Source organism: Callorhinus ursinus, unplaced genomic scaffold (genome assembly GCF_003265705.2).
Source record: "Callorhinus ursinus isolate GAN/ISIS: 27379988/994484 unplaced genomic scaffold, GSC_fseal_2.0 scaffold63, whole genome shotgun sequence".
Classification (NCBI taxonomy): Eukaryota; Metazoa; Chordata; class Mammalia; order Carnivora; family Otariidae; genus Callorhinus; species Callorhinus ursinus.
In genome coordinates, this window is record NW_027397125.1 from 7,190,288 (window position 1) to 7,262,376 (window position 72,089).

The window sequence follows — 72,089 nt, forward strand, 5'->3', positions numbered from 1 at the left end:
CCTGGGTGGCTCAGTCATTAAGCATCTGCCTTCGGCTCAGGGCATGATCCCAGGGTCCTGGGATCGAGCCCCACATCGGGCTCCCTGCTCAGCGGGAAGCCTGCTTCTCCCTCTCCCACTCCCCCTGCTTGTGTTCCCGCTCTCACTGTGTCTCTCTCTGTCAAATAAATAAAATCTTTTTTTAAAAAAATATGGAAAAGACAATCTCTTCAGTAAGCAGTGCTTGAAAAGGATATCCACATGTAAAAGAATAAAAAAGCAATCCTGAGAAAGAAAAACAAAGCTGGAGGCATCTATACTTTTTGATTTCTAATGATATTATATAAATTATATATTATATAAAGCAAGCAAAACAACAACAACAAAAATACTTGAAATAGATTCAAGACTTAAACATAAGACCTGAAACTGTAAGCTTCAAAAACAACACATAGAGAAAAAACTCTTTGACATTAGTCTTGGCAATAATTTTTTAGATATGATACCAAAACCACATGCAACACAGGCAAAAATTAATAAGTAGGACTACTTTAAACTAAAAAGCTTCTGCACAGCAAAATAAATAATTAACAAAATGAAATTTTAACCTATGGAATGGGAGAAAATATTTGCAAACCATATATCAAATAAAGGAGTTAATATCCAAAATATATTTTAAAAACTCATATAACTCCCTAACAATCCAATTTAAAATCCAATTTAAAAATGGACAGAGGAATTAAATAGACATTTAAAAAAAACATACCTACAAATGGCCAACAGGTACATGGAAAGATGTCTGACATCACTAATCATCAGAAAAATGCAAATCAAAACCACAAAGAGATATCACCTCTCGTGGTTAAATTGCTGTCCTCAACGGAGATAAGAGGATGTGGAGAAAAGGGAAATCCTTGCATACTCTTGGTAGAAATGCAAATTAATAGAACCACTATGGAAATCAGTATGGAGGTTCCTCAAAAAACTCAAAATAGAACTGCTATTGACCCAACAATCCCACTTCTGAGTACATATCCAAAGGAAATGGATTATATTGAAGAAATAGCTATATTCCCATCATTACTGCAGCATTATTCACAATAATCAAGATATGGAAATAATCTAAGTGTCTGTCAATGCATGAATGTATAAAGATGTGACACACACACACACACATACACACACTGGAATATTACCTGGCCATGAGAAAGAAGGAAATGCTGCCACTTCCAACAACATATTGTTGCTAGACCTTGAGGGCATTCTGCTAAGTGAAATAAGTCAGACAGAGAAAGACATATGCTCTATGATATCTTATATGTGGAATCTAAAAAAGCCAAACTCATAGAAACAGAGAATAGAATGGTGTGGTTAGCAAGGGCTGGAGGTAGGGGAAATAGGGAGATGTTGGTCAAAGAGTACAAACTTCCAGTTAGAAGATGAACACATTCTATGGACCTAATGCACAGCACTGTGATTATAGTTAGCAATACTATCTTATAAACTTGAAAGTTGCTAAGATAGTAGATCTTAAATGTTCTTACCACAGAGAAAGAAATGGTAATCATGTGACATGATGGAGCTATTAGCTAACACTATGGTGGTAATCATGTTGCTATATATAAATGTATCAAATCAACATGTACAAATTGAACTTACACAGTCATATGTCAATTATATCTCAATAAAGTTGGAGAAAAAAGATATTTGTTATATATATGATTATATGTAAACGTATATGTGTATAAATATACATGTACATAATGTTTACCTACACGGACACATTCATATATATTCGTGTTTTAACTACTTGGTAAATAAATAAGCTACTTGATAAGTAAAAATAAACAGCTTATTTCAAGTGGACTCAGTCATTCAAACTAATTATAAGGATGTCTTTAAAATTCTTAAAGAACACATATTTTTTTTTTCTCAACCATATTCTATATGCAGTGCTGAAATTACAAGTGAGGTTTCTTTCAGTTGTCAAATCAGGATGATGAGAACACCCAGGAGGGTGTAGAGAGCTTGTAGGGAAGAGATAGGGGAAGAAAGACGATTAGAAGAATCGGGGAAGCAGCCTTCTCACAACCAGTTGAGAAGTATTTGAATATTTCAACAACTAGCATGCCTGGGTCAATATGTACCCTATATGCATCCCCAGTGAACAAGTGCAGTTAGGATCATGGCACCACACAGAGTGGACAAACCAGAAAAGCAACACCCCTTCCAGTATGGTAATGAGTTGTGAACAAGGCCTGCCCCCCACCCCCGCATGGATGAATTATGTGAGAGCCCATTATATGATTGATCAGGAAAACAATAAAATATTCACTATAAACATATAAACACTCAGTATAAATATGCACATGTTGCCTGAGTGTTCTGGAAGAAAAACAAAAAGATACTACTAACCCACCAGTATTAGAGCATGTACTTAAACCTTTTTCCAATACTGATGAGGGCCAAATGCCTGTTTCCAAATGCCTGCAATTTCCCCCATAGCAATCAGCTGTATCCCTTCACAATGTGGCCAAAAGAAGGGTTTGACATGTCTTGTGTTCCAACGGAAGCAGACTCTGAGCCAGGATTCAAGTGCCCAGTACTTTGACAGGCACAGGAAATTATTGTCAGGGAGTAAGGATGTAACAGCAAAGGGAAGCAGCCAGAAAAGGCTGTGTCACTAAGTCAGCTACTGATGTGGCTAAGAAATGTCTGAGAACACAGCTGCAGAGTTACCCTCCAGAGGCCAGGAGTCAGACACCATCAGCCAGTGGTTGAGAGCTGCTGAGGTTGGGGACAACACTGGTTAATTTCTTGGCATTTTCCAGACCACAGACTGAGCTGCCTTTTGATGCTTCAGAGAAAGCCCTCAGACAAGTTACAGTAATGGCAATGGACACCTAACCTTCAAACAGTGAAGTGGGGCCTTAATCAGCTCAGGTTGCCATAATGAAGTACCATCACTGGGTGGCTTAAACAATAGAAATTTATTTTCTCACAGTCTGGAAGCTAGAAGTCCAAGATCAAGATGCCAGCATAGTCAGTTTCTGATGAAAACTCTCTTTCTGACTTGTAAATGGCCACTTTCAGCAAGAAGATAGGATGGGGTAGGAGCACAAGTTCTTGGTAGATCTTGTTAGAAGGGCACTAATCTCATCAAGAGGGCCCCACCCTCATGACCTCATCTAAACCTAATCATCTCCGGAAGGTCTTATCTGCAAATACCTCACACTGGAGGTTAAAGGCTTCAACACATGAAATGTGGATAACATAGTTTAATCTATAACATGGTAAGCCCCTCAAAACATGGGCAGGGTGCAAGCTACAAGCATATTTCCAAACCTAACTTAGCCACATGGAAACAGGCTATGATCTTGATCCATTAGTCTTCTGGTCTAACTGTATACAATCATAAGACACCAACCTTTGTCTCAAGGGCAGATTTTAAAATTATCCCTCTCTAAAGTGATTATAATCATACTTTCTCAAGAATATTTTACTTACAATAATTCAGAAGTAGGATAAACTGAATTACAACGTCCCCAGTTCCCTATGCAAATGTAAACTTCACAAGTATTAAAAGTAGAATTTTTAAAAAATTAATTAGCAATGAACATCAAGCCTTATCCTAAAGAGTATTCCTTTTAATGATAAAACAAAACTAAGTAAAAATATCAATGAATATGGTTTAAATTGGAAAATCACTCACTGTGTAATAGAAGCACCAAATGGATTTGTAGATGGAAACTAAATGAGCTGGAAATGAAGGAGTAATGCACTAGAGATGCTATTTTTTATGTAATATGTTTCTTGTATCTGATGGAATCTGAACTGACCACCTCTCCAATATCTCATGAGATGGAAATGCCAACATCGAAGAAAAATGCTATAACTAAAATTCTTATTTTTATGGTATTCATTTATCTTAACCATATGAAGTTTCAGAGCATCAATTATCTTTCCACGTACAAGTGTATTATCTTCCTGCAGTTAAACTACAAACCAAGCTCCTTGCGGATTCAGGCCACATCTCAACAGATCATACCTTTCATTTTTTTAAACTGTGTAACATTTCAACATTATAGCAATTAAGAATACATGGTGATGACCCCTAGTACAACCAACCTAACATTGGGCACATTTTTTTCTGTCTTCCTTTGAATATTCTCATCTGTGTTCACACAGTTTTTTTTTTAAAGATTTATTTATTTTGAGAGAGTGAGAATGAAAGAGAGAGCATGAGAGAGGGGAGGGCCAGAGGGAGAAGCAGACCCCCTGCTGAGCAGGGAGCCCGATGTGGGACTCTATCCCGGGACTCCGGGATCATGACCCGAGCCGAAGGCAGTCGCCCAACCAACTGAGCCACCCAGGTGCCCCTGTGTTCACACAGTTTTATAGTTATCAAAACACCTTACAGATAATTTTATGTTGCCAGGTTGCTATAGTGCTTTCAAATATTCCATCAAGTTGATTTAACTATTTATATAACCATTTCCCTTTGTCTCTAATTTAGTCTTTCCAAAGGTTTTATATTACAAACAATTTAGCAACCAAACACTCCATGCAAATAGATTTTATTTTATTTCAAATTATGTCCGTCGGATACATTTCTGGAATGGGATACATTTTCTAAACAAACACCAGGGTCTGGAACCGCTGTGTACACAGTATGCACACAATAAATGTAAAACACAAAACTGGAAATACTCAAAGAAGAACCATGACAATAGTTAAGAATCTACAGGGATAGTTATCATGAGAGCTAACCGTTGAAAGAGGGTAGTGGGACCATAAGGATCTTACAAAGCCTCCAAATTGAACCCTTTGGATGAAAATAAATATTTTGCATTAGCAGGAGCAAGAATATAAAGTAATGTAACAAAATGAAGAAAATATAGTGTAGTTTGAAAATCTACAGATTGAATGCTTATAATGCTTTTTACAAGATCATACAGTGTTGTCTGGGTCTGGGACACATTGTTCAACAGGTGGTTGTCCTCTGACCCAGTTCCTGGCCGTCCACATAATCATCCTTTACCTGCACTCTGGGGGCTCTGCCTCTTTGGTTTACTCAGAGTTTCAATATTAGTGGCTGAAAATCTGCATTCAAATACAATCAAAACTCATCCCTTCAGGGTAAGTTCTCTCTTCTCCTGTTCTCCATTTCCAGTAAAATTAGCCAACAAGACAAACTAATTTAACAGAATTTTAATAATGTCTCCTACCTCTGCTATTTCAACTCTTCCAATTGGAATTACAGATCAGACAGGGAAGAAGGCAGTACTTGGAGAGGTCAGTAGGAAAAATATTTTTTGATGGGTAAACAGGACCTCTAGAACTTTTCTGAATATGACTTAGAGATTATTGCATGGCCCACCTAATTTTGTGTAAAAAAAAAAGTTTACTTTTATTTAACATCTATTTAGTATCTCATGAACAATTCTAAACAAAATAGCATGAAAGAAAAATAGAAGCTGGTTCACCCAATTTCATAGTTTTTGTATCTACAGGCAGATTAAGAAGGCAGAATAAGAAGTTACCTAGACTAAGGGGACTTCAAGCAGGCCTAGGGACCACTGGACACCCAAGAAAAATGGAACAAGTAACTGTATAGAATACTGAGTGGCATAAATTTGTAAAACCATTTTGAAAAACAATTTGACACTAGCTATCAACTGACATATATGAAAAATTTTCTTAGCCTTTGACCCACTAAGTTGACCTCCAGGATAAATCCTAATAATCTCATATGTGAAAATCTTCATGACCATAACATTCTTCTTAGAAATAATCATAATTAGAAAAATAATTACAAACAGCTTAAATGTCCATTTATAGGAACTTGGATATGAATCTTGGTTCTGCCACTTTCTAGCTATGTAAGTGTAAACTGTAAGCAAATTACTTAACTTCTGCAGGCAGTTTCCTTATCTGTAAATTGGGGATAATAATATTACCTACTTTATAGCCTTATAGGATCGTCATGAGAATTCCATGAGCTAATAAATGCAAAATGCAAAGAGGCCATAAAGATGGCAGATAAGTACGCAAAATGATGTTTAACCTCCCTTGTCATTAAATAAATGCAGATTAAAATGATGTTGAGCTATAACTCCATTCCTATTAGGATTAATAAAATTATGTTTAATACTAAATACTGGCAAGTATGTAGAGCAATTGGAACTCTGACGCTTTGCTGATGGGAACGTAAAATGGTACAGCTACTCTGGGAAAGTGTGGTAGTTTCTTACAATATAAACATTCAATTATCATATGACCCAGCAATCCACTCCTGCAATTTATGTTGCAAAAAACTATGTGAATGTTTATAGAAACTTATTCAAAATCCTTTTCCAAAATGAAAATAAGCCAGATGTCCTTCCACTGGTGAATGGATTGAAAAAATTGTGGTGCAGGCATGCCTGGGTGGCTCAGTCAGCTAAGTGCCTGACTCTTGATTTCAGCTCAGGTCATGATCTCAGGGTGGTGGGATTGAGCCCCCCATCAGGCTTCATTCACGCTGAGCATGGAGCCTGCTTAAGATTCATTCTCTCCTTAGTTCTATGCCCCTCCCCCACTGGCACTCACTCTCTCTCTCTCTAAAATAAATAAATAAATCCTTAAAAAAAATTGTGGTATGGCCATACGATGGAATACTAGCCAATATTCAAAAGGAGCAAACCAATAATATATGCACCAAAGTGCATCACTATTAAAATAAGGCATTATGGTGACTGAAAGAAACCACTCCCAAAAGAGTATGTACTGTATAATTCCAAATATATGGTGTTCTTAAAAAGATAAAACTGCAACGACAGAGAGTAGATCAGTGGTTCCTGGGTTGGGGGATGGTGGGGAGTGTAACAGGAAGTTTGACTGCAAAGGCGTAGCACAAGGGACGGTTTGCGGAGGATAATGGAACTGTTCTATATCCTGATTGTGGTGGTAGTTAACACAAATCTATACATGTGTCAAAATTCACAGACCCATATACCAAAAAAGTCACTTTTACTACATACTTTTTAATCAAATATAATCAAAATAGTATATATAAAGTGTCTAGAAAAGCATCTGAAACACAGTAGGTGCTATAAAGGGGTTAGATATTTTAAATCATATATCAAATGGGATATTAGCATTAATTTAAAAAGATATTTACAATGATCACATGATAACATGCAAAAAGCCTTATGAAATCATGTTGTTGGGAAACATCATTTTTCTATACAGTATAGTAGCAGTTATATTATAAAAACTACAGAGTGTTTTTGTTTTCTTTTTTTTCTTAAGACTTTAAGCTTTTAAAGTAGTTTTAAGCTCACAGCAAAATCAAAGGGAAGGTACAGGGATTTCCCAATCCCCCTCTCCCCATTGTATAACCTCCCCATCATCAACATCCCCCACCAGAATGCTACATTTATTACAACTGATGAGCCTATATTGACACTTCATTATCCCACAGAGTCCATAGCTTACTTACATTATGGCTCACTCTTGGTGTGGTACATTCTGTGGATTTGGACAAATGTATTATGACATGTATCCATCTTAATAATGTCATACAGAGTATTTTTACTGTCCTAAAAAGTTCTCTGTGGTTCACCGATTCATGCCCCCAGCCAAGCCCTGGCAACCACATATCTTTTTCGTCTCTACAGTTTTACCTTTTCAAGGATGTCATATAGTTGGAATCATACATTACGGCAGTCTTTTCAGATTGGCTTCCTACACTTAGCAATATGCATTTTAGTTTCCTCCATGTCTTTTTGTGGCTTGGTAGCTCATTTCTTTTATTACTGAATAATATTCCATTGTATGGATGTACTACAGTTTGTTTATCCATACAACAACTGAAGGGCATCTTAGTCACTTCCAATTTTGGCAATTATGAATAAAGCTGCTATAAACATTAGTGTGCAGGTTTTTGTATGGACATAAGTTTTCAACTCCTTTGGGTAAGTACCAAGGAGATAAAAACTGTATTTAAAAATATATATATTGGCAGGGACAAATACAAAATGTTAACAGTGCTGGTGCTTGGGTAATGACTCACAGCATGGTGAAGAAAGCTCTTCAATTGAGGAAATATATCAAGGGGCATCAGTAACAATAAAGACTGAGATGACTAGAATTCCTCTTCCTACAATAAGCAACAAGAAATGCTGAATAAATTACAAGGATTTTTTTTAAAGGACTAACTTAAGACAATATTACTCAAGCTCAAAATATTGAAAGGAAACTCCCAAGACTGTATCAAATTTATTCATTCAATCTGTACCATCTTATGGGATCAGCTACTATTATTATCCCCATTTTTATAGGACTAAACTAAGGCACAGAAAAGTTAAATAAATATCCCAAGATTACCCTAATGGGTCTAGTGGCTGTCAGAGTTGGAATTTGAACCCTGGCACTTTGGCTCAAAAGACCACACCGAAATACTACAAAATATCCCTCTTTATAGCCAACTGGTAAATCTATTCATAAAATAAAATCACCACAATGAGCAATAAGATACCAATTCACATTCATTAGGATGCATAGTAGCCTAAAAAGAGAGAGAAAATAACACGTGTGGGTGTGTTGGTGAGGAATGTGGAGAAACTGGAGCCCTTTGTGCCTTGCTGGTGGGAAAAGAAAATGATGCAGCCACTATGGGAAACAATTCAGCAGTTCCTCAAAAAGTTACACATAGAATTACCTCATGATCCAGAAATTCCACTTCTGGGTATATACTCAAAAGAACTGAAAGCAAGTATTCAAATAGATATTTATACACCACTGTTCATAGTAGTATAATTCATAAGAGCCAAAAGGTGGAAATAACCCAAATGCCCATTGATGGATGAATGAGTACACAATATGTGGCATATATATATATAATTACATGTATGTATAATTATATATTATTTAGCCTTAAAAGGAATTAAATTATGATAAATGCTACAACATGGATGAACCTTGAAGGTACTATGCTAAATGAAATAAGTCAGACACAAAAGAAAAAACACTGCATGACCCTACTTATACGAGGTACCTAGAACAGGCAAATTCATAGAGACAGAAAGTAGACTAGAAGTTGATGGGAAAAGGGAATGAGGAGTTATTATTTTAAAAGCACAGAGTTTCTATTTGGAATGATAAAAAAATTTCTGGGAATGGATAGTGGCGATGTTGCACAAGACTATGAATACACTTAATGCCACTGAATTGTACACTTAAAATGGTTAAAATGGTAAATTGGATGTGTATTTTACAACAATGAAAAAAATCTCAAAAATGAGTAAATAAAATCACATGGGCTCTGAAAAAATTAACAAACTTAATCCTTTGTGCTTGGTGAACATAGTTAACTCAACCTGATCAATATACTAGATTAGGGCACCTGGGTGGCTCAGATGGTTAAGCGTCTGCCTTTGGCTCAGGTCATGATCCCAGGGTCCTGGGATCGAGTCCTGCATCGGGCTCCATGCTCCTTGGGAGCCTGCTTCTCCCTCTGCCTCTCTCTCTCTCTCTCTCTCTCTATCTCTCATGAATAAATGAATAAAATCTTTAAAAAAAATACTAGATTAAAAAAGAGAGTATTCTAAAATATGTGCTGTTTAAGTGAAGATAGATATTTCTTAATTATAGGTCTTTTTTTTCCAGTGTGTAATATCGCTTCTTTGCCTGTTTGATAGTGGAGCTTTGCCAGCAGGGGCAGAGAAAGAGATGCAGACAGAGATAGATCTCACCAGTATAAATGGGAGATAAGAGCTTAGATCCTTAGATAGAGAGTAAAAACAGCTCCATCTGGCATAAGCAGTAAAAGCCATTTATTTTCCCAGGTAAGTGGAAAAAGCAGAGATGGGTAGAAGTCAGGGTCAGGCTCAGCAGAATCAGTTCAGCCTGGTTCTGCCTGTGGGATTTCCTCAACCTCCCCCTCAGTGTTTCTCATCCTTGGCCTCACACTTGTATTCTAGAACAGACAGTGAAAGAGAAAGCTGTCCTTGAAGCCTCTAGCAAATCTGTCCTTGAAGCTTACTGTTTTGGATTCAGTCACAAACCCATTCCAACCCCTGGCCAGGAGAGTGTCATAAAGTAACCAGCTGACCTTCCAAATCCTGAAACTATCACTACGGCACAAGTGATCAAATTACCCAGTGGCATAGATTAATAAGTATCCCCTTCCTCGAAGTTGGAGTCCATGCTCCAGGAATCACCCTCACACCACCTAGTATATAAAAGAAAAAGATAGGGCGCCTGGTGGCTCAGTTAAATGTCTGCCTTCAGCTCAGTTCATGATCCCAGAGTCCTGGTATCAAGTCCCGTGTCGGGCTCCCTGCTCAACGGGGAGTCTGCTTCTCCTTCTACCTTCCCCCCTGCTCATGATCTCCCTCTCTCTCAAATGAATAATTTTAAAAAAAAGAAAAAGAAAAGGATAGAATGGATGCGGAGAAACAACCACAATGATACATAAAATTCGTTTCATTTCCAATCTTAGAGAAAGAACACAGTCACCATAGTCTATTATCTCTGCTTGAACAAAAACATTCCTCAAGTAACTGTCGTGTTTTCTTTCCAGGCAGCTGGGATACGTACAAATGAGATGGACAGGGTGTGGGCCAGTGGGAGAAGGAGACATTCAACTTAATTATGCCAGTGAATGATTAATTCCATTTAAGTAAATGCTAAAGGGGAGAATCGGGACAGTGTGAAAGCTTAGACATGGGGTGACTTATCTGTTCTGGATGTCTTCATGGTCCGAATGACAATGATTTTAAGCTGAGTTCTGTAGGGTCATAGATCAAAGAGCCTGTGTGAAGACGGAGAATGACAGGAGCCGGGCTATTTCAGTACTGTGTAGATGGTGAGGGAATGTCGACCTACAATTTGCCTTCTAAGCCCTTAACAGTTTTGCTTTAATTATAGTCTCTTACTGTTCATTTATTTGCATGATTTTACTTAATGTGTATCTTTCTCATTAGACAGTTCTTCAAGGAGGGGTTTTCTATATTGCTCACCATCTTATATTAGGGTGTAGCCTGACACAAATGAGGTGTTCCACAAATATTTGTGGAAGGAGGGAGAGAAGAAAAGGGAAGAAGGGAGGATCGAGAGCACTGGGATCTGAGGTTGGGGCATTTCACACACAAATTCCAACACCATAGCCACTGTACATAGTGGCAATCAATCGATCAATAATACAAAATCAGATAAAACCACAAAGTGGGAAATTTTGCAAACTTAACCAGACCCCATATAGAAACTGATGCAGCATCTTTGCCTCAAAAATGAAGGATCTAAAGAAGAGCATACACTCCCAATAGGATCCAGTGTTCCTTGTCAAGCTTAAATTATAAAAATGAAATCTTGATTCCTGTGGCAGAAATGGACCAGAAATAAAATTAGAAAATAATACCAAATGACACCAATTTTATTTTTTTTAGACTTTAAGAAGTGAGCACCTCAAAAGGGAAAATATCCAACCAGTCAGATAAATAGTGAGTCAAGTCCTAAGAAGTGGGCCTCACAGCTTGAGCATAGAGCTCTTAAGGTAAATTAGAAATACAGTAAATTACTATGAAGGGAGTTAGTGGAAAGTGATGTAGCAAAGCTCCCTAGCCAGAAGATATTTGTGACCGATCTATGATCACACACCACCAGAACTGAGGGGGTTCTCCCAAGTTTCTGACCCTAATTATACTTTAATCCTCATTCAATTAGTCCCTATCCAAATATCACATTTAGTTTTAGATTTTTTTTTATATAAAAATAGACTTCTCGGGGTGCCTGGGTGCCTCAGTCAGTTGAGCATCCGACTCTTGATTTCAGCTCAGATCATGATCTCAGGGTCATGGCATCAAGCCCCACATAAGGCTCCATGCTCAGACGGGAGTCTGCTCCAGATTCTTATAAGAGTTGAGAGCTCTCATAAGAAATCTGGATGTCAGCAAATATTGGGAAATTGTGGAGCGGAGTGGTGGGGCTAGACCTTGACACTTCATTCTGAACATAATAAATATTTAACAAATTGATTGCTGACGACAACCTTAGAAGTCAGGTGGAAGATAATTAATTAGTGAATTTCCCACAAGTAGTTTTGTTGATGGAATGAAGGTTGGAGAGAGAGACTTATAATATTGGCAGTCGGCCAGGCCAGAAAAAAAGGCGATTTTGGACTATATTCAGGGGAGTGTTAAGAAATATGGAAAGCTGAGACATAAAGGATTCACATAGAGAAAGTGGAGATAATTCATGGCTGTGAATTTAAGGGAACTGGTTAAGCAAGAGGCAACTTCCAAGAAAGAAATGTCTTATTCAGGATGCAGGGGCAAGAAGAGGGTGAAAGCATGTCCTACAGATTTAGGAACAGAGAATAAATTGAAGCCATTGTGGTCTGTTAATGGCGTCATGGGAAGTGGCCATTTGCCCTTCCTTCACTTTGCTATTTCTGCTTTGTTTCTATTCCTGTGCTTTGTTTTGTTTTTCTCTCTTTCCCTTACAACTTTGAAACTAGTTCACATCGAGTTATTATTCTTATACTTTTTGATTAAACAACATGTTATTAACTTTTGAATAACAAAAACAGTTTGAATGTTGCATATATTACTCTAATTTTTTTTAATTCTTTTTTAGTATAGGACATGACCCTATTTTTATTTTTATTCTCTGGATAAGTGACTGTCAATAGATATACATTCTACATTTCTCCTAGGGCACTCTAATGAATTTATTAACTTATAATAATTTTACTGATCACATTTTCTTATTGCACGAAAAGGCAGACCTTCTGAATTAGTAGTATAAGATAGATAGAACTGCATTATTTCTGAGAAGGGTATAAAACTCTAAAAATTTCTCTTAAAATAATTTATCATTTTGTATTAAAATATTCCTGGGAATATTTGATTCAAGGCACTAAGTAATTTAAAAAAATCTTTAAAAAAGGGCACTTGGGTGGCTCAGTTGGTTGAGTGACTGCCTTCGGCTCAGGTCATGATCCTGGAGTTCCGGGGTCGAGTCCCGCATCGGGCTCCCTGCTCAGTGGGGAGTCTGCTTCTCCCTCTGACCCTCCCCCCCTCATGTACTCTCTCTCTCTCATTCTCTCAAATAAAATAAATAAAAATAATAAAAATTAAAAAAATCTTTAAAAAAGTAATTAAAGACAATATAACTATGTAAAATCATTTCTTAAACCAACTACACCCACCTAAATTCAATTCTTGTGAATACTTTCAAATGCATAAAGGTTTTTTTAAAAAGTACAAAATCATGTAATCTTAAAATCAATAATATTAGGTAAATTCTGACACTGTCTAGAGTACCAAAATCCCAGTTCAGAAGGAAATTTAAAAACCATAAAACTATTATGATTTTCCAAACACAGATCTTTGTTCTGGGTATTTGTTGAGTTTGGACTATTTACAGTCATTCCACCTTCTCTGATTATGACAACCTAATTTCCTTGTGCAAAATTACTTCTTCTTCCCTATTTTGATATAGTCAGGAAGGACTTTTAATCAAGGTAGAACTGGGTAATGCTTATTTGTTCCAGCTATAATGACCAGAACAGAATGACTCTACCTTGTCTAATAAATAGTTGCTACCAGATCTCAAAAGTTGTCCTAGTTTCCATCCATTACCAAGTCTGATTCTCCAAACTTTCCATCTATCTGGGAACTCCTTGATTTCCTTTACCCTTCTCATAAACTCCTTTTTTTTTTTTTTTTAGGGTTGTCAAGTTGGTTTCTGTTGCTTGCAATTGAAACAGGCTTATTTGAATCAACACTTGGAAGCAGATATTTCTATCAATTCTAATACTGATGACAATAAAATCATCACTTACCAAGAAGAAATACAGAAATTAATAAGAAAATCTTACATCCCCACCATGAATGGAGTATGGCATTGGTTAGGCAATCCAGAATGATCACAGAAGTTAGAGACAGCTTATAAAAGAAGAACAAACCCTAGATAAGTAGAAGGAAGTGACTCAAGTCAGACTGCAGGATGAAGAAGACCAGGCAGCCACAGGAAATCAACTGGACCCAAGGAAATGTAATTGCCTGGGATAGCAATATCATTTCTAAACCCATACCTACCTAAGGGATAGTTAAAAAAGATTCATTTTCAAAACCTAATGTCAGTATCATTTTACTTTTCAAGTTTATAATTTGCCAGAACACCCTATACATTTCATAAAAGTAGCAAATGTAATTTTTAATCCATTGTAAGGAAAAAATATATATATAGAAATAGAATATATATATGTTATATAATATATATTATATAACATATATATATATATATATATATATATATATATATATATATATATGCCAAGTCACCCTTATCATAACACACTAGCTCTTTAGGTCCCCATGAGAAACTTATTGACAACTCTTGATGACCTTCATATTTGCAGTAGCATAGACAATTACAATAATCTACTGCAAACTTCTCTTCTTCCAAGAGTTAAAAAAAAAGATAGCAATAAATTTTATTTTATTTTTTTATTTTTGATATCAACCTTTACTAAAGGAACCAAGAATCATGCATGAGAAAAACAGTGAAATGGGAGGAACATGAAAATTTCACAAAAAATATAATCATCTGCTACAAATTTAGAGTTGCCTATCAAGTGGCAATCAATTGTTCAGGAGGAAAAATTAAACAGAAAAAGGAATGATTCAAACAATCATGTGGCTGCTGTGACTATATAGCAGTCTCCTGTGAATATGAAAGTCTCTGGACAAAGTAATACAACTGAATATTTGGTCCTAGTTCAATATGAAGTTAAAGATTCTAAAAACTGTTCTTATTATTCTACAGATGCTGTTTAGCTAGAACACAAATGCGATTGTTATACCACCTCAATATTATAGTTCTCAAAGAAAATTTCTTCAAAAATACCTTATCAGACACTTTCAGAAATGGAAATCTATTCTCTTAAGAAACAACAGAATACTATCAGATTGGATAAAAAAACAAGACCCATCAATATGCTGTCTGCAAGAGACTCATTTTAGAACCAAAGACACCCCCAGATTGAAAGTGAAGGGGTAGAAAACCATTTACCATGCTTTCTTTACCAAAGAAAGCTGGGGTGGCAATCTTTACATCAGACAAATTAGATTTTAAACCAAAGACTGTAATAAGAGATGAGGAAGGACACTATATCATACTTAAAGCGTCTATCAAACAAGATGATCTAATAAATATCTATGCCCCTCACATGGGAGAAGCCAATTATACAAGCCAATTAATAACAAAAGCAAAGAATCACATCAACAACAATACAATAATAGTGGAGGACTTTAACACCCCCTTCACTGAAATGGACAGATCATCTAAGCAAAAGAGCAACAAGGAAATAAAGACTTTAAATGATACACTGGACCACACGGACTTCACAGATATATTCAGAACATTCCATCCCAAAGCAACAGAATACACATTCTTCTCTAGTGCCCATGGAACATTCTCCAGAATAGATCACTTCCCAGGTCACAAATAAGGTCTCAACTGGAACCAAAAGACTGGGATCATTCCCTGCATATTTTCAGACCACAATGCTTTGAAACTAGAACTCAATCACAAGAGGAAAGTCGGAAAGAACTCAAATACATGGAGGCTAAAGAGCATCCTACTAAAGAATGAATGGGTCAACCAGGAAATTAAAGAATTAAAAAAATTCACGGAAACCAATGAAAATGAAAACAAAACTGTTCAAAATCTTTGGGATGCAGCAAAGGCAGTCCTGAGAGGAAAGTATATAGCAATACAAGCCTTTCTCAAGAAACAAGAAAGATCTCAAATACACAACCTAACCCTACACCTAAAGGAGCTGGAGAAAGAACAGCAAATAAAGCCTAAACCCAGCAGGAGAAGAGAAATAATAAAGATCAGAGCAGATATCAATGAAATAGAAACAAAAAGAACAGCAGAACAGATCAATGAAACTAGGAGCCAGTTCTTTGAAAGAATTAACAAGATTGATAACCCCTGGCCAGACTTATCAAAAAGAAAAGAGAAATGACCCAAATAAAATCATGAATCAAAGAGGAGAGATCACAACCAACACCAAAGAAATACAAACAATTATAAGAACAAATTATGAGCAACTATATGCAGGCAAATTAGATAACCTGGAAGATATGGATGCTTTCCTAGAGATGTATCAACTACCAAAACTGAACCGGGAAGAAATAGAAAACCTGAACAGACCTGTAACCACTAAGGAAATTGAAGCAGTCATCAAAAATCTCCCCACAAACAAAAGTCCAGGGCCAGATGACTTCCCAGGGGAATTCTACCAAACATTTAAAGAAGAATTAATACCTATTCTTCCAAAACTGTTCCAAAAAATAGAAATGGAAGGAAAACTTCCAAACTCATTTTATGAGGCTTCCATTACCTTGATCCCCAACCCAGACAAAGACCCCAACAAAAAGGAAAATTACACCCTAATATCCTTGATGAACAGGGATGCAAAAATTCTCACCAAAATACTAGCCAATAGGATCCAACAGTACATTAAAAGGATTATTCACCACAACCGAGTGGGATTTATCCCTGGGCTGCAAGGTTGGTTCAACATCCTCAAATCAATGTGATACAATGCATTGATAAAAGAAAGAACAAGAACCATAGGATCCTCTCAACAGATGCAGAAAAAGCATTTGACAAAGTACAGCATCCTTTCTTGATCAAAACTCCTCAGAGTATAGGGATAGAAGGTACATAGCTCAATATCATAAAAGCCATCTATGAAAAACCACAGCGAATATCATTCTCAATGGGGAAAAACTGAGAGCTTTCCCCCTAAGGTCAGGAACATGGCAGGGATGTCCACTATCACCACTGCTATTCAACATAATATTAGAAGTCCTAGGCACAGCAATCAGACAACAAAAAGAAATAAGAGGCATCTGAATCAGCAAAGAAGAAGTCAAACTCTCACTGTTTGCAGATGATATGATACTTTATGTGGAAAACCCAAAAGACTCCACCCCAAAACTGCTAGAACTCATACAAGAATTCAATAAAGTGGCAGGATATAAAATCAATGCCCAGAAATCAGTGGCATTCCTATACACCAGCAACAAGACAGAAGAAAGAGAAATTAAGGAGTCAATCCCATTTACAACTGCACCCAAAACCATAAGATACCTAGGAATAAATCTAACCAAAGAGGCAAAGAATCTGTACTCAGAAAACTATAAAATACTCATGAAAGCAATTGAGGAGGACACAAAGAAATGGAAAAATGTTCCAGGCTCAGGGATTGGAAGAACAAATATTGTGAAGATGTCAATGCTACCTAGAGCAATCTACACATTCAGTGCATCCCTATCAAAATGCCATCCACTTTATTCAAAGAAATGGAACAAATTATCCTAAAATTTGTATGGAACCAGAAAAGACCCTGAATACCCAGAGGAATGCTGAAAAAGAAAAGCAAGGCGGGCGGCATCACCATTCCGGACTTCAAACTCTATTACAAGGCTGTCAAGATCAAGACAGTATGGTACTGGCACGAAAACAGACACATAGATCAATGGAACAGAATGGAGAGCCCAGAAACTCATCTTCGACAAAGCAGGAAAAATGTCCAATGGAAAAAAGACAGTCTCTTCAACAAATGGTGTTGGGAAAATTGGACAGGCACATGCAAGAGAATGAAACTGGACCATTTCCTTACACCACACACAAAAATAGACTCCAAATGGTTGAAAGACCTCAATGTGAGACAGGAGTCCATCAAAATCCTAAAGGAGAACAAAGGCAACAACCTCTTCGACCTCAGCCACAGCAACTTTTTCCTAGGAACATCACCAAAGGCAAGGGAAGCAAGGGCAAAATGAACTATTGGGACCTCATCAAGATAAAAAGCTTTTGTAAGGCAAAAGAAACAGTCCACAAAACCAAAAGACAACCGACAGAATGGGAGAAGATATTTGCAAATGACATATCAGATAAAGGGCTAGTATCCAAAATCTATAAAGAACTTCTTAAACTCAACACCCAAAGAACAAATGATCCAATCAAGAAATGGGCAGGAGACATGAACAGACATGTTTCCAAAGAAGACATCCAAATAGCCAACAGACACATGAAAAAGTGCTCAACATCACTTGGCATCAGCAAAATCCAAATCAAAACTTCAATGAGGTATCACCTCACACCAGTCAGATGGCTAAAATTAACAAGTCGGGAAACGACAGATGTTGGCGGGGATGCGGAGAAAGGAGAACCCTCCTACACTGTTGGTGGGAATGCAAGCTGGTGCAACCACTCTGGAAAACAGTATGGATGTTCCTCAAAACGTTGAAAATAGAGCTACCCTATGATCCAGCAATTGCACTACTAGGTATTTACCCCAAAGATACAAATGTAGGGGTCCGAAGGTGTTCATGCACCCCAATGTTTATAGCAGCAATGTCCACAATAGCCAAACTGTGGAAAGAGCCAAGATGTCCATCGACAGACGAATGGATAAAGAAGATGTGGTATACACACACACACACACACACACACACACACACACACACACACACACGCACGCAATGGAATATTATGCAGCCATCAAAAGGAATGAAATCTTGCCATTTGCAATGACGTGGATGGAACTGGAGGGTGTTATGCTGAGCGAAATAAGTCAATTACAGAAAGACATGTATCATATGACCTCACTGATATGAGGAATTCTTAATCTCAGGAAACAAACTGAGGGTTGCTGGAGTGGTGGGGGGTGGGAGGGATGGGGTGGCTGGGTGATAGACATTGGGGAGGGTATGTGCTATCATGAGCACTGTGAATTGTGCAAGACTGTTGAATCACAGAACTATACCTCTGAAACAATAATACATTATATGTTAAAAAAAAAAAAAAGAAGATAGCAGGAGGGGAAGAATGAAGGGGGTGGAAATCGGAGGGGGAGATGAACCATGAGAGACGATGGACTCTGAAAAACAAACTGAGGGTTCTAGAGGGGAGGGGGGTGGGGGGATGGGTTAGCCTGGTGATGGGTATTAAAGAGGGCATGTTCTGCATGGAGCACTGGGTGTTATACGCAAACAATGAATCATGGAACATTACATCAAAAACTAATGATGTAATGTATGGTGATTAACATAAAGTAATAATAAATAAAAAAAAGAAACAACAGAATACTGAAAAGGCAATAAGAAATCAATTCTACCCAAGTCAAAGAAAAAATGAAAACTATTTACTTCCTATGTCTGCAAATATGGCATTCAGACAATGTGTTGAAAAATAATTGGACAAAAATGAAAAAAAAAAAAAAACTAGGCCTTTTGTTTTAGAATCTCCCCCTCCAAAATTGTCAGGAGCAGGAGATAAGAAAACCTAAGGTAATAGAAGTGTTCACTCAAAAATACTGATCTATAACTAAATCTCATAATGTTTCTATTCTTAGAACCAATTTAGTTTCTTTCTCCTAATTTGAAAAATTGTAATTCATAGCCTCATATAGATATACCTATAGCACAGAATTTTTAAAAATATTTCAATAGAGTTGGGACGCCTGGGTGGCTCAGTCAGTTAAGCATCTGCCTTCGGCTCAGGTCATGATCTTGGGGTCCTGGGATGGACCCCGCATTGGCCTCTCTGCTCAGCAGGGAGTCTGCTTCACCCTCTCCCTCCCCCTCTATGTGCTCTCCCTCTCTCACTCTCTCAAATAAATAAAATCTTTAAAAAAAATAAAATGAAGTATTTTAATAGAGAAATTATATGAAATGAAAATATTGATTTAAAAAATTATCACAGAAGATGGAGATCTTTCTGGTTTCAACTAGAATGTAAACAATGGCATGTATAGGTATGAATGATCTTAAACTATTTAGCAGGTGAAATCACCAGATGTTGGTGCGTGTTGGCATATGATTATGTAAAAGGATACTAAATAGGACCTTCCTGTTTTGTCTCCCCCAACCTTTAGTTGCTGTTTCTCATCCTTCCAGCATTATAGTCAGGAAATAGGGGATTCAGTGAAAAGGCAAGTGTTTAGGGCTAGTGTTCACATTTAATCTCACAGGCCCTCTAGGGTGATGACATCCAGTGGTGGCTCTTTTTTCTATGGGTGCACATGTGATTTTCAACTGCAGCTCCCTTGAAACAAACAGGTCCCCTCTACTGCTCCTATATAACTGATGTGGTCCCTTTTTTCTTTCTAGGATCTCTTGAGTGGAATCCTAAAATGACCACAGAGTACCTTCCTCTGTACACATGTGGGTTGTGGGCTGGTGACATGTTTGTATACCAGAAGTGAAAAAGAAGATTATCAAAATGATGCCCAGGTTTCTGGTGTAAGCAACTCTGTAGATGCTACTATTATATACTGAAGAGTAAGCTGACAGTGAGAAGCAGGGAAAGGCGAAGTAGGTAAAGGTGATTTCCGCTGGGCATGTGCCAAGATGGAGCTGCTGGAAATTACTGGTGTGTAGTAATTGAAGTGAAACAGTGGGTGGGAAGAGAAGAGAAGTTAAAACAAAGCACTGAAGAATTGTTCTACTTAATGGTCAGGGGAAAGAGGATGAGTCCATAAAGGAAACTGAGAAGTAGTAGCTAGAAAAGGAGGAAAAAGAGAAATGTGTGGATTTCAGAAGAACCGAAAAGAAGGCTTCGAACGTGTTGTGGTGGGCAGTTACGTAAATGTCTGCTGAGACGTCAAGAACGTTGAGGACTGAAAATTGCTAATTAAATTAATCCATGAGGAAGTCATTTGTGATCTAAATGTATCTGATATTCTTCAGCCAAACTCATTAGCTTGACTGCCAGCCTGGGGAAGGGTGATAATTAGGTTCATTCAGGATTAGGGCTTTTGCCAGAAGTTGTGGCTAAGGATGGGAAGGGAAAGGGAATTTAATCACTTTTTTTTTTTTTTACCAATTTAATACTATATATTGCTTGGTTTGTTTTCTTTTAATTTTATGGATATCATGCTACATAAGGAGGAAAAGGGTGAAAAAAGGAGGCTGGAAGAATTGAGTGAAAATATCCTTTCCAATTTTGACTCAGTCCTTCCTGGAGGGAGCTCTTCATAACAATAGAGAAGAGGAGGTTGTCAAAGCCAGACCTGACTCCCATGTAAACTCCAAGAAGGTCAATAACATGTATGTGGTGGTCACTGCTATACATGTATAGCATGTAGCATCTTGAATGGATGGCACATATTCAAAAATATATAGGTGAATTTGCATATCTCTCCCCAACATGTTTCAAAATGTTGAAACCATATATGCTTCTGTGGACCCCAAAAGTCTTAGTTTCTCCTATGTAGAGCTGAAGTAAATGTCATAAATAAACCATATGTGTGATTTTTGCCAAAGACTCTAATATTATGTTATTCAGCAAGCTGGTGCACCTAGACAAAACTGAGAAAGCAATATTCTATATAAACTGGGAACACTTCTATAAAAGCCTCTTAAAATATCCAAATATTAACTTTATTTATATATAAATACTCAAAAGCCTCAATTGAGGTCACACAACAGAAGGTCACCCCAACAGCTGGAGAGAGAGGCCCACACAGAGAATCCCAGTATACCAGGAGCAGAAACCATTGTTCGAGCCAGTTGCTGGTAGAAAAATTTAAAGGGTAATTAGTTTATTGCTGCAAACTGAGCACAGACAAGATTGAGGGATAAAAATTCCTGGGAAGCCAGCCTCACAGAGATCCCCCCAACATTTTCATGAGTTTATTTCCAAGAGTCCCATCTGGTTCATAAGGTGAAGTTTGGAGGGAAAATCCCCACATCTTTCTGGGGGGCGGGGGGGTGGCACAAAGTAACCACTTTTAAATATTCCCAGAGCTTGATTTTACTAGACCATAACTAATGTGGGTTCCACCAGAGCCTACCAACCCCAACCAGCTCTTACCTTTCTGTCTCTTCCAGGAGGATGTGAGGGATGTGGAAGGCAGAGAAATATTTGTGAGAGTTACAGCCAAAGATACAGGCTCACCAAAACACTGAGACCCAATTGTAGGACTACAAAATGCACTCTCTCCCCTCTCCCCAACACATCAATCAGGCTCCTGTATAACAGCAACAGATTACAGCTGAAACAACTAGAAACTCACTTAAGAAGAAATTTCTAAGGAAACCTAAAAACAACAGGGGAACCAATAACAAGGCTGCCAAGGGATTTCTTAGCCTCTAAGACCTACAACTACAGCAAAAATAAACAGAGCCTAATCCCTAACCGGATAAACATAAAACCTCAAACTAAAGGCTTATTTACCTGCATTCCTTTTACCCATTTCTTCATGTCCCCCTTTCAACAAAATATTACAAGGCATGCTAAAAAGCAAGAAGCACAGGCTGAAGACATAAACAAGCATCAGAAACAGACTTAGGGTGGAGATTTTGGAATTGTCAGATGGGGAAATTAAAGAACACAGATTATCATGCTAAGAGCTCGAATGGAAACACAAAACTGAAGGAGAGAACAAAGTTAGAGGACACTGGCACGACCCAAAATGAAGACTTACTATAAAGCTACAGTAATCAAGACAGAGTGACGTAGAAAAACAAATAGATTAGTAGAACAGAATAGAGAGCACAGAAATTGCCCCACAAAAACGTAGTCAACCAATCTTTGACAAAAGAGCAAAGGCAATTTAGTGGAGAAAGGGTAGCCTTTCCTACAACATTGTTGAAAAAAACAGGACATACACATGCAAGAAAATGTATCTAGAAAGAAATTTACACGTTCCACAAAAACTAACTCAAATGGATCATACATCTAAATGTTAAATGAAAACTATAAATCGTCTAGAAGATAAATGTAGGGAGAAAATCTAGGTGATCTTAGGCTGGCAATGACTGTTTAGATAATATAATAAAAGCACAACCTGGTAATTTTAATGTTACTCACTACAGATTACACAGTTTTCCATAATAATACTATATTTTTATCTTACTATTTTTAATAATATACTTTACATTTTAGATCATGTTTAGATTTACTGGAAAGTTGTGCAGGAAGTACATAGAATTCCCATAAGCCTCCTCCCTTGCCTGCACACAATTTCTTCTACTATTAACATCCTGCATTAGTAGGTGTATGTGTTACAACTGATATTGTATTGGTACATTTTTATTAATCAAAGTCCAGGCACCCTGTAAGTGAATCAGTTATAAACAGCAGTATGTTTAAGTCAAGTTGAAGTATAGGATTTTTAGATCAGAATTTCTGTCATCACCATATAAATAAATAAATGAGATCAAGAACATATGACAAAGAGAGCGAACATTCAAAGGAGCTAAAATTACAAAGTAACTTGACTGTTTTCATTCAGAAAACTATCAAGGTGTCCTGTCATTGAACGTTTTGGTCACATTTTCAATTCAGCATCTGCAATTACAACACCAGAGTAAAGTTTACAAAATGGTTTCTATTGAAATTTCCTATTTTCACTAGCATATAACTCCTTTGAACAATCTCTATTGGTTTTACACTTTACCTTTCCTGATTATTGCTGAATGATAAATTTGAGAGATGTGGTGAAAATCCTTTTAGCTATTATTAGTTTTATTTGTTAGACTACTATCAAATTAACAGAGGCAAAGGGAGACTTTTCCCATTTTTTTTTCAAATTTTGATATAATGAGGCATTGCTAGTAGAAGAAAGAATAAATAGGAAACATTAAGAGAATATATCAGGTATAAACAGAGGTGCTATTAGTGTTTGAAGATGGCAATATGTATCATATGACTTTCTAACTGAAGCTGAAACTACCATAAAATCTATGCCATTCATTCAGTGTAGAAATGAGTACCTACTACTTGCAGAGCACTATGCCAGGTATCAGCAATTTAAGTGCAAAGACTGATAAAAACGCAGTATGGCCTTTACATAGGACATGTTATGTCCTGATAGAATGACTGAAATATAAAGTTACTTTAAGAGTTATGTCATTCCTAAGTGAAAGAGGTCAGACAAAGATAAATACCATATGATCTCACTTATATGTGAAATCTAAAAACTAAACAAATGAATAAACAAACAAAAAGCAGAATTAGACTATAAACACAAAAACTGGTATTTGCTAGATGGGGACATGGGCAGAATGGGTGAAGAGGAGAGGGAGATACAGACGTCCAGTTATGGAACAAATAAATCATGGGAATAAAAGGTACAGCATAAGAAATATGGTCAATGATATTGTAATTGTGTTGTATGGGGGACAGATGGCAGCTACACCTGTGGTGAGCACAGCATCATGTGCAGACTTGTGGAATCACTATGTTGTACACCTGAAACGAATGTAATATTGTATGTCAACTACACTCAAATAAAAGATAAATAAAATTAAATAAAATAATAAAGATAAGGGGGAAGAAAAAAATTCATCAGAAAGAACATTGTTCGTTAGGATGTAATGAACAGCATAGTGACTATAGTTAATAATACTGTGCTGTGTATTTGAAAGTTGCTAAGAAAATACTTAAGATCTTAAAAGTCCTCAACACAAGAAAAAACAATTGTAACTATGTATAATGATGCCTGTTAACTAGACTTATTGTGATCATTTTGCAAAATATATGAATATTAAATCATTATGTTGTACACTTCAAAATCATATAATGTTATATGTCAATTACACCTCAATAAATTTTTTTAGGTTAAAAAAAATGAGTTACGTGATCCCATCTTCTCAAATGAAGATGACAGTACCCTCAGAGTTCAAGGGACTTGCCCAAACCATATTCTCTATTTCACATGTGATAGATGGGAACATTTGGGAACATGAAAAATTAAAAGTATCCTGTTGATTTCAAATAATTTACCCCTACTCTCCCAACCTGCACTTTGAGATCACTGAGTTTTAACTTTCTGAGTTTTTTGCAAGAAGCATAGTAGAAAGGAAGAAGTAAAATCAGTATGAGTTTCAAAAGAGGAGAGTCAAAAATATACCCTGGTGTATTTTTGTTTTGAAAGAACAAAATCCACTGCATTACAGTCATTTTAAAATAAAGACTTTACTCAGGAAATCAAAGAACTGGGTTCTGTTAGGTAAAGCACTTCTGCTCTTACATTAAAGGAAGCCAGACTCAAGGCAGAAGACTCAGGAGGAGGAAATTTTAAGGGGAAATATCACAGCATGGCAAATAAGGTGTACGTCTTTACTAACTTCTAGTGGCAGAGGCGGGGATGATGGATTTTTCTAAAAAAAAAAAAAGAAAAGAAAAAGTTGTGGCTTTCTCCCCAAGAAATCTATTTTTTTAGATGTTTTAAACTATCTTTTCATGTTTTTCTCCAGGGTTTACCAGAGCATATAGATTGATCAGTCAATAAAAAGTGGCCTTTATAAATACTTGAATGTGTTTTCAACGCATAAACGTGTCGTTATGAATGTCACCAGTCTCCCTGTCTCAGCATTTTTCCCTTGCCTTATCAGGACCAAAGTCCTGATCATTTTTCACTGTCAGTTTTCTGGACAACAGTCCATCTTCCTTATCAGTAGAGAAATCAAGCCCTGCCCCATTATTCAACCTTTATCTCAAGAGCTGAACTTTTCAAATAAATCACATCAAAAGTAAATGTGAAGAGCGTGGGTGTCATGAGGCCTTTTTCCCCTAGGTCCTAAGTACACACCTAAAACTTATTTCCACAGCTGTCTTTTCCTCACCTGCATTTTTCTGGAACTTTCTACCTACTGCCTAGCCTAATGTGGCTTATCCTGGAAGCAAACACCATGGGTCCTAATTATATCTGCCCCATGAGCCCTAAGTACACAATAGTATGTGATTTAATATAATTTCTTATCCTTATAATTAAATTATTCATCTTGTTTTGCATTTCTTAGTACCCAGTATAGCAGCAAACAATTAGGACACACTATTTGACTGTTTGATCTTGTTAAGAAGAAAGAAAGTAAAAATAGGCCTAAAATGGACTCACTTGATCCCATGACAGCAAACAGACTTTAACTTCAGGAATATGACCTTTAAACAGTCAGTCTGGGATTTTCTGATCAGTCATAGTGAGGTAATCAGCGTGATAGACCCCTGCCCTTCCCCCAAAGGAAGGTGACCTTGCCTGAAACAATTCTGTTTGCTAACAACTTTCTTATCCCACCCGCATTACTATCTTTTATAGAAGCCTTCCATTTTGTACAGCTCCTCAGATCTCCTTTCTACTTGCTAGACAGGATGCTGACCCATTCATGAATCCTTGAAAAAAGCCAATTAGATTTTCAAATTTAATCAGATACATTTTGTTTTTGAACCATCTTAAGGTAATTCGTCACTGCGGCCATTTCGTTTCCTGAATGCATTTCCAGGTAAATGGTAGACTTATTTTATTAAACATGGAGAATCAAATTATGTCCTACTTTCTAATCAATATAAACTTTAAATCCTTACCTTAACATGGTATTAAATAAATGGCCATTCTCCTTCTCTTCAGAAACGACTTGACTCCCTCCGGCTATTTTTATTCCCAGAAAGGACAAGTCTGGCAAAGCTGGACCTTTTATTTTTTCCCCCTTCACTTCACTTCACTTCACCACTATTATCACTCCATTTTAACTTTAGGTAAAAGTGTGGGCTAGCTGACTGACAAGACAGCTCAAGGAATGTGCATGGTATTTACACAGAAAATAAGTAAAATATAAAACGTGGTTTTATTAAAGCATGGGGACAGGGCCCAGGGGCAGAAAGAGTTGTACTGGGGTTGTGAGGAATGACCGATTGTATAACTTCAAGCTGGAAGGGAGCTAGGGATAGCGGAAGTCTCTAAGGAATTTGGAAGCAAAGTTTCCAGGACCTTAAGGGGTTATTTACTACTGTCTAGTAAAACTTCAGTCATGAGACCCTTCAGACGTGTATCAGTGGGCCCTATGCTTGGAGGATGTTTGCCAACATATATGGGTGGTGCGGCGAGATAGAGGTAAAGGAAGTTTCCAAAGGGAATTTTATATGTTCAAGAAGACTCACAGGATCCTTGAGGGAGGGTGAATGTCAAGCTAAGGTTGCCTTTTGCCCTTAGCAAACACTGAGGCAGTTGGGCACCTTGAGGAGGTCATTCTGCCTGTCCTGAGTTGTAAGGAAATTTAATTTTTTTCTACATTTCTTTTGCCTTTGTTCTCCACATCAACTTTGAGACACTTAGACAAGGTGGGCCCTTTATTTTTCCAAATGTTTACAAAGACATTTGGAGCATAGGTATTGAATGATATACTTTGAATTGACTTAATTGGAGGAGAAAAAAATCCTCTATAGGCCAAGACCTGGATATATATTTCATTTTGTTTTTTAGTTCTTCACTATGAATAAAGAATTTGCAAATTTGTTGGAAATATTTCATGAGAGTGTCTTTGGGTGCTACCTCTAATAAATTCCAATAAATCTGAAAATTTGTAAAAAGCATATTAGAAATAGGAGATAGTATGTTAACTAACTTGAATTTAACTAAAAATGTTTAAAAAGAAAAAAGAAATAGAAAATTACAAATTTTAATATCATAGAAAACTATAGTAATTTCAACTAATATTGTTATAGGCAATTGAACACAGAAAAAGTATAAGCTTCACAATGCCCTTGCCCACATTTGACAAACAAAAAAATAAGACACATCGCAGATTATTACTTAGAAGGATACTGAAGCTTGAAGCACACGTATTAAATTTGGGCAATCTTGGTGAAAATGAGAATGGGTTTCCTCATTATAAAGTCTGACATCCTTCATCTAAAACCAAATGAGATAATAAAGTAAGAGAAACGAGATATATTTTCTACATAAAGAACCATATAATCCTTTACTTCATTTAAATAATAGATTCATAATTTTATTCCAACCAAACTATTGGGTGAAACATTGACATGCTTGATAATGCCACATGCTTGAAATATACTCCCTATTTCTGTGTAAATATAAAGTGCACAAGTACTCACATGTTTTGATTTTGGTCTAGTTATTTTTATGGAGCTTCTCATGTGCCATTTATTATAAACTGTGGGGATATAAGGAGGTAATTTTTCAAAAATAGGACAAACTACTTTTATATAAAACTGAGAGCCAATGAAACTGAACTGACATTTAATGCACCATAGAAAATGTTAAAATAACTAAAGTGCACCATTCCTGGAATATCTCATTTAGAAATAGGATTTTTAATTCTTGAAGATAGAGTTAACTTTAAAAAATCAGCTCAACTTTGTAAAGATTTCATAAAAACAGATAATGTAATTGTATACTAAAAAGAAGTATTTATTTTGCTCTATTCTTATACTTAAAAATCTTTTCCAAATTCTGAAACAAAGTGGGTGATGGATGTTCATATTTTCTCTATACTTTTTCACATGGTTGAAATACTTCATTATTTAAAAATAATTTTAAAATACTTTTAAAATTTTCATTTCACAAGTACTAAGAAAATCTCTGAAACTCGGAATGTTATAAATGATTATGCTCCCACATTCAAATATTTAATACAAAATGTAAAATTAAATTTCCATAACATAGAGTATATGCCTAGTACAATATTATGCTTCTAAGTATGAACTAGCAGACACATCTCAATCCTGTCAACCCTCCCAGTTTCTCCCTAAAATTCTTAAGAGCAAATAATAACTATAAAAATGAGTTTTCTAAGATGAATGAGCCAAAAAAATCTTTAAAATTTTAGTTAACTTTTTTGCCCTCCTTGATAATCCTTTATAAAGTCAGAAAAAATAAACTCCTTAATTCAGTTCAGCAAATAATGCCAAATAGAGACCTTCTTTAGGAATTCAAAATCTAGTGGAGCCATCATAATATAGCACAGATACATATGGAAGTATTTTTATGAACTATATTTTATACTCAATAACCCAAATTAAATAGAGTTTGCTTTTATTGACCCATGCATTCCAATAAAATTCTAAAAGAAAAAATATCTATCTCCAGATCCAAAGGAAGTGTCACAGCTTTCGAATTCCTGGAAGCTTTAGTGGTGAGAGTGGGGATGTTGGGCTCCAGCCCATGGACTTAAGTAAGACTTGCCATCTTTCTTCTTCTAGTCCCATCAGCACCATTATAATGATCTCTACATTAAATCCCTCTCTACTCAAAATATGCAGAGTGGCTTGTTTGCTCTGAGTAGACACTACTGACTGATAACACTGGTATGAAATAGATCCACCTATTTTATTTTTAATTTAGGTGGGTAGTTCATGTATGTGAAAGAACACAGAAAAATGCCAACTAACTGCATTACAATTATAGAGTAATCTTTGTTGTCATGATTTTATAGAAGCGACATAAATATGAACGGAAAAATGCAAGGTCAAAAAAATAGTGTGGTATAAAGGACAAATGCACAATATGCTATATTCTAAATAATTTATTTTCATATTCATAACCAACAGTCCCAGCATGTATTAGGTGAAGGGAAAACAATGAGCACTAGAGTGGTGGGGCAGGGGTGTGGAGCTCCTTTCCTAAAATGAGTCAGATGGGTGTCCACTCACTGATGAGCAGCTCTTCAAACAAAATCCTTGTTAATCAGAATTACAAAATGTTCAGTTCTTCACACACTACATAATAGCTGCCAGAAACAGTAAACAAACAGCAATCTAAATGTGTTAACATATGTATAAAAAAATTCTATGATAAAGCAGGATAGGAAAGTCAGTACATTAAAGTAGGTCACTGAAAGCTAATGTTATATTTGAAAACTCTAATGGAGTGTGCAAATACAAAATGCATTGCTATCAGTCTATGATTTTTTTCTGATTGACAATTTATTAGCTAAGAAATATTAGAATCACATTTATTATTTAATAACCCTAACTTTCACTCTTCATTGATTTAATGCAATATTTATTGATTTTCTACTATGTACCAAGAATTCCAAATATAGAGAAACCTAGAATAATATACCAATTGTCTTAACAATCTGAGGTAATCATTTTCCCCTTAAACAATAGCTTCCCCAGCTATGTTTCAACTTTAAGTTATGAAAATGTAAGTTTCATTTTTTAAGTAGGGAGATCTTAGTTTGTTTTCCAAAATTAGTATTTTACTAAAGAATAAAGTTTTTCCTGACATAATAAATTACCATACTTTAAAACAGAGAAGAAATTTATCTAACATTAAAGTATTTGTATTAAAACCATATGCCATTAAAATAATGTGTGAAGTATTAGAAATTATGAAAATCCAATGATATCAGTTATTCTGCATTGCTTAAAGAAGGTATTAATGTAAAAAGCACCACTTGGAAAACGAATATTTCCTGTGTGTTCACTATGTGCCATGCAAGGTCCTAGAAACTGGGGTACTAAGGAATACAACAATGCAGGTCTATCCCTGAGGCATTCACAGGTAAAACATAACCTCTCTTTACATGTAAAAGTGGTCACTTTAAGGAACCTCAAACAGAAAAATGCAAAATTCTTATTTAAAATGATGATATATAAATTACATATAAAGCAAATTTGCAAAAGTCCTCTAATAAATCAGAGGCTTGGAGGCTGGATTCCACCTTAATTATTTCCTGCAGCAATTCTGAGAAATGTAGGTACACTGAAAATATAAGTGATTATAAATATAATTTCCACTAAAAATGATTTGAACTCAAATTACCTACGGGGAACATTAGAAATTTCAAATTACATATTTGAAGTTTGGGTTGATTATAAGCTCTGTATTTGACTTAAAAAAATGCTTACTGTGACTTTTTTTTTTTTGTTTCTCTTGAATTAAAATAATGTCTACCCTAACTTATTCTCCTAGGGATGAACATTACAAAATGGCATTGTTCTTTAAGGTGTGGTAAACCAAATGTGCTTATTTCTGTAAGATAAGCAACTTTATATCACAAACTTGGCAATAAACAATCATATCTGCTGATAAAATTAATATCCTATAAAAATTAAAAAATAACTATTAAATCCTACACTAACTCATTACCAGTTATGCCTGAAACATTATACTTTGCTATTCATGCTTCTTTTCAGCATCCTACAAAAGCATATTTTCAATGTAACAAAAAAATACACAATGACTCTTTCCTCTGGTTAGCTTATTTTTAAACAAATACATATTATAAAATTCATTTCATAAAAATTGCAGCCTTTTTGACATAAAAGGCAAAGAGGAAGAAAATGTGATTTAAAAGAGAACAAACAAACATCACCCTGAATCTGTCCCAGTTCTCCATTCCCATCAAACTTTAATTGGCTTCAGTGACATGAGAAAAGAAGTACCTGGTCATTTTAACAAGGTGTTTTGGAATAACTTTCACCCACACTCATCTCCAGGTTCCATACAGATTTTTATCGAAAAAACAAACAAAACATTTTTCCACACACACCTAATCCTGAGTCCCCACAGTTTGTGTTGTCATTAACATTTCTTTTTTCACATGTTTTTACCAGCCGATGAACTTTCAAGTTTACATTTGAATCTAGCCATTGATAAATGAGCACTAAGCACAAGGATCAGCTTTACTATACATTAGTTAATTTTATCTAAACACATAAAATTCCTATGTGTTTAGAGGAAACCATATTAGGAAAAAGCTAGAATATCTGTAGTTGGTTTCTTTCACAGTGCGAACCGGGTGAGTTAGAAACAGAAAACATTTATTGTTTGATCATTTAAAAAAAAATCTCTGACTTCAAAAATGCTTTTTTTGAATTTTCCTTCCCAAGATGCCTTAAGACAGATTTTATAATTTATGATTACTTTAGTTTATTAAAAGTCTATACTTGATTTTGTTTTAGTAATGGCAGAGTAGATGATTCTCCCATGGATAGCAACTATAAACTCTAGACAAAATATGAATAAAAACAATCATTTTAAGTTAAGGCACTAGAGAAAGCAAAACTTTTGGGCCTTAAGGAGGAAACACCTGTGAAAGAAAGTAACTGCATTGGGTGAAATTTATGTTCATGTAACTTTTTCTGTGAGGGTACTTCCCAGTCTGAGCAGCCTAAGACATTGTGTACTCAGAAAATGGAGTTCAGGTCTGAGGGAGAAAATTCCCAGTAAAGAGAACTATAAAGAAAGGGGAACAAATCTGTTTATAAACTCTATCCAACCTTTGGCTGGTCTCTGAACTACACATACTCCAGGGGACCAGGTGAAAAAAATACTGGTGGCTCAAAGAATTGACAGGAAATTTTAACTATTTGCTCACCAGAGTTGTGGCAATGTTAGAAGTTACAATTTAGCCATGTTAACTGCATGCGAGGACTAAAGCCAAGATTCTACAATGAAAGACAAATAAAATCCAGAACCCTTAAAATACATCAACCGCAATGTCCAATACACAACAAAAATATTTGAAATAAAAAAAAGCAAATAGAAAAATAAAAACAAAAAGTGTCCCACAGTCAAAAGAAAAACCAGCTAACAGAAAGCAACTGCAGGATTATCCAGATTTTGGAGTTGGCACAGACTTTAGAGAAGGTATTATGAATATGTTCAAAAATATAAAAGGAAAAGATTTGAGGGACACCTGGGTGGCTCAGTCAGTTAAACATCTTCCTTCGGCTCAGGTCATGATCCCAGGAGTCCCACATTGAGCTTCTTGCTCAGCGGGAGCCTGCTTCTCCCTCTGCCTGCCACTCCCCCTGCTTTCTCTCTCTGACAAATAAATAAATACAATCTTTAAAAAAAAAAAAGGAAAGGAAAAGATTTGGAAACTATAGTAGTGAACAAATGGAAATTAAAGAACTGAAAATTACAATGTCTAAAACTAAATTTTGCTGGATAGTCTTAACAACATACTTGAGATTCCAAATGAAAGGCACAAAAAACTTGGAAATAAATTAAAATTTTCCAATCTAAGGAATACGAGAAAAAAATATTTTGAAAGTCATTGAAAAAATCATTCCTAACAAAATTTCAATGACATTGTTCACAGAAATAGAACAAACAATCCTAAAATTTGTATGGAACCACAAAAGACTGCAACTAGCCACACAAATCTTGAGAAAGAGGAACAGAGTTAAAGGAATCATGCTTTCATTTTAAACTCTGTTACAGCTATAGTAATTAAAACACTACAGTATTGGTATAAATATAGACATATAGATCAATTGAACAGAATGGAGAACCCAGAAACAAACCCAAACATATATGGTCAGTTAATTTACAACAAAGGAGCCAAGAATATACAATGCGGAAATGACAGTCTCTTAAATGGTGTTGGGAAAAGTGGACAACCACTTGCAAAAGAATAAAGTTGGACCACTACCTTACACCATACACACAAATTAACTTAAAATGGATTAAAGACTTGAACCTAAGACCTGAAACCACAAATCTCCTGGAAAAAACATGGGCAGTAAACTTCTTGACATTGGTCTTGGTGGTAACTTTTTGGATTTGATACCAAAAGCAAATGCAATAAAAGCAAAAAGAGAGAGTTGGAACCATATCAAACCAAAAAGCTATTGCACAGCAAAGGAAACCATCAATGAAAAGGGAACCTCTGGAATGGGAGAAAATATTTGCAAATCATATACCTGATAAAGGGTTAATGTCCAAAATATATAAAGAACTCAAACAACTCAATAACAAGAGAACAATCTGAGAAAAAAATGGACATCTAAATAGGCATTTTTCCAAAGAAGACATACAGATGATGAACAGGTACATGAAAAGGTACTCAACATCACTAGTCATCAGGGAAATGGATATCAAAACTACAATGAGATTATCACCTCATACCTGTTAGAATGGCTATTGTCTAAAAGACAAGAAATAATAAATGTTGGAAAGAATGTAGAGAAAAGGAAACCCTTGTGCGGTATTTATCTCTCTGTGACTGCCTTATATCATGTAGCATAATTTCCTCTAAGTTCCTCCATTTTGTCACAAATGGCAGGGTTTGGGGGCACCTGGGTGGCTCAGTCCATTAAGTGTCTGACTCGATTTCAGCTCAGGTCATGATCTCAGGACCAAGAGATTGAGCCCCACATCAGAACCCATGCTCAGCAGGAAGTTTGCCTGAGATTCTCGCTCTCCATCTCCCTCTGCCCCTCCCGTGTTCTCTCTCTCTAAAACTAAATAAATAAATCTTTAGGGGGAAAAAATGGCAGGGTTTCCTTCTTTTATAAGGCTGAATAATATTCCACTATGTGTATGTATGTGTGTGTGTGTGTGTGACACTGTCTTTATCCATTTACCCATTGATGAACACTTAAATTGTTTCTATGTCTTGCCTATTGTAAATAATGCTGCAATGAAATAGGAATGCACATATCTTTTCAAGTCACTGTTTTCCTTTTGATAAATACCCAGAAGTAAGATACCTAGATGATACTGTAGTTCTATTTTTAATGCTTTGAGGAAACCCCCACAGTGTTTTCCATAATGCCTATGCCAATTTATAATCCCACCAACAGTGTACAATGGTTTCTTTTTCATCATAGTCCTCAACAAAATACCAACAAACAGTACAATTCAACAGCACATTAAAAGGACTACATTCTACGATCAAGTGGGACTTAACCATGCAATGCAAGGATGGTTAAATATATGCAGATCAAGAAGTATAATACAACACATTACCAGAATGATGTATAAAAATCATATAATCATCTCAACAAATGCAGAAAAAGAATTTGACAAAATTCAACATTCTTTCATCATAAAAACCCACAACAAATTAGGTATAAAATGAATGTTCCTCAATATGTATATGTATATGATAAACCCACCACTAATATCATCATACACAAGAATGAGAAGCTGAAAGCTTTTCCTCTAAGACCAGGAATAGGACAAAGATGCCTGTTCTTGCCACTTGTGTTCAACGTAGTTTTACAAGTCCTAGCCAAACCAACAGGGCAAGAAAAAGATATAAAAGACACCCAAATCAGTAAGTCTCAATAAATTTTAAGGTATTTAAAGGATATAGATTATATTCGCTGACAATAGAATTAAATTAGCAATCAATACCAGAAAAAATATATGAGAAACACCCAACTATTTGAAAATTAAACAGCATATCTCAAATAACACAAGTCAAAGAATTCACAGTGGAAATGAGAAAATTTCTTGGACTGAATGGGGAAAAAAACAACATATCAACATTCAAGTAATGCAGCTAAAGTAGTGTCATCTGGTCCTTGTTGCATTACCCCGCAAGAATTGGGGCTCAGATAACCCAGACGAGAAAATTATGAAACTATAACTACTGTTCTTGTTGTGAGTAATAAACTGTCCTTCACCTCTGACCTAGAAGTGTTGTATCTTCTTCCGCCACCTGTAAAACTGTGACAGGCTAACTTGTCAACTTAGAGGTAGGGTAAAATCTCAGAGCCTTCACAGTCCTTGATGGAGAGCTCTTAAACATAATCCGGAAATGTATCTAGTATAGTTGAGAAGTTCATGTTTGAGAAGAGAAATTTCAATTCAGTGAAAACCGTGACTTATTTAACAAATGATATTGGAGAGGGGGAGGAGTTAAGATGGCAGAGTAGTAGGGGGACCCTGGACTTGCCTCGGCCCTCACACACAGCTAGATCAACATCAAATCATTTTGAACAACTAGGAAATAGGTCTAAGGATTAAGAAAATAATCTGCACAATTGGAGGAGACAACATGGCAGATGAGAGGTTCACAGTTGTGAACTAGGGAAGAGAAAAGTTGCAGTGCCATGGAGGGGAGGGAGCCCTTTTCAAGGAAAGAAGTTAGGGAGAGAGGGAGAAAGTGGGAGAGAGAGCAGCATGTAGGGTTTGTGCAAGATGCCATGGTATGAGGATCCCCTGGGTCACACTGGGAGAAAACATTCCCTTTCCTGGAGTACATTTGGGAGAAGGTGTATTGCCTCTCCAAGGACAAAAGACCTGCCAGGTGCCATTGAGCAGCCATTCAACAGCATGGGACAGGGAGGGCGCAGAGGGTGGATAACCTGGTCGCAGCTTTCCACTGTGCTTCACCACAGACTCAATGCACCTGTGCAGGTTTGCCACTGCTTTTTTGGGACAGAAGAGTGCTGGGTGCAGCGTTTTGAGGCTCTCCTCTGGGGGAGAAGAGTAGGTCTGCACCTTGCCGGGTCCTTTAAGATGTGGAGTTTTGAATCCCAACCACCAGCCAGAGACAAAACACAGAAGAACTGTGGCACTGGGAGGGCCGACAGCCCGGGCACAGACAGGTGGAGGGCAAAGATCTTACGAAAGCCTGGGACACAGGAGAGACCGTTCACTTTTCTGTGAGGGCCTCCTGAATAGTGGTGGTGATGCCATCTTCCACTCCCCTACTCTACCCCACTCCCACCAGCATGGTCAGACTTCAGAGAGAAACACAGCACCTCCAGCGGAGGCTGGAGTCACTTACACCAAACCCTGTCCCACTGCACCTGGCAGGGCCATCTCTACTAGGGCAGGTCTGACTGAGCAAGCGCAGCAGGCCTCTCCCTCAGAAGACCAACACAGGCCCCCTGCATGTACTAAGTCTACTGATCATAGAGTGCTCCAAAGTGTCAGCCTCATTTCTGGTAGGAACTGTAGGAAATACGACCAGCCATTCTTTTATTATTTTCTCATTTTTTATTTTTTCTTTATTTTTCTTTTCTTTCTTCTTTGGAATCAGGCTTATAGTTTTTGTTCATCTGTTGGTTTCTTTGTTTATCTCCTTTTCTCAGTTCTTGGATCAGCCTTCTTTTTTTTTCTTTTTTTTTTCCTTCTTTCTTTCTTTTTCTTTGGAATCAGCCTTATAGTTTTTTGTTTGTCTGTTTTTTTGTTCCTTTTCCTTTTCTCTTTTCTTTTTTCTTGGATCAGGCTTTTTTTTTTTTAATCAGGCTTATCTTAACAAACAAATCAAAGTACACCCAGTTAAAGATCCAAACACTCCCCACTGCAAGCAAGGAGGAACTCTGCAGAGGACTGACCTGTGGGAAAGAGCAACCAAAACACAACAGCAGAGTGCACACAGCATATACCAGAAACACTTCCTGAAGTGCCAAGCCCTGGACAGTGTAGGACCCCTTCTTAATATAGTATTACACTCAGGAGCAGGAAACATAACAAGCTTTCATAACATGCAAAGGACAGAAACTCAGACACAATGACAAGACAGAGGAATTCTCCCCAAAAGAAAGATCAAGAAGAAATCATAGCCAGGGATTTGCTCAAAACAGATATAAGCAATATCTCTGAACAAGAATTTAGAACAACAGTTATAAGAATACTAGCTGGGCTTGAAAGAAGCATAGAAGACACCAGAGAAACACTGGCTGCATAGATAAAAGGCCTAAAAGCTAGTCAGGCCAAAATAAAAAATGCTAGAACTGAGATGCAAAACTGACTAGATGTAATCACAATAAGGATAGAAGAAACAGAGGAACAAATAGGTGATATAGAAGATAAAATTATGGAAAATAATGAAGCTGAAAAGAAGAGGGAAAGAAAACAATTTTTTAAAAAGATCTATTTAGGGGCGCCTGGGTGGCTCAGTCATTAAGCGTCTGCCTTCAGCTCAGGTCATGATCCCAGGGTCCTGGGATCAAGCCCTGCATCGGGCTCCCTGCTCTGTGGGAAGCCTGTTTCTCCCTCTCCCACTCCCCATGCTTGTGTTCCCTCTCTAACTGTGTCTCTCTCTCTGTCAAATAAATAAATAAAATTTAAAATAAATAAATAAATAAATAATAAAAAATAAAAAGATCTATTTGTTTTGAGGGGGAGGGGCAGAAAGAGACAGAGAGAATCCTCAAGCGGACTCCCTGCTGAGCATAGACCGCAATGAAGGGCATGAACCCAGGACCCCGAGATCATGACCTGAGCTGAAATCAAGAGTTGGCCACTTAACCAACTGAGCCACCCAGGCACCCTGAGAGAAACAAAACTATTAGATCATGAAAACAGAATCACTCAGTCATTCCACAAAGTACGGTAATGTCCATATCATAGGAGTCCCAGAAGAAGAAGAGCAGGAAAAAGGAGCAGAAGGTTTATTTGAACAAATTATAACTGAGAACTTCGCTAATCTGGGAGAGGAAACGGGCATTCAAGTCCAAGAGGCACAGAGGACTCTCCTCCAAATCAACAAAAATAGGTCAACACCAAGACATATCATAGTGAAACTTGCAAAATACAAAGAAAAAGAAAATTCTGAAAGCAGCTAAGGACAAAGGTCCTCAACCTACAAGGGTAAACAGATAAGGTTAGCAGCAAATCTGTCCACAGAAACTTGGCAGGCCAGAAAGGACTGGCATGGTACAATCAATGTGATAAATGGGTAAAATATGCAGCCAAGAATAGTATATCCAGGAATGCTGTCATTCAGAATAGAAGGAGAGATAGAGTTTCCAAAACAAGGAAAAACTAAAGGAGTTCATCACAAACATTACACCAACTCTGCAAGAAATACTAAAGGGGACCCTTTGAACAGGAAAGAGAGACCAAAACACCAAAGACTAGAAAGGAACAGAGACAATCCACAGGAACAGTGACTTTACAGGTAATACAATGGCACTAAATTCATATCTACCAATAACTACCCTTAATGTAAATGAACTAAATGCTCCAATCAAAAGACACAGGGTATCAGAATGGATAAAAAAATAAAACAAGACCTATCAATATGCTGCTTACAAGAGATTCATTTAAGACAATTGGTGTTGGGAAAACTGGACAGGGACATACAGAAGAATTAAACTGGACCATTTTCTTATACCATACATAAAAATAAACTCAAATGGATGAAAGACCTAAATGTAAAAGCGGAAACCATCAAAATCCTAGAGGAGAAAACAGGCAGCAACTTCTTTGACCTTGGCTGCAGCAACTTCTTACTAGACACATCTCCAGAGGCAAGGGAAACAAAAGCAAAAATGAACTATTGGGACCTCATCAAGATAAAAACTTCTGCACAGCAAAAGAAACAATCAACAAACCTAAAAGGCAACATATTAAATGGGAGAAGATATTTGCAAATAACATATTGGATAAAGGGCTAGTATCCAGAATCTTCATCAAAATCAACACCCAGAAAATAAATAATCCAGTTAAAAAATGGGCAGAAGACATGAACAGACATTTCTCCATGGAAAACATACAAATGGCCAATAGACACGTGAAAAAATGCTCAAATCACTCATCTTCAGTGAAATGCAAATCAAAACTGTAATGAGATACCACCTCACATCTGTCAGAATGGCTAAAATTAACAACATAGGAAACAACAGATGTTGGTGAGGATGTGGAGAAAGGAGAATGCTTTTGCACTGTTGGTGGGGATGCAAACTGGTGCAGCCACTCTGAAAAACAGTATGGAGGTTCCTCAAGACGTTAAAAATAGATCTACCTATGATCCAGCAATTGCACTACTAGGCATTTACCCAAAGGATACAAAAACACAGATTCAAAGGGGTACATGCTCCCTGATATTTACAGCAGCATTATCAACAACAGCTAAACCATGGAGAGAGCCTAGGTGTCCATCAAATGATGAATGGATAAAATAGAAGTGAGATAGGGCGCCTGGGTGGCTCAGTTGGTTAAGCGACTGCCTTCGGCTCAGGTCATGATCCTGGAGTCCCAGGATCGAGTCCCGCATCGGGCTCCCTGCTCAGCAGGGAGTCTGTTTCTCCCTCTGACTCGCCCCCCTCTCATGTGCTCTCTCTCTCTCTCTCTCATTCTCTCTCTCTCAAGTAAATAAATAAAATCTTTTAAAAAAAAAGAAGTGAGATATACATATGTATACATATATAATGGAATGTTACTCAGCACCAAAAAGAATGAAACTTTCCATTTGCAACAGTGTGAATGGAACTAGATTGTATTATGCTAAGCAAAATAAGTATAAGACAAATATCATATGATTTCACTCCTATGTAGAATTTAAGAAAAAAAAAAGAGATGAACCTAGGGAAAAAGAAGTAAAAATAAAATAAGATAAAAACAGAGAGGGAGGCCAACCATAAGAGACTCTTAACTATACAGAACAACTGAGGATTGATGGAGGGAGGTGGGTCGGGGATGGGCCAGATGGGGGATGGGCAATGAAGGAGGGCACTTGTTGGGATGAGCACTGGGTGTTACATGTAAATGATAAATCACCAAATTCTACTCCTGACACCAATACTACACTGTATGTTAACTAACTTGAATTTAAATTAAAAACAAACCAACAAATGATATTCCTTCTGGAAGAAAATTAAAGCAAACCCATTCTTTTACCACATATGTAAGTAAAATCCAGGACCAAATATAATAAATGTAAAACATAAAACAATAAAATTCCTACATGATATACAATCTAAGGAGATTTTCTTTACAATGGACAGAAACTCAGTGGCTATAGAAGAGGAGATAAACTTATTTGAAGGATAAATTTTAAAAATAAATAATTTTGTATGATGTAAGAACCTAACAGAGGAGCAAGAGATTTTGAAAATATCACAACAAAGAATTAACATTTAATATAAAAAACATAACATAATAAAATTCCTACAAATAGCTAGGGAAGAGATAAACTACCCTGTAGGAAACATCCTAAGGATATGGAAAGATAATTCATAGAAGATGTCATCCAAATGACATAAAATACATTTTTTAAAAATGTCCAACTGTAGTAGCACTAAGGGAAGTGTAAATTAAAGTTACTGTAATAGATCATCTTATACCCATGTAACTGGCAAACATTAAAGATGATCTTATTTCTTGTGGATAGAATGTAAAGGAAGTAAAATCTCATACATTTTGGGGGGGAAATCTGGCTTCTTACAACTCTATTGGCAATCTTTTAGAAAGCAATCTATCAACAACTCTTAAAATTAAGAATATTACACCCCTTTAGGTTGCCTGGGTGGTTGAGTCATTTAATCAACCCACTTCAGCTCAGGTCATGATCTCAGGGTCGCAGGATCGAGTCCCACATCAGTCTCCTTACTCAGCAGGGAGTCTGCTTGTCTCTCTGCCCATCCCCCCACTTATACGCTCGCTCTTTCTCTTTCTCTCTCTCAAATAATATTTTTTTTAAAAAAAAGAATATCATAGCCCTTCAAACAGCCACAGGAAGATTAATGTATAATAATGTTAATTGCAACACTGTTGATAATTGCAAACTGAAATGCCCATCATCTTGCGAATACTGGACAACTCACAGCACAGCCAACCATGATATATTATGTAGCAAATAAAAAGAATGAATGACAACTAAATCTTTGAATTCAGAGAAATTTCCAAACTCCAGTGTTAAATGAGAAAAGCAAAGTGCAGAAAACAGTGTATATTTCAATGATTATTATTCACATCCATGTGTATTTTGTGATTATATAAACATGAAGAAAATAGGAAGAATGTATTGTTAGCATGGGATGCCTGTGGTGCAGATGGAGCCTCAGGGTGATGTGATGGGAGAGGGAAGAAAAGGGGGAGAAGTTCAGCAAAAAGTATAAGGGGAAGCATATTATAACATGAATTTATGCAGTATGCGTGTGTGCGCAAGTACATGCACATGTGTCCATTTCAACCATCAAAAAAACAAAGGACTCTTTGAATAAATTATCAGAAAGTAATGGGCTCTCTAAATCATAGTAGTAACAGGGGGTAATGTATTCACTTCAGTTAAGTGACCTGACTTCAAATTTTGCCTTTGCCAGTTACTAGCTATACCACCTTAGACAAATTAAGTAACCCCCAGAGCCTCAGTTTCTTCATTTGTGAAATTTAACTAGAAATACAATCCATCATCTACTCTCACAGCATCATTACAAAGATTAAATTCTACAAGGTATATACAATTTTAGTAAATTGTGAAATTTGCACTGCACAACCGTTGTTATCATTGTGTTAGAATTATATAAGTTACAGATTCCATCCTGATGTTTTCCTCAGCCACTAAAGATACCGCTAACTGGAAATTATCCAGTCTTACTTCAGAAGTAAGGTAATGAGGTCACCAAAATGAAAAATGAAAACGATAATCATAAACATATAATCAGGCAGGATTGTACTGTAAGCTTTTCCTACAACTACCACCATCACCATCATCACTTTCTCCCAAATTTTAGGTTAATGTAGGGCAGCCTGAACTTCTTCCTTCAGAAATGCAGGTCATGTGCAATTTGTATTTGACCTTGTTCATAAGAAAATGAAATATTGAACAGACATTATTTTTTTCTGATTCTACAGAATCAAAGGCAATCACTGGGGAGGGAGGCAGCACATGTCTGTAGACGTTCCCCCCAACGAACACTGGCACCATGCTGTGCTGCCAGGGGCAGCCAGCATCAGTGGGGTAGGGCGGGAGTCATAATGAAGAAGAGGCTGGGTGCGGCAGAGGAGTGGAAAGCCTCAGTCTGGAGACACTTTGGGGGACTGGCTAATCTAATGGAGGCAGGGATCCCAAGGCTCTGTGCGAACAGGGGGTGTTAAGAGTCATCAAACAAAGGATAGATGTTTTTGAAGTGATCCTTTTTGGACCTTTTTTTTTTTTTTTAATTAATCTCACTATTTTTATTGTTCGGCTTGTACCTTAACTATGGCGTAACGGATTTGCTACTTCAAAAGCTGGTAGAGCCAGTAACCCCAGTATTATTTGCAGATCGTTTGAGGTACTTTTTATACTTGAAAGCATTTTCTTGTATTCTACCGTTTGCTCTGAAAACAGGGGCTCTGGGTGGCCAAGGAAAATACATTTTGTCTCATCATTCAGGAAAACTTTGGGGCATGCGTGCAGCAGTGTAGACAGGACGAAATGCAGGCCAGACAGTTCCAACTCAAAGCCTAGCCCCTCTAAAAGAGCACTTGGCGGTTCCTCCTCAGAGATCCCCATTTCTGATCGCTTCTGAGAGCACAGTAGTCCTGACGCCCAAGGCTCTCCTGGGCGGCACCATCCTCCATGGCTGTCGGTGGCCCTGGGCCCTCCTCCCAGCCAGTGCCTCACCAGAGCATCCCCCACTCCGCAGGACACCCCAGCAAAACGCTCTTCTGCAAGAGCACAGAACACATGCACAGTCTTGCTCTGACCCACCACATTGCCTCGAGTGACTTGGAGAAATACAGGTCATATTATGCAATAGTTGTACATTTTTTTTCTTCTAAGACCAAATCTAAATGTGGTTAAGCCATCATTTCATAGACTTCTAAATTTTGGGGGCAAAAGAGTTTTGAGGCACTCAGCATATTTTTCCACTTGGAAGCAAAAAAACAGTAGACTGACTTACATAGTGCCAGTGGTAATATTTATAGTTAATGAAAGAATCAGCTCTCATTTTTTAAAGCTATTTTTCCAGGATGACAAAAAAAATTATTGCTAATATATTATCTTGCTTTAGACTACATTTTCCCCCTGTCAGTGACAATGAGAGTGTACTGTTTTTTATATGGAGCAGGTTTAAAAAGATGTTTTCCATATTCTTAATTAAATTTGGTGATTATATAATCATCTCTCCTCTAAGGAAGACCAATGGCGCTATATTTTTTTCCCACTCTCTTGAACTAAACTCCTACAATCAAACAGGGAGGAGGCAGGGCAAAAGTGTATATTCATTTATAAGTAAAATAAATTGAACCTTGACTTATTAGGAAATGCAATTTGAGAAGAGAAAAATTACTTGCTTCATATAATGCCTTGGCATTTCTCATTCTTGCATAAATCTGTTCCTTTTAAACTCTTAGCTTTTAGGCCTTGGCTGCTCTCATTCTATTTAGGAAAATTGTCTTCAATTACATGACCCCAAACAAGGCACTGGGCTCTTTACAAATCCATTTCTAATGTGTCAATCTTTATGCCGCACCTTAAGGACTCTTATAGCTAAGACTGAATAGAACTGCATAATGGCAGAGAATTATTATTCCCAGTATCTTAGACACCGAACGAATAGTGAAGCAAAACAGAATTCTCATGCTATGTAAAACTGCTCCTGAGAAGCTAAAGCACAAGATTTTCCAGATCTCAAATATCAGCCCAGTTTTTCCAATGCCATAATCTCTGTTACATTAGGGACTTATAATATAGGCTATAAACATATTTTTGACATTTATTCAACACAAATTTACTAAACACCTACTATGTGCTAGACACTGATCCATGTATGGTATTAGAACATGAGCAAGGTATATGGAATTGTTAGTGATTTTATGTAACTTGATGTTACTTTTTATTGATTCTATTTCTATTTGTAGATACCAGAAGGAAATAACAGCATATGGCAGAGTTTATTACTTTTTAAATGAGACAAGGTACTAGTTTTTATGACTTCAACACATGCTAAAAAGAAATAGTAAATATAGAATAAAATTCAGTATTTAGCTGACATTATATGCTGTTCAGTTATTAGCTTCTACTTCTCCTTATTGGACCCCATGTTAAACTAAGAGGAAAAAAGGAGGATTGAAAGAAGCATACACACCCTTTGCTCTTTCCTGATCCAACTGTAATTCAAAGGCTCAAGTTATAGGCCCCAAATGTTGTTTCCAAAGGCAGAAAGCAATTAATTGAGGAAAGCAGCCTTCTTGGAGTTAGGTAATTATATATATATATATATATATATATATATATATATATATATATATATTACTATACACACTATCTTATCCTTTCAATGAAAAATAAAATTCTAGGTTTTCTTGGAATGTATTCCTACTGAAAAATTAAAATGTGGACATAGATACATATGTAAAAAGATGTACCTTGCATCAGTGTTTTTAACAGTGTAAACTACAAGCACCCTCAAAGTCAGGGGTCAGATTAACAAATTTTGGTGTAATCAATTGTAAAATACTATGCAGAATTAAAATCATGCTACATTTGTATTACGGTAGGTTGTATTAATGACCAGTTTTTCACATCTCTTTGTACTCACATCCCCACACTGATTCTAAGCTTGACCTCCTACTGTCAATAGGACAGTACCAAAACGTGATGCAAACAGAAGCTTGACAAAACTCTTGTGTGCTCCTTCATCAATTCTTGGATCCCTGCCTCCATGATTATAACATGCCTGAGCTAGCCGTGAAGAATATGATACGTTAAGATATGAGGTAATTATAGTAAAGTGGGGGAATTTAGCAAGGTCTGTTTATTCAGATTCTCTGGGCATCCCTTTGACTTCTGAGATAAGGATGCTCCTTTTCTCTGGGTACAGGGAGGGGACTTCTCACATGGGGTTTTGTGACCTGTGTTTAGGGAGAAGAAGGTGTGGAAGGTCTGCTCTGGGGTTTTGTGACCTGTGTTTAGGGAGAAGAAAGTGTGGAAGGTCTGCTCTGGGGTTTTCTCAAACTCCTTGAGCTCAAAATATTCAATATGCCAAGGTGCCATGTTTTGGAGTAGCATGTCCTGAACCTCATCAGATTCCTTCCCCCACCATATGAACAAATGAAATATTACTTAAACATCTTTGAGATCCACCAATAAAGCACACAAGCCAGACAATAACCCATGTGAGAAGATTTTATTATCAGAAATTATTTTTCTGCCCCTAAATATCATCTCTTCTCACTTATAATGGATCACTGAAATTTTGCATTAGAGAATCATTTAATTGGTTTAAAGAACACTCTTTTTAAAAAACCTAAAATCCCCAAGAGGAAGTAAAACCTTAACATATGAATAATGAATCTTTCCTTCACTAGCTATGTAATCATGACCACCATAGACAACTTACTTTGCAGATTTGTGGGAATCACATTAAGATACTGCATATGGTAATGTCTAGCACAAACCCTGACTGATAGCAAGAGAGGAATAAACATCCTGTTGATCATTCTGACAAATCTAGTCATGTTACAGTAGATTCCTAAAGTCTTTATGACTCTGAAACAAAAAGCAAACAGCTCACCAGAGGTATGTGTATCTAAAACATCACTACCAGATGGGGCTGGAAGACAAATTCCTATTGAAGTCCTGTCATCTCCCAGGCCCCAACAATTCAAAGTTAAATAAAAATAGGGGTGTCTGGGTGGCTCAGTTGGCTAGACGTCTGCCTTTGGCTCAAGTCATGATCCCAGGGTCCTGGGATCAAGCCCCACATCAGTCTCCCTGCTCAGTGGGGAGTCTGCTTCTCCCTCACCCTCACCCTCTGCTCCTCCTCACCACTCATGCTCTCTCTCTCAAATAAATAAATAAAATCTTTAAAAAAAGTTAAATAAAATAAAAGCAAATCTCTCCCCCAAATTCACTATCTAGGTGAGAAAAAAAAGGTTAAGAAAGCAAAGTCATTAAACAATGTATTAAATTTAATAACTCAGCTATATACAGGGTGCTATGAAATTACTCAACACAACAAAGCCAGATTTCTAGACTAGGACTATCTAATATAGTAGCAACCAGCCACACCTGGCTAGTGTGACAACCTGAATTTTTAATTTTTTTTATTAATTTAAATTTAAATAGCTACATGTGGCTAGTTGCCACCATACTGAAGAGTGCAAATTTAAACCTGTACATCACTACAGAAATTTCTATTGGACAGTGCTGCTCTGGACTAAGGGTTAGCAAATTTTATCTCTAAAAAAAATCAAATAGTAAGTATTTTAGGCTTTGTGGGTCATACAGTCTCTGTCTCAATTACTCAACTCTGCTACTATAGTTCAAAAGCAGCCATAGATAATCCATAAACAATAAACAAGTAAGTGTAATAGATTCCAATAAAACTTTATTTATGGACACTGAAATTTGATTTTCATGTAATTTTTACATGTTACCCTATTATTCTTTGGATTTTTAAAAATCATTCCTAGCATCAGGCCATAAAGAAAACAGACAGTGGGCCTGATGTGTCTTGCAATTCATCCAATCCCTGCTCTCAACAGTCAAGGAATGCATCCCAGAGGGCTTTCATTTCCTTGAAACTTGAGGAACTAGAACTCACCAGGGCAATAATGGTCTGGAGAAAAATGAGGAAGAGAGGAAGGTGGGAAAGGAGAAGGAGATGAAAGAGGAAGAGAAGGAGGAGGAAGAAGAAACACAGAGAGATGTGGTTGAGGGAATATAACACACTCAGGGAAAGACAAGTAAAACTGGTAGGTAAGACATGAGTTTGAGAGTGGCTGGAGTTGTGCGAAGCAGAGACAGGAAGTGGTATATCATTGCACTGGCCCCTCTTCAACAAGAGTTTGAGTTCAGCTAAATAGTCAAACCCACAGGACTGCAGTAGGCTATACTTGATGTAAGATTAACTTAGAAGGACAGGGACAAGCCAGGAAGGGAGCTTCAGGCATGGTTCCTCAGTTGTTCTCACAGAGGTACAGTTTAGGCTTCTTTGGCCCCCCCACCCCAACCAACACTCAGGTGCTAAAGGAATGAGCTCTGATTGGAGGATGTGGGCACCACATCAGTAGCCCATGACCCACACAGAAACAACTCTCTCGTAAGAGTCCTATAGACATAGCTTCCAGGGACCGAAAGAGGTATGTCCAGTTACATGCATCCCCACAGTCATGAAGCCCAGAGCCATGGTCTCCTGCTCAAACTTCTTCTAGACCAGACACAGTATAGCAACGATTTTACCATTAGAAATATTGTCCAGTAACATAGCGGACATTACACCTTTCTCAAGTTTCTGGCGGAAAAAAAGTACTCTGTTCACGATAAAGTTCCCTTGTAAAACAGAAAACAGTTTTGTTAACTCGTTACTCTCAGCCAAAGACTAAAGAACTTCGTCTTTATCTTATGGGCAACAGAAATGAATCAAACCAAACGTACACTTTAGGTAGCAATGTGGAGGACAGACTGAAGAGGAAAGGGAGGCTTGGGTTTTGAGAAACCAATAAAGAAGCGGTTGTCATAATCCCTAGGATCATAAGTTAAGGCAGAAATAATAGAAAATTGAAAGGACTTGGTGACTAATTCAGGAGAGGAGGTGAAAAAGAGGCCTATGTCAAAAGTAACTCTCACATTTCTGACTTTCATGACTTTCAGTCACTAAAACAGAAAATATGGAGAAAGGAATCCTGCCAAAAGTTGTCCTTATAAGAGAAAATAGCAATTCAGCACCATTTACAAAAGAAAAACACAAAGCCATCTTGATTTATATATCTTATGTGATATCTTGACCTGGAAAGAATGCCTTATGGGGCGCCTGGGTGGTTCAGTCATTAAGCGTCTGCCTTCGGCTCAGGTCATGATCCCAGGGTCCTGGGATCGAGCCCCGCATCGGGCTCCCTGCTCAGCGGGAAGCCTGCTTCTCCCTCTCCCACTCCCGCTGCTTGTGTTCCCTCTCTCACTGTCTCTCTCTCTGACAAATAAATAAAATCTTAAAAAAAAATAAAATGAAGAATGCCTTAATTTTCAGCTTAGAGCTATCTAAAGATAGAGAGTAGTGCTACAAAATGCACTCACCTAAATCAGAGCATTTTATATTAGATCTACGGAAAAAGGATATTTTGATATTCAACTGCTTACTTACAGATCTCCATGAATCCAACTTATTTGATGTAATAGCTTAGAGGTCCCCGCATTACTAAGAGAACCACTGATTGATCTGATGCTGAAAAGAAGCCCATTCCCCTAGTTCTTAATTCATATGCTTGTATATACCCCAAATCTTGGCATTTTTCCTATATAACACATATGTTTTGCACTTGAAACATATATATATATATATACATATATATATATATGTTTATAATAAGAGATAAGCTTGTCACTGCCTTAAAGAGGCAATGAAAAGTTTATTTTAAAAACGGGAGATATTCTCCTTCTAGACCACAGTTGCTTGGATTAGTACTTTCCAACCAGTTTCCCATCCATGAAATACATACAACACGGTCCTGTTTGCAAGGACTACTAGAGTAAATGGAAAAAACAACATTCCATTTCCAATCTGGCAACCTCACTACCTGTCGGTTTGGGAGCTCTGCACTAGATTATATAATTTTCACTTTCTAATGTCTCCCCCTAGCTCCCACTGCATTTGCGTTCCAAAGCCAATCACGCAACCTTTTGAGGAAGGGTTACTTAAGGCCTGGTACTAAACCCATACCTTTTCTGTGATTGTTCCATGTGTAATACACTCTATACCCTGAATAGCAGAAAGACAAAAGAGTAGAGTTGATTTAAAAAAAACAGAAAGTCTTCTTTCAGTTAATCCTTCACAGGAATCAAATAAGCTTTCATAGATTCTAGGAAGATGCACAGAATAATTCTTTCCTTCAGGGAGGTCATCTATTATTATTCACAGGGTCTACCTGGAATGGGTTCTCTGTGCTATTTAACTTGTCCCAACAGAACCTTAAAAGTCCAAGGAAGATTCCTACACTTTTTCTCAGGGTCATTCAGAAAAATGTCACCTTTATCATGCAGTTAATATTACAATGGAAAGAAAGTACAGCCCATAACATCCCCCAAAGTCCTTTTGACAGTTTATATATTACAATATTTGAGTCTGCACAGATATGTATAGCAATCTCTCACCACAGGCTCATTCCACACTGAAATCCATAAATCGCCCCATTCAGTTCAACCTATCTGCTTCTCACAAACCCGACAGGCCTTCATTTTGAACTGTAAATATTTCCAAAAATTTCTCTTTTTCCGTCCTCTGTGATAAGGATGTTTCTATGTCCTAAAAGCAGTTGTTCACTCAGCTTCTTTTCCTCCCTTGTCTGTTTCTATCAAACTTGCTTTGTCATTATTTTCTTTTGGTGATTGTTGCGATATCCTAAAGAATGCAGAGAATGAGAGCGAAAAAAGTAGGAAAAAAGATTGGAAGAATTCAAAAGATTCACTAATTTCAATATATAATAATGTTTTTTTAAATCTGGGCGAGAAGGGAAATCTAGACAAAGATCTACATTGGGGTTCCTGTGTATGTCATTCCTGGGGAGTTGTTGGTGGGGTTGCATACTGGCACAATCACAGCCCCTTCTCACGAACCTCAAGGCTTCCTGAGGCTTTAATCTTCCTTGGAACCTTGGTATTTCTATTTCTACCTTGCAATGGAGGATGTCTGCCCATATTAGCAGCTCTCTCTGCTGAGTAGCAAACAGTCATGAGCTAAGGGCTCCTCACTGCAGGTGGGAGTCTCTGGACCACCAGGCAATGAATGGACACTGTAAGAACACTTCTGCATAATTCTGCCCAAACAGATAAATTAGAGGGCTAATGATAAATTTTAAACCTCATGAAATCCCCTTTCTCTATTAGAAGCAAACTGGACTATTACTATTAACCATGTTTCTAACCTCTGTAAACTTGATGCTTTAACATCTGCCCTCCATGAATATGTTGGATGTGCCTTGTTCTGGACAACCTGACAATATACCTGAGTCACCTTGCCTTGGCTTCCTGCTTCCCTCAGAATCCCCTCCCACTTCTCATCCCTGTCCTTAGAAGCAGACCTCCCAGGGGGTGACTTTCCAAATAAAAACCAACCAATCCAGAGTCCGCACTCCCACCCACCTTCCTTATTGAATTCTCACACTCCAGGCCACCGTGATTACCCCAAGGCCAGGTACCAGGCACCTAGGGACAGCCGCTATGCCCCAGAACCTGATAAAATTGTTCAGACTAACCAATCCTAAACCTGCTTACTCCACTCATCCATTGCTTCCTGTAGAAGCCTCGAAACAAAGGCTCTTGCTCACAGATCCTCTCCTCCCAGTGTAGCCCCATGACATGGCATCCTCCCTCCTCTTGGGAATTGTGGACAATAAACTTCTTAATGACAATTGTTTCCAGAACTGTTAGCCTTACTAAACCTCAAACTTTCTATTAATACAGTATATTTTAGGACCACTGCTCTCACTATAATACAACACTGAGAAGAGACTAATCCCGGTGACTGGGAGGGAAACGTAAACCAGGCATTAAAGCTAAAATGTCCCTCTCTAATATCTCCTGTCTGGAAGGGAAGGTTGTCAGGGAACAATTTGTCTCCTGAGTGTCTTTGCAACATTACTTCTTCCTTCTGGAGGGCAGAGTAGTGTATCAAGAGTCAAACCTCTGGTCCTACAAGCCCAGACTGTCTCCAATGCTTCCCTAATTTATTTGGCTATCTAGTTGACTATATGTATGAGTAAAATAATGGTTCCAAATTCATGGTCTGTATAAGAATTGAAGAAGTAACCACTGTGAGGAGCACCTGGATAGCTCAATCGGTTAAGCATCCAATTCCTTTTTATTTTATTTATTTATTTGAGAGAGAGAGAACACAAGTAGGGGGAAGTTCAGAGGGAGAGGGAGAAGCAGACTCCCCACTGAGCAAGGAGCCCAATGCAGGACTTGATCCCAGGACCCTGGGATCATGACCTGAGCAGGAAGCAGATGCTTAACCAACTGAGCCACCAGGCACCCCAAGCAGCCCACTCTTGATTTCAGCTCAGGTTATAATCTCAAGGTCATGAGATCAAGCTCCATATCAGGCACCATTCTCAGCACGAAGCCTGTTTAAGATTCTTTCTCTCCCTCTCACTCGGCTCCTCTTCATCCCCACCCCCTACTCCCCACCTCCCCATCTCCCCCACCCCTGCTTGCACTTGTACACACGCATGTGCACACTCTCTTTCATTCTCTCTCTCTCAAAACAAAAAAGAAGAAAAAAGGAAGTAACCACTGTGGAATTCCTGTTACAGTGCTCAACACATAGCAAACATATTCAATAAATGGTAACTATTACTACTGATATTATTAATATCATTATAATTATTTTTTACTTTTGTTTAATGTCTCACTTCCTGCTGAAATGGTAGCTAAGATGTAGTACTCAATAAATGGTAAATATTACTGGTCCTATTAATATCACCATAACTAATTGTTAAAAATTTTTATTTAATGTCTCCCCTGTTGCTGAAATGGTTAAAGATCCAACCAGGCCCCAAATTTCTGAATTATTTCAAAAATTTTAAAAATAAATGAATCATTAATCAAAAAAACACAAGATTTGTCATTTCATCACTCACAAAACTTCTGATTTGTTTTCGTAATAACCAGCCCACTTTTCATGTTATAGCCAATATAACTTATAAAGTCTTCATTCTGAAAGGGGGAGAAATCATAATGATTGTGACAAGGCAAGAAACCATCAAGCATTCAGTATTAAAAAGACAAAAACATAGCTATGAAATCCTCTAAAACATAATAAATAAAATAAATTAATTAATTATAATTAAAATTAAAAAATAAAATAAAATAAAGAAATCCTCTAAAAAATATTTAAACATCAATAAATCTTAATTAAAAATATCACAGCCTATAGAACCTAGGTATACATAGTTTTGGTGCAATGTATAATAGTTTCCATGCTGTGCTGGTTAATTTTATGTGTCAACTTGACTGAATGATGAGGCACCCAAATAGTTCATAAAAGATTCTTGGTGTTTCCATGAGGGGGTTTTGGATGAGATTAACATGTAAATTGGTAGACTGAGTAAAGCACATTGACCTCATCCAGTCAAGCGAAGGACTGAGTAGAACAAAAATACTAAAACAGGCCTGCCCCTACCCAGAGTAACACAGAATTCCTCCTAAGTGCTTTCCAAATGGGACATCTGCTTTTTCCTGCATTTGAACTCAAACTGAAACATCAGATCTCCTGGGGCTCCAGGTTGCTGATTCACCCTGCGGATCTTGAGACATGTTGGCTTCCAAAATTATGTTAGTTAACACCTTAAAATAATTAAATAAGAAGATAGATAGATATAAATCCTATTGGTTTTGTTTCTCTGGAAAATCTTGATTAATACATGTGCACCAAAGCATGTAATAATAATGAGAAGAAATAACCACAGGAGGCTAACTATGTGCCAGACACTGTTCTAAGTTCTTTCTAGAAGTTTCCTCATTCTTTACAAACAATCTGATGCACTGGATATTACTGATATTTTCAGTAGGAAAAACAGTGGCACAGAGAGGTAAAATAACAGCTTATATCAGTTTATACAACCAGAATTTGAACCTATGCACTGTGGCTCCAGAATTTGTAATTCTAACCACAGTGATGTCCTGCCTCTAATACTGAACAAAATACTGAGGGTGAGGCATGAAGCAGACCATCACCGGAAATCCAGTTCCATTGTGAACAATTCTATGTGACTTCAGCCCCATATTCTTGTCTTTTAAAAATGACTGGTAGGAATTTTGTAAAAATTAAATATTCAATTCATAATATGAACGCCTACCATATTTTCCTAACACATGACTAGTGCTCAATGATTGTTACTTCTTAGTCCCACTGTGAACAAAATCTTCTTGATTCTATTTTCATAAACATAGACTATAGCAACCCATGAGTATTTCTCCTCACTAGAAAGCAATACACTAAGTTCTTTCATCCTTTGCTCTTTTGATGATATATCTCCCATACGCTTTCAAAATTAGCAGTAAACATAAAAGCAACTCAGTTTTAATACCCACATTTCTATTAAGTTACACCACACTTGCCATGTTGTAGAACAAATTTTCATAATTTCATTATCATGATAAAATGAAAAAGAACTCGCATCCTGACATTAAAATAATATACCTTCTCTAAAAATAATATACCTTCTCTAAGAGCTCTCTAACTTCAGCCTCACAGATGTGACAAATTATTTTTTTATTCTATTTATACGCTATGTGGGAAATTTACTTGTCAGTCGAACTATATACAAATTGCTTTGTTCATTATTCCTTATAAAACAGAAACTACAAGAGCTCATAATTTTTGTAAATCTGAAATGATGTTAGTAGCAGTAATGTTTTGTAGACCTTACATTTCTTTACAGAAAGCTGACTACATTAATATCATTAGTACATTTTCATCTAGAGAGCAGTCAAGGTCGTAACCATAAGTTAACTTAACTGCAGCTAAGGAAATGCCAATGTTTTTCCTCACCTTTTTATTCTTGCTTGGCTTCAAATTCTATCTGGATATATAAGCAAATGTAATTCTTTTTTTAACAGCCTTAATGAGATATAAGTGGCATGTAATAAACTCCACATATTTAATTATATAACTTGATATGTTTTAATATATGTATACACCCATGAAATATTCACCACAATAAAGATAATAACATATCGATCAACTACAAAAGTTTCCCTCTGCCCTTTTGTAAATCTATCCTCTTTTCAGCAGTCTTCTCATCCCAAATGTGGTGAACAGACTCCAAGGTGGCCTCCCATTGTTCATGCCCTTGCATAATCTCTTCCCCCTGAGTGTGGGCTGCACTTGTGACTTGTAACCAACAGAATATGCAAATGTGATGGGATGTACATGATTACATATGCGTGGTAATGTATATGGACTGTAATACATGTAATATCTCCTTGCTAACCTTGAGGAAGCCAGCTATCAATTTGTGAGCTGCCATATGGAGAAGGCCATGAGGCAAGGAACTGAGGGCAGGTTCCAGCCTCAAACCAGAGAGAAACTGATGCCTCAGTCCAGCAGCCTGCAAGGAACTGAATGCTACCAACAACTACATGAACTTAGAAGCAGATCTTTCCCCAGACTAGCCTCAAATGCGAGTCCAATCCTGACCAACACTTTGAGTGCAGCCTTGTACAGGAGCCACAGTTAAGCTGTGCCCAGACTTTTAACCTACAGAGAGTATGAGATAATAAATATATGTCATTTTAAGCTGCTGAATTTTGGGAAATACTGTTACACAGCAATAGATAACTAATATACTATGCAACCACTGACCTGCTTTCCATCACTGTAGATTAGTTTGCATTTTCTAAAATTTTATATAAAAGAAAATACAGAGTATGAAATCTTTTTTGTCCAGCTTTTTTTTTTTTTTTTTTATTTTTTTTAAAAAAAAAAGCATGTGTGAGCCAGGGCGAGTGGGGGGAGGGTGGGCAAAGGGAAAGGGCGAACCTTAAGCAGGCCCCATGCCCAACAAGGAACCTGACATGAGGCTCAGTCTCATGATTCTGAGGTCATGACCTGAGCCGACATCAAGAGTCAGACATTTAACTGACAGAGCCACGCAGGCACCCCTATTCTTAACTATAAAGAACAAACAAAATATTTAAACTCTCTTCTATTTATAATTAGATCTTCACACACACCTAAGAGTCACAAGACCTAAACTGATAAAGATCCTTAGAAAGCTAACTGATTTCAAAACTGAGGCTTTTGCTTCCCATTAGGTCAGATCAATATACATCTCCTGAGTGGTAAGGTTAGATGATGAATAGGAGGGATCATTGTCCTTGAGGAAATTTTATTATCACTGTGGACTTAGAAACATAAGTAGATGATTCCAAAGCAATGTTAAAGAACAATGAGATACACACAAAGTACAACTTCAAGGACTTAAAGTCTGCATAGTAGACAAGTAGTTGTGTAAGTAGCTATGTGGGAGGTTTTGTTGTCCAGGTTTTATCAGAAATGTTTTCACATGAGCTTGGTATCAAAACTTTGTCATCCGGCTAGGATAAGCCCCAAATCAAAAGGTATAAACTACATAATAAGGGAATCTGAAAACAAGTCCGAGGGAAAAAAATCTCAACACAATTTTTCTTTTATCACCATCTACTTGGAGTCTTACCTCTATTCAGTGTAAAAGGACCATACATTCTGTAGAAGGGCTAACGATATTAAAATGCAGTAGAAGGATGCACTGGAAAAGATGGCAGAGGAGTAGGTCCCCGGAATTGAGCTGGATATCTACCAGACCACTCTGAATACCCACAAAATCAGCCTGAGATGTAAGAAGATAGATCTGGATCTCTACAAAGAGTATCGCAAGCAGTTGGTTTCGAGGTAGGAAGAGGGGAGCTGTGATTCCACAAGCAGATATCGGAGGATAAATGGTAGCGGGAGGGAGCCGGGCCGTGGGGACCTGACACCGCCAGTGAGTGATAGCCTCCCATGCTGGGTATGGGGCACTGACTTGCAGATTGGCAGTGGCGGGGAAAGGACCTTAGGGCAGCCCCCCGATGGAAACCAGAGTGGCAGGGCCGTGCGTGTGAACTGGGGACAGCTGGTGGTTTAGGAGCATGAAGCGCAGAGACATGCCCAACCTGGAGGCAAGGACTGGGAGGGCTGTGGAGGGGCGCACAACCCAGGACGCTACAGTTTTTAGTAGCACAGACAGAAACAGAGATACTGTGGCCTGGAGAGCTCACTGAAGAACAGACTGCTATCTCTCTGCTCTGAGGCAGAGGGTTGGAAATGGTTCCTTCTGCTCTGACTCTCGGAAGAGACGTGGAAAGCCACCAGGGAAAGCCGCCAGAGAACAAAAGCCCCCAAAAAACTGGTTTTCACTGAGACCATCCCCCACCACAAGGGGCAGGGCAACTCTGCCCAAACAGGGTTGCCTGAGTAACAGCGCAGCAGGCCCCTCCCCCAGAAGACAGGCTAGGAAAACAAGACGCCAGCAACCCTAAGGTCCCTATAAAACAGCTGCATTTTGCTTGGGTTGTGGTCAATAATTTGGACTCTATACATTCCCTCAACCACCCCTCAACAGAATAACTAGGAGGAGGAAATCCCAAAATAGGAAAGACTCAGAGACTATGACTTATGCCACAGATTTACAAGTGGATTCAGATATAAACAAGATGTAGGAGATGGAATTCAGGCTAGCAATTGTGAAGATGATAGCTAGAATGGAAAAATCGGTTAATGGCAACATAGAGTCTCTAAGGGCAGAAATGAAAGCTGAATTGGCAGAACTTAAAAATGCAATCAGTGAGATCCAATCTAATGTAGATGATCTAACAGCTAGGGTAAGCAAGGCAGAAGAACAAATTAGTGGTCTAGAAGACCAATTAATAGACAAGAGGGGAAAAGAGGAGGCCAGGGAAAAACAACTCAAAATTGATGAAAATAGAATCAGAGAAATACGTGACACCAGGAAACATTCCAATGTCAGAATTATTGGGATCCCTGAGTGGGTGAAGAGAGAGAGGACTAGAAGATGTATTTGAGCAAATCAGAGCTGAGAACTTCCCTAATCTCAGGAATGAAACAAACATTTGTGTCCTAGAAGCAGAGAGGACCCCTCCCAAGATCAAGGTAAAAAGGCCAAAGCCCCGGCATGTAATAATAAAACTTGCAAATCTTAGAACTAAGGAAACCATCTTAAGGGCAGTTAGCAGGAAGAGATTCCTACGTACAGAGGGAGGAACATCAGAATGATGTCAGACCTATACACAGAGACCTTGCAAGCCAGAAAGGCCTGGCAAGACATATTCAGGGTACTAAATGAGAAGAACATGCAGCCAAGAATACTTTATCCAGTAAGGCTGTCATTTAGAATGGATGGAGAGATGCAGCGCTTCCAAGACAGGCAGAAACTTAAAGAATATGTGACCACTAAGCCGGCCCTGCAAGAAATATTAAGGGGGGTTCTATAAAAGAAGAAAGACCCCAAAAGTGATATTCAACAGAAATTTACAGGGATAATCTATAAAAACACGGTCTTCACAGGCAACATGATGACAATAAATTCATATCTTTCAATAATTACTCTCAATGTGAATGGTTTAAATGCTGCCATAAAACGGCACAGGGTTGCAGATTGGATAAAAAGACAGGACCCAACCATATGCCGTCTACAAGAGATTCATTTTAAACCTAAAGATACATCCAGACTGAAAGTGAAAGGATGGAGATCCATCTTCCATGCCAACGGACATCAAAAGAAAGCTGGGGTAGCAACTCTTATATCATACAAATTAGATTTTAAACTAAAGACTGTAGTTAGAGACACAGAAGGACACTATATCATTCTTAAAGGGTCTATCCAACAAGAAGATTTAACAACTGTAAATATCTATGCCCCCAACATGGGAGCAGCCATCTACATAAACCAACCATTAACCAAAATAAATTCATATTGATAACAATGCATTAATTGTAGGAGACCTCAATACTCCACTCTAAGCAATAGACAGATCATCTAAGCAGAAAATCTACAAAGAAACAAGAGCTTTGAATGACACACTCGACCAGATGGACCTCATAGATATATACAGAACATTCCACCCTGAAACAACAGAATACTCATTCTTCTCGTGCGCACGTGGAAGTTTCTCCAGAATAGACCAGATACTGCGTCCAAATAAGGTCTCAAATGATACCAAAAGACTGAGATTTTTCCCTGCATATTCTCAGACCATAATGCTTTAAAACTGGAACTCAATCTCAAGAAAAAATTTGGAAGAAATTCAAACACTTGGAAGCTAAAGGCCACTCTGCTCAAAAATATTTGGGTCTGGGGTGCCTGGGTGGCTCAGTTAAGCGTCTGCCTTTGGCTCAGGTAATGATCTCAGGGTCCTGGGATCGAGCTCTGCATCAGGCTCCCTGCTCCACAGGAAGCCTGCTTCTCTCTCTCCCACTCCCCCTGCTTGTTCCCTCTCTTGCTGTGTCTCTCTCTGTCAAATAAATAAAATCATAAAAAAAAAAGTTTGGGTCAAACAGGAAATCAAAGAAGAACTTAAACAATTCATTGAAACAAATGAGAACAAAAACACAACGGTCCAAAACCTATGGGATACTACAAAGGCAGTCCTAAGGGGAAAATACATAGCCATCCAAGCCTCACTCAAAAAATAGAAAAATCTCAAATTCACCAACTAACTTTAAACCTTAAACAAACTAGAGAAAAGCAAAAAACGATGCCTAAGCCACACATTAGAAGAGAGATAATTAAGATTAGAGCAGAGATCAATGAATTAGAAATCAAAAACACAGTAGATCAGATCAACAAAACTAGAAGCTGGTGTCTTGAAAGAATTAATAAGATCAATGAACCACTGGCCAGACTCATCAAAAAGAAAAGAGAAAGGACCCAAATTAACAAAATTATGAATGAAAGGGGAGAGATCACGACTAACACCGAGGAAATAGAAACAATTATTAGAAATTGTTATCAACCACTATATGCCAATAAATCAACAACCCAGAAGAAATGGAAACCTTCCTGGAAACCTATAAACTGCCAAGACTGAAACAGGAAGAAACTGACAATGTAAATAGGCCAATAACCAGTAAGGAGAATGAAGCAGTGATCAAAAACCTCCCAAAAAACAAGAGTCCAGGGCCTGATGGATTCCCTGGGGAATTCTACCAAACACTCAAAGAAGAAATAATACCTATTCTCCTGAAGCTGTTTCAAAAAATGGAAACAGAAGGAAAGCGTCCAGACTCATTTTATGAGGCCAGCATTACCATAATTCCCAAACCAGGCAAAGACCCCACCAAAAAGGATAATTTCAGACCAATGTCCCTGTTGAAAATGGATTCCAAAATTCTCAAAAAAATCCTAGCTAATAGGTTCCAACAATACATTAAATGGATCATCCCCCACAACCAAGTGGGATGTATCCCAAAGATGCAAGAGTTGTTCAACATTCGCAAATCAATGTGATAGAACACATTAATAAGAGGAGACAGAAGAAACATATGGTCCTCCCGATTGATGCAGAAAAAGAATTTGGCAAAATACAACATCCTTTCCTGATTAAAACTCTTCAGAGTATAGGGATAGAGGGAATATTCTGCAAGTTCATAAAATCCACATCAGCAAATCCCAGAGCAAATATCATGCTCAATGGGGAAAAGATGAGAGCCTTTCCCCTAAGATCAGGAAAACAACAAGGATGCCCACTCTTGCCACTATTGTTCAACATAGTACTAGAAGGGAGGAGCAAGATGATGGAGGAGTAGGAGACTTAAATTTCATCTGGTCCCAGGAATTCAGCTGGATAGGGATCAAACCATTCTGAACACCTACAAACTCAACAGGAGATTGAAGAAAAGAATAGCAGCAACTCTCTGAACAGAAAAGCAACCACTTTCTGGAAGGTAGGACATGCGGAGAAGTGAATCCGAGGCGATATTCGGGAAGATAGAGGGTGGGAGAAGGGGCCTCCATCAGCCGCTACCAGCAAGTGATAGAGCAGCAGAGCCCCAAATCGGAAATTTTAGAACTCGGCTCTGCTGAGGGACATCGCTCCAGTGGCCAAGCGGGGGGTGGAACCCTCATGGGACAGTGTGGTCTCAGGACCCTGGGGGTCACAGGAAGACCAAGGGTGCCTGAGTGCGGCAGAGCTCCCAGGGATCGGAGCGGGGAAGCCGGCTGCAGAGACAAAGCAGAGGAGCAGGCTCTCAGCTCAGAGTTGCCATAAACCGTGATCCGCGGCACAGTCGGGCCACTGATTTTCCAGCAGGGACCCAACAAGCAGCAGATCTGGGGAGACTCCCCTTCCTCCCCGGGGAGGAGCAGCGTGAGAGCGCACCGCAGGGATCTGCTGGGTTTGAAGACTCCACACGGGGTTGGGTGCCAGAGATAGAAATGCTCAGTCACAGGCCGGGTGAGCACGGAGTGCGGCCAGAGACCAGGGAGATGGGTGATTGACTGCCTTTCTCTGGGGGCTCACTGAGGAGTGGGGCCCCGAGTTCTCGGCTCCTCCAGGGCAGAGACTGGGAGGCTGCCATTTTCACTCTCGTCCTCCAAAGCTGTACGGAAAGCTTGCAGGGAACAAAAACTCCCAAGACCAAACCCAAGCAGATTACTTAGCCTGGACCCAGCAAGGGCGGGACACTTCCGCCTCCGGCAAAGACATTGAGAACCACGGCAACAGGCCCTGCCCCCAGAAGATCAGCAAGAACAGGCAGCCAAGACCAATTTACAGATCAATAAGAATGGCAGAACGCCAATACTAAGGGAATACTACACATAGAATTCATGGCTTTTTTCCCATGATTCTTTAGTCCTTCAAAGTTAATTTTTTTAATTTTCTTTTTTTTGAGTTTTTATTTTTCCCTTTTTCAATCAACATCTTTTCAATCCCTCTTTTTAAAAAATCATTTTATTTTTCATTTTTAGAGTCATATTCTATCGCTTCATAGTACTTAACCTTATTTTTGGTATATATGTATAAGTTGTTCTCTCTTTAAAATTTTGAGATACAGTTTCTTCTAACAGACCAAAATATACCCTAAATCTCTAGTGTATGTCTTTGTTCTAGTCTCCTGCCTGAGCACATTCTCTTTGTTTTTTTTTTTTTAAATCTTCTTCTTTCTTTTTTCAACCAACTTCTTATCTTATCAATTCATGCTATAAAATCTTTTATAATTTTCATCTTTACAATCATATTCCATCCTTTCATTATATTTACCTTTATTTTCGTACAAATATAAGTTTTTCTTTCTTTAAAATTTTGGGAGGCACTTTCTTCTAACAGACCATAATATGCCCAAAATCTCGTGTGTGACACTGATCTATGCACCAGCCTGATCATATTTGATCATATTCTTTTTTTTATCTTTTTCTTTTTTTCTTTTTTCTTTCTTTCCCTTTCATTTCCCTGGTTTCAGGTCTCTTCTGGTTTGTTTAGTGTATATTTTTCTGGGGTCATTGTTACCGTGTTAGCATTTTGTTCTCTCATTCACCTATTCTCCTCAGGACAAAATGACAAGATGGAAAAAATGCCCTCAAAAAAAAGAAAAAGAGGCAGTACCGACTGCCAGGGACCTAATCAACATGGACATTAGTAAGATGTCAGAACTAGAGTTCAGAATGACAATTTTAAAGATACTAGCTGGGCTTGAAAAAAGCATGGAAGATATTAGAGAAACTCTTTCTGGAGAAATTAAAGAACTAAAATCTAACCAAGTCGAAATCAAAAAGGCTATTAATGAGATGCAGTCAAAAATGGGGGTGCTAACTGCTAGGATAAATGAGGCAGAAGAGAGAATCAGTGATATAGAAGACCAAATAATGGGAAATAAAGAAACTGGGAAAAAGAGAGATAAACAACTACTGGATCACAAGAGCAGAATTTGAGAGATAAGTGGTACCATAAGACGAAACAATATTAGAATAATTGGGATCCCAGAAGAAGAAAGAGAGGGGCAGAAGGTATATTGGAGCAAATTACAGCAGACAACTTCCCTAATTTCGGGAAGGAAATGGGCATAAAACTCCAGGAGGCACAGAGAACACCCCTTAAAATCAATAAAAATAGGTCAACACCCTGACATCCCATAGTAAAACTTACGAGTCTCAGAGACAAAGAGAAAATCCTGAAAGCAGCTTGGGAGAAGAGATATGTAACCTACAATGGTAGAAACATTAGATTGGCAACAGACCTATCCACAGAGACCTGGCAGGCCAGGAAGGACTGGCATGATATATTCAGAGCACTGAATGAGAAAAATATGCAGCCAAGAATACTATATCCAGCTAGGCTGTCATTGAAAATAGAAGGAGAGATAAAAAGCTTCCAGGACAAACAAAAACTAAAGGAATTTGCAAACATAAAACGAGCCCTACAAGAAATATTGAAAGGGGTTCTCTAAGCAAAGAGAGAGCCTAAAAGTAACATGGACCAGAAAGGAACACAGACAATATACAGTAACTGTCACCTTACAGGCAATACAATGGCACTAAATTCAGATCTTTGGTAGTTACCCTGAATGTAAATGGGCTAAATGCCTCAATCAAAAGACACAGGCTATCAGATTGGATTAAAAAAAAAGACCCATCGATATGCAGTCTGCAAGAGACTCATTTTAGACCCAAAGACACCCCCAGATTGAGAGTGAGGGCGTGGAAAACCATTTACCTTGCTAATGGACACCAAAAGAAAGCTGGGGTGGCAATCCTTGTATCAGACAAATTAGATTTAAAACCAAAGACTGTAATAAGAGATGAGGAAGGACACCATATCATACCTAAAGGGTCTATCTAGCAAGATGATCTAACAATTGTAAATATCTATGCCCCTAACATGGGAGAAGCCAATTATACAAGCCAATTAATAACAAAAGCAAAGAAACACATCGACAACAAAACAATAATAGTGGCGGACGTTAAGATCCCCCTCACTGAAATGGATAGATCATCTAAGCAAAAGATCAACAAGGAAATAAAGACTTTAAATAACACACTGGACCACATGGACTTCACAGATATATTCAGAACATTCCATCCTAAAGCAACGGAATACACATTCTTCTCTAGTGCCCATGGAACATTCTCCAGAATAGATCACATCCTAGGTCACAAATCAGGTCTCAACTGGTACCAAAAGACTGGGACCATTCCCTGCATATTTTCAGACCACAATACTTTGAAACTAGAACTCAATCACAAGAGGAAAGTCGGAAAGAACTCAAATACATGGAGGCTAAAGAGCATCCTACTAAAGAATGAATGGGTCAACCAGGAAATTAAAGAAGAATTTAAAAAATTCATGGAAACCAATGAAAATGAATACACAACTGCTCAAAATCTTTGGGATGCAGCAAAGGCAGTCCTGAGAGGAAAGTATATAGCAATACAAGCCTTTCTCAAGAAACAAGAAATGTCTCAAATACACAATCTAACCCTACACCTAAAGGAGCTGGAGAAAGAACAGCAAATAAAGCCTAAGCCCGGCAGGAGAAGAGAAATAATAAAGAACAGAGCAGAAATTAATGAAATAGAAACCAAAAGAACAGTAGAACAGATCAACAAAAATAGGAGCTCGTTCTTTGAAAGAATTAACAAGATTGATAATCCCCTGGCCAGACTTATCAAAAAGAAAAGAGAAATGACCCAAATAAATAAAATCATGAATGAAAGAGGAGAGATCACAACCAACACCAAAGAAAGACAAACTATTATAAGAACATATTATGAGCAACTATATGCAGGCAAATTAGATAATCAGGAAGAAATGGTTGCATTCCTACAGATGTATCAACTACCAAAACTGAACTGGAAAGAAATAGAAAACCTGAACAGACCTATAACAACCACTAAGGAAATTGAAGCAGTCATCAAAAATCTCCCAACAAACAAAAGCCCAGGGCCAGATGGCTTCCCAGGGGAATTCTACCAAACATTTAAAGTAGAATTAATACCTATTTTTCTGAAACTGTTCTAAAAAATAGAAATGGAAGGACAACTTCCAAACTCATTTTATGAGGCCACCATTACCTTGATCCCAAAACCAGACAAAGACCCCATCAAAAAGGAGAATTACAGACCAAGATCCCTGATGAACATGGATGCAAAAATTCTCACCAAAATACTAGCTAAGAGGGTCCAACAGTACATTAAAATGATTATTCACTACGACCACGTGGGATTTATCCCTGGGCTGCAAGGTTGGTTCAACATCTGCAAATCAATGTGATACAATACATTAATAAAAGAAAGAACAAGAACCATAGGATCCTCTCAATAGATGCAGAAAAAGCATTTGAGAAAGTACAGCATCCTTTCTTGATAAAAACTCTTCACAGTATACAGATAGAGGTTACATACCTCAATATCATAAAAACCATCTATGAAAAACCCACAGTGAATATCATTCTCGATGGGGAAAAACTGAGAGCTTTCCTCCTAAGGTCAGGAACACAGCAGGGATGTCTGCTATCACCACTGCTATTCAACACAGTATTAGAAGTCCTAGTCACAGCAATCAGACAACAATGAGAAATAAAAGGCATCCGAATCAGCAAAGAAGAAATCAAACTCTCACTCTTTGCAGATGATATGATACTTTATGTGGAAAACCCACAAGACTCCACCCCAAAACTGCTAGAACTCATACAGGAATTCAGTAAAGTGGCAGGAAATAAAATCAATGCATAGAAATCAGTGGCATTCCTATACACCAACAAAACAGAAGACAGAGAAATTAAGGAGTTGATCCCATTTACAATTGCACCCAAAACCATAAGATACCTAGGAAGAAATCTAACCAAAGAGGCAAAGAATGTGTACTCAGAAAACTATAAAATCTCATGAAAGTAATTGAGGAAGACCCAAAGAAATGGAAAAACGTTCCATGCTCAGGGATTGGAGGAACAAATATTGTGAAGATGTCAATGCTATCTAGAGCAATCTACACATTCAATACAATCCCTATCAAAATACCATCCACTTTTTTCAAAGAAATGGAATAAATGATCCTAAAATTTGTATGGACCCAGAAAAGACCCTGAATAGCCAGAGGAATGTTGAAAAAGAAAAGCAAAGCTGATGGCATCACAATTCCGAACTTCCAGCTCTATTACAAAGTTGTCATCATCAAGAGAGTACGGTACTGGCACAAAAACAGACAAACAGATCAATGGAACAGAATCAAGAGCCCAGACATGGACCCTCAACTCTATGGTCAACTAATCTTTGACAAAGCAGGAAAGAATGTCCAGTGGAAAAAAGACAGTCTCTTCACCAAATAGTGTTGGGAAAATTGGACAGCCACATGCAGAAGAATGAAACTGGACCATTTCCTTACACCACACACAAAAATAGACTCCAAATGGTTGAAAGACCTCAATGTGAGACAGGAGTCCATCAAAATCCTAAAGGAGAACACAGGCAACAACCTCTTTGACCTCAGCCACAGCAACTGCTTCCTAGAAACATCGCCAAAGGCAAGGGAAGCAAGGGCAAAATGAACTATTGGGACTTCATCAAGATAAAAACTTTTGCAAAGCAAAAGAAACAGTCCACAAAACCAAAAGACAACCAACAGAATAGGAGAAGATATTTGCAAATGACATATCAGATAAAGGGCTAGTATTCAAAATCTATAAAGAACATCTTAAACTCAACACCCAAAGAACAAATAATCCAATCAAGAAAAGGGCAGAAGACATGAAGAGACATGTTTCCAAAGAAGACAGCCAAATGGCCAACAGACACATGAAAAAGTGCTCAATTTCACTCGGCATCAGGGAAATCCAAATCAAAACATCAATGAGATACCACCTCACACCAGTCAGAAAGGCTAAAATTAACAAGTCAGGAAACGACAGATGTTGGCGGGGATGCGGAGAAAGGGGAACCCTCCTACACTGTTGGTGGGAATGCAAGCTGGTGCAGCCACTCTGCAAAACAGTCTGGAGGTTTCTCAAAATGTTGAAAATAGAGCTACCATACGATCCAGCAATTGCACTACTGGGTATTTACCACAAGATACAAATGTAGGGATCCAAAGGGGTACGTGCACCCCGATGTTTATAGCAGCAATGTCCACAATAGCCAAACTGTGGAAAGAGCCAAGATGTCCATCAACAGATGAATGGATAAAGAAGATGTGGCTTATATATACAATGGAATATTATGCAGCCATCAAAAGGAATGAGATCCTGCCATTTTCCACAATATGGATGGAACTGGAGTGTATTATGCTGAGGGAAATAAGTCAGAGAAAGACATGTATCATATGATCTCACTGATATGAGGAATTCTTAATCTCAGGAAACAAACTGAGGGTTGCTGGAGTGGTGGGGGTGGGAGGGATGAGGCAGCTGGGTGATAGACATTGAGAAGGGTATGTGCTACGGTGAGTACTATGAATTGTGTGAGACTATTGAATCACAGACCTGTACCTCTGAAACAAATAATACTGTATATGTTTAAGAAAAAAAAAAAAAGGAAAAAGATAGCAGGAATAGAAAAATGAAGGGGGGGAAATCGGAGTGGGAGACAAACCATGAAAGACTATGGACTCTGAGAAACAAACTGAGAGTTCTGGGGCGGGGGGGATGGGTTAGCCTGGTGATGGGTATTAAAGAGGCCACATAGTGAATGGAGCACTAGGTGTTATATGCAAACAATATATCATGGAACACTATATCAAAAACTAATGATGTAATGTATGGTGATTAACCTAACATAATAAAATGAAAAAAAAACAAACAAACATAGTACTAGAAGTCCTAGCAACAGCAATCAGACAACAAAAAGAAATAAAAAATATTCAAATTGGGAAAGAAGAAGTCAAACTCTCTCTCTTCCCTGATGACATGATACTTTATGTGAAAATCCAAAAGACTCCACCCCCAAATTACTAGAACTCATACAGCAATTCAGTAATGTGGCCGGATGAAAATCAATGCACAGAAATCAGTTGATTTCTTATACACTAACAATGCAACTGTAGAAAGAGAAATTAGAGAATATGCAATGGAAAAAAGAGTCTCTTCAATAAATGGTGCTGAGAAAACTGGACAGCTATATACAGAAGAATGAAACTCAACCATTCTCTAACACCATACATAAAGATAAACTCAAAATGGATGAGAGACCACAATGTGAGACAGGAATCCAACAAAATCCTAGAGAAGAACATAGGCAGTAACCTCTTTGACATTGGCCACAGCAACTTCTTTCAAGATACGTCTCCAAAGGCTAGTGAAACAAAGGCAAAAATGAACTTTTGGGACTTCATCAGGATAAAAAGCTTCTGCACAGCAGAGGAAAGAGTCAACAAAACAAAGAGGCAACCCACAGAATGGAAGAAGATATTTGCAAATGATCCTACAGCTAAAGGGCTGGTATTCAAGATCTATAACTTCTCAAACTCAACACCCAAAAAACAAATAATCAAGTCAAAAAATGGGCAGAAGACATGAACAGACACTTCTCCAAAGAAGACATACAAATTGCTAACAGACACATGAAAAAATGTTCATCATCATTAGCCATCAGGGAAATTCAAATCAAAACCACATTGAGATACCACCTTACACCAGTTAGAATGGCAAAAATTGACAAGGCAAGAAACAACAGATGTTGGAGAGGTTGTGGAGAAAGGGGAACCCTCTTACACTGTTGGTGGGGATGCAAGTTGGTTCAGCCACTTTGGAAAACAGTGTGGAGGTGCCTCAAAAATTTAAAAATAGAACTACCCTATGACCCAGCAATTGCACTACTGGGTATTTACCCCAAAGACACAGATGTAGTGAAAAGAAGGGCCATATGCACCCCAATGTTCATAGCAGCCATGTCTGCAATAGCCAAACTGTGGAAAGAGCTGAGATGCCCTTTAACAGATGAATGGATAAAGAAGATGTGGTCCATATATACAATGGAATATTACTCAGCCATCAGAAAGGATGAATACCCAACTTTTACACCAACATGGATGGGACTGAAGGAGATTATGCTAAGTGAAATAAATCAAGCAGAGAAAGTCAATTATCATGTGGTTTCACTTATTCATGGAACATAAGGAATAGCAGGGAGGATACTGGGAGAAGGAAGGGAAGAATGAAGGGAGGGAAATCGGAGGGAGAGACGAACCTTGAGAGACTATGGACTCCGGGAAACAGACTGAGGGTTCTAGAGGGGAGGGGGGTGGGAGGATGGGTTAGCCTGGTGATGGGTATTAAGGAGGGCACGTACTGCATGGAGCACTGGCTGTTATATGAAAACAATAAATTGTGGATCACTACATCAAAAACTAATGATGTATTGTATGGTGACTAATATTACATAATAAAATAAAATTTTTAAAAAGATGCAGTAGAAGAAAAGCCTTCACCGTGTCCTAATTAGATTTGTTAGAATTTCAATTATAAATTTTTAAAAATACATATGGAAAATTACTTCCTGAAGTGGCAATCCAAACTTCCCTGCAGAGGAAAACTAGAAGGCTCGCTAAAAGTTTTGTAAAGATCCATAACTGGCACTAAGTGGCTAATAAGGCAATTAAAAAAATTACATGGCCAAGACCTAGATAAAAAGAAATATCAAAAGAGGTGAACCTAGCACTTAAGGCTATTTTCCCCCTAGGGATATTTTCTAATTCTAGAAGAGGCACATAAGAGGGAGAGCAGCTGAGGAGGGCTTTACAAAATTTCATGAGGCCTGAGGACCAAAACTTGGATTTCAAGAGCAGCTGAAAAGGGACTGTCAACATGAATACCTTTCCAAGGCCTTCACACCTGATTTAAGCCTGTCACATCATGGTAACTGAATTCCAAGTGGAAGCATCTCAAGAATAAACATGCCAAGAGCCCCAGGTGGAAGCTGCAAGGCTTCCTGTGACTTTGCCTCAGTAGTCATGTGGCATTATTTTTGCCATATTCTACTCCTTAAAACTGAGTCACGGTGTCAGCCCAGACTTAAGGATAGGAGATACACAATGCTTTGAGTACTAGAGGACATGATTCATTAAGGAGGACATCTTTGAAGAATTTAGGTTATAGGAAAGTATGCTCCCAAACAACAACCAGCATCTACTGCCAACCACATTAGTGAGCCATCAAGAATACTTTTCCCAGGTAAGCCTTCAGGTGACTGTAGCCTTGGTCATCATCTGACTAGAACCATATAAGAGAACCCAAATGAAAATTCTCCAGGTGAGCCACAGAAACATGAGAAATAATAATAAATTGTTGGTTTAGGGCATTAAGTTTTGCAACGGTCTGTTATGCAAAATTAGATGGCAGAAACATCTTTCATTGTCCAGGCAATAAAAATAAGATTAGAATGCATGCTATAGTATCCTGGGTAACAACTTAAAAGAATAGAGTAAGTAACTATATAAGTAAAAAGCCAATAAAGAGGGATAATAAAAATAACCAATCCAGACAAATGAGTTCATAGTTATTCTACAACAGACCAATACCCTTGCAAAACTAGGAAAAGATTAATTGTTTGAATCATATTTTAAAGGTATTAGGAATCTGTGAAAGCAAAGAGATAGAGGAAATAAAATTCCAAGGAGAATTCTAAAGAGAAGTATCTAAGAGGAGAAATTTTCTCAGGGAAGCTAATAATATCCAATTATTTTCCCCCACAGAACATGAGGTAATTTCAGCTGTAGACTAAAGATCTAGTTTGTCCAAGCTTCAGGTTTGCTAAAGCACAGAGCCTCTAATGGGGGAAATGTAAACTTGAAAAGTTGTGGGTAATCTTAGAAGAAATAGTGTGGCAAATTAAAAACCTGAAGGAGCTAGAACCGATAGCTTATATATTCATAGGACATTTTCTACATTGTGAGGCCATGATGGTGTAAAGGGACGTAGGTAAAAATCTCCCAGAGGCAAACTGAAATTCTGTCTATTTCTTAATGTTTAGGAAATAAAAACTTGCTTCAAACGCACTGTCACCTTTCTCTTTCAATATTTGCCACATTTTGAAAATATCAGGGTGTGGGCCTAGAGATTTGGCTCTGAAGCATAGAATCAGAACTACTACAGTGATTCACATCTGAGAAAAATAAGACTGGCCCTAAACAAAGTTCTGGGAGAGCCTGACCCTAGAAACAAAGGTAAGCTACAGGTAGACTGTATAAGTAAAATTCAAACTCAGCTATTACCCAGTTCAATTTTGAATTGGATTTAGAAGACTCTCACTCTATCTGTTCAACAGAGGAAAGAGAGAGTCCTTAACACAAAGTTAAAAAATTAAGAGTAAATTAAATCCAAGGAAGTAAGTGGAAAGAACTTTAGAAGAACTAAAATTAATTTAATATAGAAAACAAAACATAAAGATCACCAACAAATCTAAAATTCACTTCTATGAAAAGACAAATTAGCATTAATAGACAGCTAGCAAGACTGAGAAAAAGAGCAAGACAGCTCAAATAAACATTTGAAAAGGGAACATCACTACAGATCTAACCAACATGTAAAAGACCTTAAGAGAACTTTATAAACAAAGTCATAACAATAACTTAGAAATTTTAGATGAAGTGGACAAAATCCTTGAAAAACACAACCTAACGAAGCTGACACAAGTGGGGCTCATGTGGTAATGTAAGAAAAATAAATACTGGAAAAATGGAAAAAAATGTTCTTACTTAGAAATAACTTTATTGGATATTTAAAAAATACAAAGGAATATACAGTTTAATTGTTGGAGCTAATAAATTATGTATAAAGTTTGCCGGATACACGACTAACATAGAAAACCATTTCCATATGATAGCAATGAACAATAGAAAATGAAAGTTAAAAAGAATCATTTACGAGGCACCCAGGTGGCTCAGTTGGTTAGGCATTCTACTCTTGGTTTCAGCTCAGATCATTAGCTCATGGTCATGAGATGGAGCCTTCCCTAGGGCTCCATGCTCAGTATGGAGTCTGCTGAGATTCTCTCTTTCCCTCTCTGCCCCCCACCCCGGCTCATGTGCTCTCTCTCTCACTCTCTCTCAAATAAATAAATAAATAAACAAACAAACAAACAAAATGACAACAAAAAAATACCAGAAATTCATAAATAAATCTACTAAAACATGTGCAAGGCTTCTACATAAAAAAACATAACAGTCAGGGAAATTTTACAAGATCTAAATAAATGGAAAAAATTATTGTGTCTATAGGCGGAAAGCTCAATATAAAAGATGTAAATTTCTGCTAAGTGAATCTATGGCTTAAATGCAATCACCAAGAATATTTTAATACTTTTTTGTGGAAATAAATTAATTCTAAACATTTCATGAAAGCAAAAGAGCCAACAATAGTCAAAATGCCCTTAGAGGGGGAAAAAAAAACAATTTGAGAAGATTCACAATGCCAATATTAAAACTTATTGTAAAGTTACGGCAATGAGAGCATCGTGATATGGTCACAAGGACATACAAATAAACTAATGGAACCAAAGATATAATTCTAAATCAGACTCATATTTATGCACTTTACATATGACAAAGATGGTACTATACGTTAGTGAGGAAAGGATGACCCTTTAAACAACTGGCTCAAGATCAAGTGGATATCCTCAAGGGAGAAAAATAAAACTCAATATACCCACAAAAATAGTTTCAGGTAGACTGTAAATCTAAATGTAAAATATAAAAGAGTTTAAGAAGTCTTAGGATATTTTAGAATATTTTTAGAAGCCTTTAGTATATTTTTAAAATATTTTTATGACCTTAAAATATGAAAATACTTAAACAGGGACAAAATAAAAGCACTAACCATAATGGCAAAGATTGCTAAATTGGATGTTGAAATTAAGAGCATCTTTATATCAAGAGATAGCACCAAGAAATGAAAAGTCAAGTCACAGAGTGGAAGAAAATCTCTGCAACAGTTATAACAAAACAAATCACTCAAATCCAGATATAAAACCATTCCATAAATTCAGACAACAGAATTTAAAAATGGACAAAAACTAGTAGAGGCACTTCAGAAGAGAATATCGAAATGAACAATGTATACGGGAAAAAGTGTCTAGCCTATTCTTACCATCATTATTCATCTGAAACATTAAAACTAAAACTACAATAAAAGACCATTAGCCATCCACAAAAATGGCTGAATTTTAAAATGCTGATAGCACCCAATTTTCTTGATGATGTGGAAAAATGGGAACTCTTATACAGTGCTGGGAAAAGTGTAAATTGGTAAAGCCACTATAGAAAATTGTTTGGCATTATCCACCAAAGTTGAACATACACACTCTTATGACCCAGCAATGTATGTGCAGCAGGAGACAGGACAAAATGTCCATTTTGGGGGAGGCGGAGCAAGATGGCGGAGGAGTAGGAGACCTAGATTTCGTCTGGTCTCAGGAATTCAGCTGA

At 37.6% G+C, this 72,089-nt stretch overlaps 1 protein-coding gene across 1 annotated transcript; it reads right to left on the minus strand.

Moving 5' to 3' along the window:
* Nucleotides 1–42,372: 42,372 nt before the first annotated feature.
* Nucleotides 42,373–48,301, minus strand: LOC112839083 (protein FAM220A). Its single transcript, XM_025891959.2, has 3 exons — nucleotides 48,292–48,301; nucleotides 47,394–47,483; nucleotides 42,373–42,931 (listed from the first exon to the last, which is right to left on the minus strand). Exons 1-3 carry the CDS (start codon nucleotides 48,299–48,301, stop codon nucleotides 42,417–42,419), a joined length of 615 nt encoding a protein of 204 aa, XP_025747744.2. The 3' UTR covers nucleotides 42,373–42,416.
* Nucleotides 48,302–72,089: the final 23,788 nt, after the last annotated feature.

Bases quoted from the DNA above. Each gene is read 5' to 3' on its own strand.
- LOC112839083 (XM_025891959.2), bottom strand. The intron at 42,932-47,393 runs GTAAAATCGTTG...TATTTCTCCAAG, and splicing joins ACTGGACAATATTTCTAATG to TCACTCGAGGCAATGTGGTG.